Raw genomic sequence first — 66,418 nt, 5'->3', positions numbered from 1 at the left:
ATTATTGTTGTTTAAAAATAAAATAAATGCAAATGAGCTGAAAAGTGCCATGGCGATGTTTACAGAAACACTACAGGAAACTCAGCTGGTTATTGAAAACTATAGGAGCTCAGCAGGTTATTGAAAATGTGTAAGAAACACCGTTTTCAGAAAAAAAAAAAAAAAGGGTTTTCAGAAACCCAGTTTGGTCCTAGCACTCTCAAAACAACTTTTGAGAAGAAAAATGTCATTTTGCTTCCCAAAGCTCGTTTTGAGGTTGTTATGTAACACACACCCTTTGTGTTTTGGCAGTTTAAAAATTTGATTCTAGAACTGAAAATGACTTGTTTGATAAAATAGAAATGAAAATTCAAAAATTGGTGAATTAAGATGGCATGAGAGAAAAAAAAATCTAGAATCATGATTGTACCTTTTATGGTTTCTGGAATTTTGGTTGAAGAATGAGCCTATAAATTTTTTGTTTGATAACTCAATTCCTATTATATAAAAGAAGAAAAAAATTTACAATTTCAGCCTCATCAAACACCCCTTTAGTGGATGTGTTCGGCTGTTTTTAATCTTTGGCTTTGCAACATTTTTTATGCAACCTGTTATTTCGACCATCATGAAAAATGATTTTTTTTTTATCAACATCAAATCGTTATATATTTGTTAATCATCAGAGATGTTCTACATCGAGCTAGGTTGTTGGGCTTTATGATTTCCTAAATTCTTCGATGATGGGCAGATGCTTTCGGTGTTAGAAAACAAGCGTCAGAAAATCTTGCAAAGAGAAAGAAGATGTGCTTATAAGATGAAGGGGAAATCTCTGACTTTGTTGGATCCCCAATCCAATTATAATTAAAGAGATCACATTTTGCATCTTAGACATCCTAATCCAAAAATCTTGTACTAGAAATTTTCTCGATTATCAGGTCTTGAGATTGTAAAGCGCAATTCGAATGGAGTCCATTTACATGGACCTTATGGATAGGATGGGGCTAACCATAGTTAGGGCTGCACAACGAGCCGAGTCAACTCGGGCTCGACTCAAACTTGCTCAAAAAAACTCTGTTCATTTATAAATGAGCCGAGTTCGAGCTTACAAAGGCACTCCAAATGAGTTCGAGCTTACAAAGGTACTCCAAATGATAGTGAGTCAAGTTCGAGCTTCAAGAACTCGACTCGACTAGCAAACCGGTACTACATATAATATTGCCAAAACTGGTTCATCGGTTTTAACTTTTAGGGTAATAACAAATTTCACAAGTTACACGAGTTAAACGAGTTAACGTTTACCCAAATCAAACAAGTTAATGCTTATAAGAGTTAACGCTTAAACGAATTAAATGGATTAAACGAATTGAGTTCGAGCTCGATTTTGTGTAGCTGAGTTGAGCTCGAGCTTGTTATAATCAAATTCCAACCGAGGTTGAGCTCTAATTTATTGAGCCGAGTCGAACTCGAGCTATCCATGACCATCGTAGTAGCTGACATGTGAAAAGTTGGAGTTCGATCCACCCCATTTTAAATGTTTAAAGAAACACTGCAGATGCAGAGTTGGATTTGGATGGATGTCATAAAGAGTTACCAACAAAGTCAGGTTCGATATTTAATTCTGCAGGACAGCAACAGAATGCAAGCAGGCTCATGGAAGACTGTCCACGAGAGGCCAAAATTGCTGGAACACGCCCCATATCATATTCATTCAATGGGCATAACATGACTGCTGATAAATTCATTCACATTCAAAGGATTTGGATCTTGTCTATGCTTCTGTAACTTATTTTTTTGTGTTATAAATGGTGGAAAGTAAAATATCTAAATTCAAGGATGTATTCAAGGATGTACAGTAGATCCACTCAAGCTCACAGCAAAACAAAATTTTGAAAACAAAAGTGGTATAATTTTGGAAGTTTTAGCCAAATGCAGTTTTTCTTAAATAAACATTAAAAAAGAAGAATGTGGATTAGGTGAATAGGTAGATTCGATTTATAAAAAGGACTGTGGATTAGGTGAATAGGTAGATTATCTGAGGATCAACAAAAAATAATTTAAAAATTATTAAAAATAACTTTGTCTGCCAATTTGTTTTGAATCCGGCAATGCTGGCTTCTTATAATATATTATCTTCTTCACCTTGTGCTGAACTTTTCTTGTTTCGTTCCACTTTTTTGAATCCGCATGGTGCTGTTCTTTCAGAAACTGTTTAAATTCCCCAAGTTGTGCACGCTCCCATTGGCCATTAGTCGGATACATGAAACGTTAAGTCAGTTCGGCCGTCAGAGAAAGTAGTTTCGATGTGATCTTTGTGGATTTTTGTTGATTCAAATATCAATTTAAGCCTTTCTTGGATGTCCTGTGAATGAACGTTCACTATTGTTTTAGTGTGAATTTGAGATCTGCACTGATGTGATATTTTAGAAGTTTAGATTCATGAATTTCATATCAAATCATTTGTCTTGTTATTGAGATATTTCCGAGTCAATCAGATGAGTTATCCAACTGTATCTTCAATAGTTATCACTTGGTGTGTTTCAGTTGTTCCAAACAAAGGATCAACAATAGTTATCATCCTCCTTTTTCTTCAAAAACCATATTTCAGTGACAAAGTAAGGCCTTCTGCTCTCAAGAAGTAGAGGATCCACTTAGAACCAGTTCAATTTCTTCCAAACTTTTATGTTTTTGATGTTGCATTTGTACATGGGCACCTGAGACAACTTTTTTTTTTTCTAAGTTGAGAAGCTTGTCACGCTTAAAAACTCCTTTTATGTTTCTCGTTTGAAATCCAGTTTTGCTTTTCTTGCTTAAAGGAAAATCTTATAACATTTGAATGTTCTACATAATTAAGTCACATGAGTACTTAAATAAAGTTAAGGTTCACTTACCCATGTGTCCTACCCATACCTTAATTGGGTACTTGAACACACTTGAGTATCTTTTACACTAAAACCGATCAAACTTGCTTAATTTTACATTATTTAATTTTTTTCAACTCAGTTTTCATTTAGGTTTGGAGTAATTGTCTATTTGCTTTTATTTAAAATCACTAAATGTTGCTTTTATTTTGACTTTTTGTGTTATTTTTCATGATATATACCCATATCTTTTAAAATTGCTATGTCGAGATACCCTATATTCGTATCCGTGCTTGGTGACTTAGCCACATAACTCTCTTCTTTTTCCCTCTTTAATAAATACCTCTGCAACTGCGTTCACGGGTTCAAGAGCAATCTGCTGCTCCTCTATGTCAGAAGACAGCAACGTTGCTCAACTACCTTTGAGGACTTGAGAAGACCCTTTTCTGCTAAAAAGATCAAAAGATGAAACACACGGAGTACTAGGTACGCGTACGGTCCCTCTGCCAAAAGAATTCAGAAGACTGTCATCAGAATCCGTTCTGGAATAGAATCGGCCGAGCTGCTGATTTTGTGACAAGAACAGTATTAAGAACATTGATTCTCTCGTCTAAAATACAACAATGAGTTTGCACTCAACAATGAGAAAGAAAAACAGGTGTAGAGAGAGACATTGGTTTCCGTTTGGCTTTATATGAGGACTGTTCTTTATGTGAACGTTACAACAGCAGAATCTCCCTGACACACACAGATATGCGCGGACAAGTACACAAACACACTGGCCCGGCTGATTCTCTCTCCTTCTGATGTTCAAACGGATCTGGGCAATCTTTTTGCTAAACGTCTTTTTCATGTCCACGCTGCCCATGCTGATGAATAATGATTGTTCGTGTTCTACAAGTGGCAGGACGCTACTTGTCTGACTTGTTTTATGGGTCTTCCAAAGCAGTCGCATCGTCTTCGTCTGAGGCGGCCTTCACGCTTCCTTCTATAAACCATGGCCATTTGCTGATGGGTGGCCGGTCCCTCCCAACTTTGCTTCTCTCTCTATATTCTCCTTCTTCCTTTCATTTTTCTTCTTTCCTCTTTGCCGTTCTCTGTTGCAGATGGGGTGGGCTATAGCTCTTCATGGAGGAGCGGGCGACATCTCGCCGTCCCTGATGCCTCCCCATATCTTGGAAGCCAGGGAGGAGTGCCTCAGGAAGTGTCTCCACATTGGCGTCTCGGCGCTCAAAGCAAAGGCGACGGCACTAGACGTGGTTGAGCTTGTGGTATATCATTTTACGACTGGCTGCCTTTATTGATCATCATCCGAATGGTTCTGATTGTGTAGTGTCCGAGAAGTCACTGTATAGTTTTACATATTCGTGGGTTTGGTCGAGCTAGTTCCTATTGGATCGATTAAACTGTTTCTTATGTGTTTCTCTAGTGTGAGAGATAATTATATGGGGACGTGCCGTCTTTCTGCTTCCCATAATTTGTGGCATTTGAGTTTCTTCTGCTTGTTCATGTGTTTGAATTTAGTGAAAGATTCCCATCGTTTGCATACTTGGATTAATTCAAGTTGGTACCCCTGTAAGCGAGTGAAGATAGATTATGTGAAGCATTTGTTAGTAAGCGAAGGTATTTCGTTGTCTACTTCTGTTAATGGAAAGCATAACATGTGGTGAATAAATCCAAGTGCTTTTTCCTTTCGAAGACCATTATGTGTACTGAAAGATCATACGAAAATATGAGACGATAAATTTTTCCTTCACATCAATGTATAATGCCTATTGCTTAGTCACTTGCAAATACCGCTTTCCTACTGGTCGCCGTTTCATTGCTGGTCTTTTATTATGATACGTCTACATATGCACGTTATACATTGATGTGTTCTGATTTCCTGTTTCACTGAGTTTATTGTTGGCTAGTTCCTCTACCACGACCCAAAAAATTAGAGTCCTCTCTCTTATTTGAGTTTAGGGTTGAATTCACTGGTTTCAGTCTTCCCTCAGGTTTCCTGTCGTGCTTTTTTTCCTAATATAGGTATGGTGTTAGAACCACGTAACAGCATTTCTTTTAGGTGTTAGGGTTTTTAATTCATTAATTTATCAATATTAGGCGCTTCTCAACCTGTATCTTCCGATACTCATGGTATCACCACCAACGCAAAATAATAAGGGATGGGACGGGCGTGAACCCTTTGAAATATCCCCCCACACGAGACCTGTGTTAGCTTAATCGGCATATGTAGCCTCCTTTGGCTGATACATTGATAAATATAATAAAAATTTAATTAGTTCTCTAGCCAATACTGCACTATACAGACCCGACAGATATCAGTGATAAGCATCGGTGTAAAGGACTTTCAGTATGGTTCAGATTCTGATATTCACTGCATTGAACAAGATCAGTCTCTTTTCAGGAGGTTGTGTTTTGAATCTTATTCTTTAATTGTATTCTGTTATTAGTATTTTGAATCTTAGTTTTTAATTATATTCTGTTATTTCTCATCATGTTCCTCGTGAAGGCTTTAATCCTTCTTCCTACAAAGCTGTGTTTTATTCTCATGGCCATAGGTTGATTCCTTTTATGATGAATGGAAGTCTACATATAATTATCAGAAATCGATTGACAGAATTTTTCATGTTTAGGTACGTGAGATGGAAAACCACCCGCTTTTCAATGCTGGCAAAGGTTCAGTTTTGACTACGGATGGCACAGTTGAGATGGAGGCAAGCATAATGGATGGGAACACAAAGAATTGTGGTGCTGTTTCTGGTTTGTCTACAGTTGCTAGTGCCATATCACTTGCCCGACATGTGATGGAAAAGACTCCTCATATTTACTTAGCATTTGATGGGGCTGAGGCATTTGCAAGAGAGCAAGTGAGTGCTTGTAGATTTTCTATAAGTTCAAGCGGTTCATCTGTTATTCATGTTTTAAGACCTTAGAAATTACAGATGGCTGATTTAATAGCTTTTAGCTGCCCTCCATCAAGCATCCATACCTAGAGCACTCTTTCCTGGGCCATGGGTAGTGGTTAATAACATAAAATGTCATATCATCTTTCTGGAACTGGTTTTAGCCTTTTGACATTCAATTTTTCAGAATGATTCCATGATCCCCTGAAACGAGCTTTGTAAGACAACTTGCAGAAAGCATTTCATCGTGTACTCTGTTGCCACAGGAGCTTATAGTACATACAGTTGAAATATGCTCCTGCAGCAGCGTAGCTTTGAAAATTCTGTTTGCAAAACATGATTTTATATTTTCTAGGTGGTTTTTTACTTTCTTTAAAAACAATCCGTGATTTTGACTGTTTTACTTCGTTTTTCTGCTTTGATCTCACCATGAAGTTTACCAGTTTTTTCTATTTATTTTCTTTTAATAGAGAGATGAATCCCAACCTAGGATCCGATCACTTAATCAGCCTGCACTGTGTAAATGCCAAGTGAGGTGAAAGTGAAACCATGTAGTAGACCTACTTTTTTAAAGAATAATAATTTATAATACTAACTTAAATAAACTGTGGAAAGAGAGATTGGTAATGCATAAACTTCTCTTTTGTCTATTCTAGATGTATGTTCTATGTTGTTTGTGAAGTATCAATCTGACGGTGATAGATCTTAGTGCTGTGGGAAAGTAACATGAATTGCTACAGATTTTAATCACAAATTCCACAAGTTGGAAACTTGGTCCATGCAGGTTCATGGATGACCTGAAACTATTGGAAACGTGATTACCATGCACTGTTGTTCTGGAAGTTCATTGCTTATTATGTTTACATGAGAACTGGGATGAAATGGCTCACCATTTACAGACCAAATCTCTATGTTGTGCTTTGTTTCTGTTAAAGGGTTTCTGATTCTTCATACCTTATACTTTCTCCTTGCTTTCATTTGTGAATTTCATCTAGCTTCCAGGTATGATGCTTAAATAGGTTCCTTATTGCTTCCCATATACTCAATTCTCCTAGTCTGAAGCCTATTATAGCTTCCTTCTATGTAAACTATTGTTCGAAGTTGCCAATAGTTATCACTGTGCTGCATATGAGATTATTTTTTAATTCAATTCCATATAATATTGCTATATTGCAATATAAGAGCACACATCTCAAGAAGGTGAATGATAGGTAGCAACACTAAAATTACTAGGCAATGTTTAGCTTACCGAGAATATGCATAATGCAGCAAAATTCAAGCACAATTTTATTTAGTTGTTTGAGGTAAGAATGTTAATTGATAGAATTGCTTTGCAGGGCATAGAAACTGTTGACGCGAGCTACTTTGTTACTCCAGAAAATATAGAAAGGTTAAGAAAAGCCAAGGAAGCAAAGAAAGTTCAGGTGTGTTCTCCAAGAAGTCATACTATTCTTTTCCTACCTCTATTTCCTGTGGATGATTGTCTTATTAGAGTTTGACAGAGAACATGGTTATTTCTGTTGGCTCTTAAGGTATATGCACTCAATTCTGTAGAACTAGTTCCCTGTTTCCCTATCCCTTCCTGTGAATCTATGGTTGTGCTACATACGGTACTCTAATTTAGTTTTCAGGTCTTGTACCTTTTGCAAGTTTATATGGTTGTCATGTCAAGGAAGAAAAGTCTGTACCTTGTGTAATGACAAATTGGCATCTGTAGGAACCGATCCACAAAAATTATATTGGATATTCATCACAAGGGAAATGTAATCCATTAGGTTTCAAGTCATACCTTTTGGGCTTAATTTCCGGATGAGATAATTTTGTTACCTATGGATGTAGATTAAGTTGTATTTGACCCAAGATGGGGCTGCATTGACAAAATTGAATATGCTCTGAGACCAGATCAGTTTCAGCATGCATGTAAGTATATATATGTTTGTTTTTTCAATCAATAAGACAAGTTGGGGTGCCTTAGTTTTCAGTTTGCACTTCAAAGTTCCTTTATTGTCCAGTCTTGTTGCTTGGACCTAAATGAGTTTCTTTAGAACCCTGAATCCTTGGTCATAGAGGAGATCGGGACTTGGAGTAGGTCATAGAGGAGCAAGAAGTCAGCTTGTCACATGTTCACATTGTGCCAACTGATTTTTTGAATCTCAAGTGAATCAAAGTTATTTATCTAAAGAATAAAGATATGTGATGGCATATGACAGACATGGCACAGACCCAAATCAATCATGTAAAGTTCATTTTATTTCGAGCAGAGCCCCTTTTGGAGATGTCAATATCAGAAAAAGCATTTCGGTAGGAGGACTCTAGCAGCAGTTTACCTAGCAGGCTAGCACCAGTTACTTGTTGACCACGTGCAAACAGTTGGCATAATGTGAACAAATGGCAGGTCTTGACTCAGTGTTCCTTCTATCAGGTATCCCACCTCCCGATCTCCGCCAGAAAAAGTTGGCTAGTGCAAGAAGGAATGTATCAAAAAATTGATAATCAAGCCATCCATCCTCAGATATGCGAAGGCATGTGATATACAAGATTGAGACCATTTCATTGTATCTGTATGACAGTTGCTCGACCGTGCAAAGCTCATTTAATTTTGGGACGGGTCACCATTGGTAATGTCAATATTAGGAAATGGATTTCATAGGAGGATATTAGCAGTATCTTGCATAAAACCAGTTGGTACAATGTGAAAAACCAGGAAGATTTGGCTAACCAGCAAAATTTGGCTCCTAGTTCATGCTTTGGGCTATCCCACCTCCTCTTCTCTAGAAAATTGGCTAATACAAGAAGAAAGGAAACAAAATTAATAATAAACCAACCGTCCACATTAACTTACAGTTGCTGGAATGGACTTTGCCATAGTTATCTAGTTGGATAAAAAACTACTAAAAATATGAAATCTATTGCCTGTGACTTGCAAGTTCATTAAAGTTATCTATATATATTCATTTTGCCTTTCTGCTCTTTCAGTGCTCCCTTATGTTTGTTGCCATTAGTCTGAATGCATATCTCATACTTATTTTCAACCTATGTTGGTACATTGTCACCAGTTGGTGTTTCTCCCTGTTTTTCGTTCAACATGATTGTGGAGTTATATATATGGATGATGAAGGTTAAATTATGCGATTTGCTATTTATTGTCTTTGAAAGTTATTATGGGATGTACTGCATTCTGGATTTTTTTTGGGAACTTTAGCATAAAATCTATGGTAGATATGATGCCATTTTGATTTTACATTCTCTTGCACGCGTAACTCCATAACTTCATACTAGTCCTGAACATCTTTCCTCAGAAGAATTGAGAGCACTCTCATATATTTGCCGCTCATGTTATCTTCCTGATAAATTCTATACTGGTTCTTTCCTCAATGTACATAATGAGTTGAAGAAATTAATGACAAATTGAACATACTTGATAGATGGATTGAGATATACTTTCTTTTTTTTCTAGAGTAAACTATCTCTCCCTCTCTCTCTCTCTCTCTCATGCATACACTAAAACTTAAGAAGAATAAAACATGTGTGTTCCATATGTTCCGTTCTATGTGAACCTACTAACAACAGGCTGGAATCTGTTATGGTCGATGCTTATCGCTTAGATACTTAACCCATCCTAAAGGATGCTAGCACTGTGACCACTATAATGAGGCTTAAAATAGGGAATGAGTCAGAAATGAACTAAGTGTTTAGGAATTTCAAGATAAAGGCCAGATATCTGTATGACGCTGAAGTAGCTGTTACCGTCTGAGATGCATGATTTTGTATAAAACTATATGCGCATAGGGTGATGCGCACCGATTTTTAATACCCCGGTGTTCCCTGCTTCAAAATCACCCTTTCAAGTGTGCTTTTTAACAGAAATACTATGTTGAATGTATTTATCCATCATATTGAGTAAAAGAGTCTCTCTCTCTCTTTCTCTCGCTCTCCCTGCATTTATATCCAGATTTTATTGACAATAGTGATGACAGTAGTGGCAATTAAAATATTAAGAAGAAAACATATATTTTTCTATTCCAGACCTTATCCAGAACATTGTAGCCTCTCTTGCTTGCAAACTGATTTTTGTTTTGATTGTGACAGATAGACTACAACACGCCTATTCACAAGAATACTCCAGTGGAAACAGCAGCTTCCAATGGGGATAGTCAACTTGGAACAGTTGGATGTGTAGCAGTTGACTGCCATGGAAATCTGGCAGCTGGAACCTCAACAGGTGGCCTAGTGAACAAGATGGTTGGTAGAATTGGTGATACCCCTGTGATAGGAGCTGGCAATTATGCCAACAGCTATTGTGCAGTATCTGCTACTGGTAAAGGAGAATCCATTATCAGGGCCACCGTTGCCCGAGATGTGGCTGCACTTATGGAATATAAAGGACTTTCTCTGAAAGATGCAGCAGATTATGTTATAGAAAAATGTGTGCCCAAAGGTGATGCAGGACTTGTTGCTGTATCAGCCACAGGTGAAGTCACAATGTCATTCAACACCTCAGGTATGTTTAGGGCTTGTGCCACCGAAGATGGTTACTCTGAAATTGGAATGTTTGCTTCTTAATTAGCTACAAGAAGAAGAAGCAATTGATCATTGTGGTGAATAAGCTGATTGGTGTTCATTTATTAGGCCTATGAATTGTCATTGTGTCATCATGCTGTAATTTGACATATTAATTATCATCAGCAAACTCTTTATATTAGCAATATTTAAATAAATATTTCTTGTTGGACCTTGACTGATATGTCGTAAGATTTGGATGGTGACCAGAAATTCTAGTATGCTTGTTTTCCTAGTCCGCAACCCCATATATGTTGGCTGTTTAATTCTCCAGAAGTTGCACCCCTTTCTGTCACAGTCAACAAACAGCAACTTATAACAAGCTGGTCTATTGGCGTCTGGATTGTTTCTTATGGAAAAGCCGATCTAACTCTCCTCATCATTTACATGCATGCAGTCATTTCTAAAATATGCTACGTTTGCATATCATCATGCAACTAGTGGTCATTTCTGTTAAGAATTGGCCTCTGCTGTAGTGTTTTTATTGACAATAGACTTGTGATTTACTTGTTAAGAAATTTTGAAAAGTGTTTTGTGGCAAAAAAATATTTGAAAATTTTACAAAAAGGCACTCGAGTTTTGGCGGTAGAACAAGACACTTAAGTTTGAATTTAACCGCTTTTATGTATCATAATAATTCACCACTCCTGTGAAGTCATTTTTTCTGAAACTTGCGAAGTAAATATGCAGAACATTAAAATGCAGGTGGTTAAATGAAAGAAATTGAAACCTGAGCATATTCACTCCACCCCTTAAAGGGTGAGCTTGTCTTGTCAAGTTTTCTGCTTTTTGATGTATACGAATCCCAGTTTGAAGTTAGTGATCCCTAGCAATAAACCTTATAAAAGGAGCAAAGAAGAATAAAAAATCGAAAGCGCGGGCAGGTGGAGCAAATATGTTAGCACAGACACGCATATGTACGTAGCTTACCATCATGAGATTCTGGCAGTTTCTTTGGTTGCATAAACATGTTTTTCAATAGAAAAAAGAAGGAAATGCTTTTGATCATCTTTCTTATTCAACCATCTGTGGGTATTTTCTTCAGCAAATTGGGACGTGATTGTATTTGCTAACATGGTAAATGATCACTGTAAATCCTTTTCACTAACTTCTGCTATTGGTGATCAATCTATGCAAATAACTCTCTTCTCTCTGTGTCTGAGTTCAGAAACAAAAACTAAAGTGGTCGCCAAAATAGATCTAGTGAGTCTTATTTCTGCCTAGATATATTTTTCTTACTTTTAGTCAGCTAAGATAACAGAGAATTCAAAATTTGAAAAGTTGCATGAAGAATATCAGTTGATCATACAAGATTCCATCAGGTTAGCGAAAGTCAGTGAAATCGCCTTTCAGCGTAAAATCTGACCCTTTGCCCACCTCGATGAAATTAGGGGTGAACACGAGCTGAATCGAGCCCGAGTTCACTCAGCTCGACTCATGAAACATCGAGCTCGACTTTGCTTGAGCTCGAGAATAGCTTGACGGAAGCAACTCGAGTTCGACTCGGCAATTACGTTTTGAGCTCGAGTTCGACTCGGCAATTACATTTTGAGCTCGAGCTCGACTCGATTAAGGCTCGACAAACTCGTTTGAATAGAATTGTATTCCTCGTTACGTGTTTAGCTCGAGTTTGACTCGATTAAGGGTCCACAAACTCGTTTGAATAAAATTGATATTCATCACTATGTGTTGAGTTCGAGCTCGACTCGTTAAGCAAATGACTCGACTCGAACTCGTTCACGATCCAGGCTTTAATAAGTCAAGCTCGAGTAGCTCGACTCTCTGTTCACCCTTAGATGAAACAGTGGTATACCACCGTCTATCCACCACAGGATTGGTCTTCTATTTTAAACTTGCATCTCATACCTCCACTTGATTTGGCTCATGAAAAGCTTATGTAAAAGGTTAGAGCGGTTGAGCACTATCATATTGTTCATGGACTGTTCATCACCAGAGAAGGACCATATTGAATAGAGATCTGATAACCTAATAGAGATCCAAACCACAATATTGTCAACCCAATCAAGTTGGTCTATTTATCAGGTGCGTTCAAATTCAAAAGCTTGTAAAAACCTAAGGTTGCGTTTGATTTCCCACAATCTCAGATCCGAGGGGATTTGAGATCTACAATAACTGAGATCAAGCATCCACCCCTAACGTGGATCTCAAATCCACGCTGTAGTATAAAATCATGGATTTGAGATCCGATTTTTTTTTTTTTTAGAGGGGGGGGGGGGGGGGGCGGGGGCTTCGGACTTCAAAACCGCTGATATGTTCTCAGATCAAACACGAAACCATTTCTAAAAAACGAAAATCATCCTTTCCTCAAAACAATCAACAACTTGTACATGCTACGTCACCAGAGTGCGGGGTGCCGGTGCCAGTGTGGGTGTTGGAGCGACACATCCCAAAAAATTTAGGTACGGCGGTGCGGCAAGGGTAATTTATTATTATTATTTATTATATATATAACAGAATAAACATGTATATATTATTATTATAATTTAGTTATTAATGTATATAATATACTTAAATAATTGTATTGCATAGAAAAATATCAGAACAACATATATTATATAAGTAATTTAATTTAGTAATATGACATTTTAACTGGGTTCGGGTGTGAGTCGGAGCCGCACCCATATCCGGTGCGCACCCGACTCGATGCAACTCGGGTGCGGCAGTAAAACAGAAGAGTCCGGTGACTTAGTGTACAAGATTATGCTCATATTGGAAGTGGTTAATAAAGGAAAAAAAACATGTCCCCGATGGGTTGGCGCAATGGTCAGGGTGAGGGTGGTAAGTGGCATATTCCCATTTCGATTCCCCTGGAGTGTCAAGATATATGCGGAGATCGCCCAAGAGTTACATTGATAGCTTCAACTTAAGCAAGGATTTGTGCCAATGGAAGTAGAACCAAGATGTCTATGACTTAGTTGCACCCAACCTCTTTGGATCCCATGGCTTCTATAGTAACACAAACAAAGAGCAGATAAGTGAAATGAGTGGAAGAAGTCCAACACATGAGTGACATTTGTCCTATATCGTGGGGCCGATACTTCTTCTCGAACGAAATAAAAAGGAGCACCACGTGTTGTGTCGGTGTTTTGCGAAAACATCGCGATCTAACCATAGACACTCTAAGATCCTTTTTCAAACCTGCTCCCAAGCTAGGAATGAGTTGGAGATCGCTAAAATCATGCATACTTTTCACAGCATCTTATGACCAATTCCAACTACCAAATATTTAATTTCAAAAGCAGAACATTTATAATGGGGTGTTGGAGTCGATTTCCGGGGTTTCGCCACCCAATGAATAGGGTCAGTAGGCGGGCTACAAAGCCAACAAGAGCTCCATCCACATGGCTAGATAGTTAGACTAAAGATCTTTGATTGAAAGAAGGTCCCGAGTTCAATACTCGGGGTTGCCTCGAAAGAGTGCAAAACTGTCTAACCCTATCTTGCTTTTTAAGAAAAGGGGAATCACATGAAGGGAGGTCAGATCTGAAGTTGGTGCACGGTCCTTTGTTCTATCAAGCTGATTTGCACGTAATTCATGAAAACTCCAAACGGGAGCCCTCCCTCTTTTACCCTGCACCCGAGGTCCAGCTTGGGCGCATCGGGTCGGCCCAAGTCCGACTCCTAAAACACAAAACCCGGACCTCCTAAGCCTGGCCTGATTAAATTGAAAATATATGTTTTAATATAAAATAATATACAAATATAATTAATTACAATAAAATATTATAATTAGATATAAAAATTAATAAAATATGTATTAACAAAATTTTATCGAGTCGAGCTGGGCTTAGTAGGGCCAATCTGGGCCAGTCTTGATAACTTATCGGGCCTGCCCTGTACATTTTTTTGGGTCCGAGTCGAACCGGGTACCCGACCTGACGTCGACGCCTTATCCAGAGCTGCATTGGGAATTGAGTGAAGTTATAGCTACTTTCTTCAACTCTAGAGTAGCAGCTGCCACTTTTTGTAGTCCACTAGAATTGAACCCACGAACAGACTCTCACAAGCCAGTCAGTCCGACCAGCTATATTAAGTCCTCAGGCCTATAAAGGCATTTTGCAACAAAAATGTCTTGTTCTTCAAAAAGTAGTGTCCTAAGAACGTGACTATTTTTTGGAATATATTCATGGAACGTTTTGTTCCAAAGAACCCAATATTCGTGGTATAAAATGCCTCGTAACGCTAGGATTATGTTGCTTTAACTAACCATGTAGATGTGATATATATGGTTCATTTCAACAGTCACACAACCTTAGCTTGAGTTCTTTCATATGCATGAATCGCCAAAACTTATTCTATCACCTTACTTTTGAATAAATCTGAAAATCAAAGTTAGTCGAATTAAGCTTTAAGTATGACCAAATCAGAAAGAAGTAATCAATGGCGAAAGGTCTCTATATAAAACGAAAAAACTCAATAGGTTATACATATATATATATATATATATATATACATACACATATATATATATATAGACTTTCTATGATGTTGATCATTCTTTTAATGGCTGAGTTCTTTGTCGTTCTTCTTGTCCACCTTTGTGGATCCAAAGCTTTCAAATCAAGTATTGCTATTCAATGTTTTACTGTCCTTTGGCTTTTTGCTATATATGAGTAAAATTTACCAAAGCCATTCTGGTGATGAAATTCAAGAACATAGACTCAGTGTGTTTCCTTTCTTTTATGTTAAATACAAAGCTAGAACCAGACAGACTCTTCAAGAGGGCTGGCAGGGGCCATTCCCCCTTTTTAAAATTTAGACAAAAAAATTTACATGTAAATTAAAAAAAAACATTTTACTTTATATAAAAATTTTGCAAAATTTATATTTCGGCCTTTGTTTTGAAACTATAGTCTGATACCCTTAATGAAAAATTTCAGGATCCGCACCTAGTCTCAAGAGGGCCGGTGCCTCTCAGAATTGAACCAATGACTTGCGGCCTAGCTACCATCCATTGGCCCAAATAGGGACATTAATGTATCTGAGGATATCGGACCAATCCGATTCGAAAAAATCAGATATGGAAAAAAAAATTAGTATACGATTAAGAAATCCAATCAGATTCGGATTTAAATGGCACCAGATCGGATTTGAATCCGGATTGGATATACATAAATATTCAATCTGATTCGGATATACATAAATATCCGGTTGGATTCAGATCGGATTCATTTTTAAACAAATATCCTATATCTAATGCTATTAAATTTTGAAAATTGGCAAAATCCAGTTCAAAATTCAGATTCGGGTGTAAATTTACAAATCAGATTAAGATTGGATTCGGATTCAGATATGGCTTTTCTTTATTTGAATTCAAACCCGAATATGTGAATATCCGAAAAAGAGGATACAATCAAAGATATATCATATTCAAATCCGATCCGTTGACATCCTTAGGCCCAACCAGGTGTGCCTCACCCGTCTAGGTTCAAGTTGTTTCCGCTAATGATGGAAAATTTTTGGCCATATCTTTTGATGACCAAATTGGTTGAATAGAAACACATTTAGTATTAGAATACTTCAAACATGAGGACAAGTAGGGATGCCAATGGATCAGATTCCGACATAAGTATAGATTTTCTCTTTTTATATTTGAATCCGAATTCAGATTTGAACACGTGAATATTCGATATATTTTATATGGTAAAGGGCTCATCTAATTCAAAGTTAATTTGTTGATGTTCTTATAGCATAGTTGGCAAACTGGTGATCCGACTCCGGAGTCGTTTGAATCGGATTGGGATTGTTCTCTCACTGGGTCATGGGTTAGGACTCAAGCGATCCACACCAAGACTCAGCCAAGACTCGGCTGACTCGGCCGAGTTGCCCACAATATGAATTTTGGCGATATAAAGATAAATTAATGATAAAAAAATTGATTTTTGATTCAATTTTTTTAATTGGTTGGTATATATATATATATATATATATAAACCAACTCTGAATTGGTTGGTTTATATAAGTGCACCAAGAGAAAATTGAGATGCTCCTACAATGAACTGATATGAGAAAATAGGATATGGAAACAAATTTAGTATCCGATTAAGAAATCAGATAAGACTTGGATTTAAGAAATAACATCCAAATGGATTTGGATTCAGATATACATAAGTATCTGATCCAAATGCTCACACATTTTAAAAATCAACCAAATTTGGTGCAAAATTTGGATTCAGATTCAGATATGAATATACAATTTAGATTAGAATTGTGAAAGTAGATTTCAAATTCTGATTAGGACATCACTTTTCTTTGTTTGTGTTTGAAATAGGAAAGCGTTAATATCTGGAAAAGCAGATACAGTTAAGGGTATATGTGATCAGATCCATTCACATCCCAAGAGAAAATGCAATCTGTTTTATGCAGAATCATATGAATCCATGAGCAATCTTTCATTAAGGGAGGGACATTCAAGAAAACATTTAAAATTCTAAAGTGGGGTATCAATTATTTGAGCAGCAATTAGAACAAACCCGGGGCATATTTAAGACTTTAAATTTAGATGTTGGATCTCAGTGCACTTGGGTCCAGTTATATTAAGCTGCCCCAGGAGACCTGAATAGAGGGTCGTTCTATATATATATATATATATATAGGAGATTGACTAGAGATTAAGTTATACATACAAAAAGCAAATTATTAGTTCAAATTAGCCTTCAAAAAGGAAAAGGAAAGAAAAAGTCGAAACCCTTTGTCTCCTTCGAGGAATATTTGATCCTGAAAATAAACAACTTCTACATTTCTAACTTAATCTCAACTTTCTAATCTTCATATATTTTTTTGATTAGTTTGGTAGTATTTTCTCTCTCTCTCTCTCTCTCTCTCTCTCTCTCTCTATATATATATATATATATATATATATATATATATATATATATATATATATATATATATATATATATATATATATATATATATATATATATATATATATATATATATATGTGTGTGTGTTTACGGGCACATGCGTGCACGCACCACACACAGTATGCTCAAGCAACTTAGCCGCTCATAGGCCTCCCTAATCTAACTATGCTCGGCTTCCTGAAAGGGCCCCTAGGTATAACTTGGCTCGGCTATTTTTTAATTAACAGTTTACTTAGAATATTGAAAAATATGAATTAATTGTTTTTCATTAAAAAAGTCTCAAACTGTAAAAATGGAAAAAGAATTGCGAAAAAGATCAATTTCAGTTTGGAACGTGATCGTATATTCGTATCGACACATCCGATACAGAGTCCTGGAAAAAGTGCTTTTTGAGGTTTTTTTTTAGTTATTGTAAATTAAATTTAGATTAATGGTTTTAAGAAAATAGAAAATAAATTATTCAACAATAATAGTAATGATTCAACCATAATACTAATTAGTTAGCGATATCGTGAAGTGATTGAGCCTTCTCACAGATGCGGCTGAAAAAGCACAGCAAACGATAACAGATCATAGTAACCGCTTTTTAGTTATTTTTAATAAAATTAGTGCCCGTTTTCTGCAAAAAGAAAAAAATTTAGAACCGGCGTCCTTGTTCTCCTCTTTATATAGGCCAATGTTTTATGAGAAATTTTTTTTTTTTTTCGATTGCCTCATCAACTTCGGTGAAACCTTAAGCGTCATTAAAACTCTTTTGTCACTAATGCCGTCGTCGGTTATAATCCCTTCGCAGAAAAAAGTGGGCCATGGCGCCCCTGCAATTTTGGCAAACCTACTGCCAACTATTTGAAAAAACAAAAAAAAACATATGGCCTTTGAGGGGCTTGCAAACATTAGTGCAGTCTAAGGGACGCCTAATAATTTAAATTTTAAATTTTAAATTTTAAGCGGCGTCTATATGTAAATAAACAAAATAACAATGTACACATATAGCAAAACTGGTGTGCGCCAACATGGGCAATTTTTTCTACCTTGAAAAGGATGGGAGAGGGGTGCGGCTTTTAGGTATGTGGTAGGATGAAACACACCTTCTGTTTACCCAAATTATCACAATTAACCTACCGTAAATTTCATCAATGCACATAGTGAAAAATTACAATAAAGGGCATTTACGTCTATTGAAATCTCACTTTGAGGGGTAGATACGTCTTTATATTGATGGAAGCACTAGTTGAAGTCCCAATGAAAGTAGGATGACATTAATGAAGGGCATTTATGTCTTTGTATTGGCGGACCCATCGGCCCAAATGAAAATGGATTCAGAAAAACCAATTAAGACAATAAGAGTGAATTTAGGTGTAATTTTTAACGGAGTAAGGTATTTGTTAGGACATTGTACTTGTGATGGAGAAATACATAACTACTTAATACTACATCTTTTACCGTCACAAGTGAAATACCTTAACATTAAAGCTCCGTTTGATGTACAAGAAAAATACTGTGCATCAAAGAAATTTCCCCTTGTTCATACCGTTCTCGGCAACATCAAACACATGAAATTTTTCATTGATTTCAGGAAAAATTCCCACACAAAAATGTCGGATATCTCGAGGTTCGATTTTTTTCCATGGTAATTTTACCATTCTGTGCACCAAAAGTTGCTCTCGAATTTTTAATCCCTTTGAGTTTGTTCAAAAAATGGGGCCTATACAGGAAAATGCAAGGCATCTCTTTGAAATTATGGCAAAAATGTCCGCACTTAAACTGACTTGCTTAATAAAATCAAGGTTAAATAACAAAATAAATTAATAACATGAAATAAAGAGAAAAAAGAATAGAGAGAAAGCAAGTCACAAGTGCTCGAGTCTGGTGTGGATCGGATTGTTACATTTAAGGCTTCGTAGAGGGTTCCGTGAAGGTTTCAAAGAGTTTTACCTCTTTTTTTTTTTAACTATCTCCATGGATGGCATTAACAATGAAGGGCATTTACCTCAGTTGAAGTCTCTTGATGAGGGGTAGATACGACTTTATATTGATGCAAGCACTAGCTAAAGTATGATGGAAGGAGGAAGACATTAATGAAGGGTATTTTTGTCTGTGTATTGACGGGCCCATCGGCTGAACTGAAGCACAACGAGCTGAGCCAACTCGGACTCGACTTGAACTCGCTCTAAAAAATTCAGCTCGTGCTTGACTCGTTTATAAACAAGTTGAGTTTGAACTTACAAAGATACTTGAAATGATATACGAGTCAGTTCGAGTTTCGGGAACTTGATTCGTTTATACTCGATTCGACTCGCAAACCAGTACTTTATAGAATATTGTGTCAATGCTTACACGAGTTGACGCTAAACGAATTAACGCATAAATGAGTTAAATGGATTAAACGAGTCGAATTCGAACTCGATTTTGTGTAGTCGAGTTGAGTCGAGCTCGAGCTTGCCACAAAAAGCTCGAGTTTTTTTGAGCCGAGTCAAGATCCACCTAACTAAGCTCAAGCTCGACACAGCTATTGTACAACCCTAATTGAAAGGGAAGCAAACAATACATTATGTGTATTTAATGACCCTCTACCACATGGCGATGCAGTGTAGGGTCGAACGTATAGCCCTGGCTCCCCCTAAAATCAATGAAGGCAGTGAAATTAAATTTATTACAATTTTTAACCAAACATATTATTTTTATGGCATTAAATATTTTAATTACTTAATAATACAAAACACGTATGTAAAAAAAAATAAAAACCGGTATTTGGAAATACGAGGCCTGCCTTTGAAATTATGGCAAAAAAAGAGTGAGCAGTTAAAAAAAAAAAACCTACTTAATAAAATACTTGATCGATAACGAAATAAATTAATAACGCGAAAGAAAAATAGATGAGTGAGAAAGAGGGAAAGCAAGTCACGTTGATTTAAAAGACGAACGGTGGAGATTGCTCTTTCGTGGGAGAAATCCGACGGCGACGAGGCCGTCCAACGAGGCGCATACTTTATCGACAAGACCAACGGCCATAAAAAACCCACGCGTCGACCTCCGATCGCAATATTACCCTCTGATCGACGTCCCATACCCACCCATCCTCTCTCTTCTCTCTCGCGCTCTCTCTCTCTCTCTCGCACAGAGGCGAGCACCAGAATTGGTGCACGGAACTGACCATCTCTCACCACCATGGCTAAGATTCAAGGGAGGGAAGGAAGGAGATAGTGGGAAAGGAAGAGAAAACAAGAGGAAGACAGGAAGAACAGGGTGGAGAGGAGAATTCTTCTCTAGCTCTTGTGTTGCTTGCTTACTTTTCTGCTTGGTGGGTATATTGATAATTGCTGTAGCTTTTGGTGGTAGTGGTGGTGGTGGTGGCGGAGGAGAGGTGACGGGCAGAGGCGGTTCGCAGGTGGGAGATGGCGGATTCGGATAACGAGTCCGGAGGAGGAGGGCAGGGCGGCGGAGGGGGAGGGAGCGAGTGCTCGCCGAGGGAGCAGGACAGGTTCCTACCGATCGCGAACGTGAGCAGGATCATGAAGAAGGCGCTGCCGGCGAACGCGAAGATCTCCAAGGACGCGAAGGAGACGGTGCAGGAGTGCGTGTCGGAGTTCATCAGCTTCATCACGGGGGAGGCGTCGGACAAGTGCCAGAGGGAGAAGAGGAAGACCATCAACGGCGACGACCTCCTCTGGGCCATGACGACACTCGGCTTCGAGGATTACGTCGAGCCTCTCAAGATTTACCTCCAGAAGTTTCGGGAGATGGAGGGCGAGAAAAGTTCCCTCGGGAGAGGGGAAGGCGGCAAGGACCTCGGCCCCAACGGAGGCGGTGGCGCCGTGCAGAATGGGTACGGTGGCGGCGGCCCCGGCGTTTATGGTGGGATGCCGGTTATGATGGTAGGCCAGAACCCAGGAGGAATAATGTACGAGCAGCCTGGGAGGATGTCCGGTGGGTATCAGATGCCGGTGCCCGGCAAGGCTGGTGCTCCCTCCTCTGGAACAGGGCCGGCCAGTCAGCAGGGAAGGTCCAGGGGATGACTGAGTTGGGCAATATTATTCATTCTAGGGTTAGGCTCTCTCTCTCTCTCTCTCTTAGCACCTTTCGATTTGGTGGGGAATTTTGGTGTTGTATTTGTAATTGGGGGAATGGGTATACATGGAAAGGGTGTATCATATGATATGTGTTTCCAAATCCTTTTTTTAATGTAGTTTTTCTGTTGCTAATGATGATCATGGTGGATGATTCTATTTGTCCAACTACTGAAACAGGGATACATCTTATTTTCATGTTGGGACTTTTAAGAGTGAACCAGATTCTGTGGGGATACAGGATCAGCAAAAAATTGATGGTTTGATGGTCTTTGTTTGAGCAAAATTGTTGAATCCTTCTTTGCTTCAGGTAACCAGCGATCCAATCATCATAATCTTTTCTCTTTTTCTCTTTTTATGTTCAATTGTTTCTTGGCCTTCAAAAAGTTATGTTCTGCTATTTTTCACCACTGCAATTTTTAGCTACCTTTTCCTTTTGTGGCTGGAATTACAATCTCGTTGCTAGTTAATCGCAGACCACCATCTGTTTATCTGCGGTTCTTTTTCCTCCGCCTGTCTGAAAAAATTTTATGTTGTTTTCATCTGAACTCTGCAGCAGATACCATGGATAAGGGAGTTTTCATTGTGAAGATGCTGAGATTCTCAATATTTCCCTTGGTATATGAAGCAACTTGCAGTTACAAATTACATCCATCGACATGATTCTCGGAGAATTTATTCTTCCAACAAGCTTTTATTAATGAACTCTTCTTCAAAAACTTTTTTAATCTTCAAAATCTGCTGCAGGCTTTGATGGTCGAACAGATTCCTAGTATGGGTAAAGGACCAAACCCCAAGATTGCTTTCCCCAGAAAAAAGTGTTCTCAATGTCTGTTGACTTCAGCTATACTCTTCTTTCTATCATTTCTTATTATTTCATTAATAATCAATAATAAAAGCACCATTATTTTTATTCATGCTTAAATTGGTTGCTAGAAGTGATCAGCAAATTAATGATGGAAAGTGAGTGTGGGGTGCGTCTGTCTGCGCACCCTTTTTATTAAATGTGGAAAGGTGAAATCTTCTTGCAGATTTAGCAGTTTGTTTTCTTCTCCCATGGCGGCCATGTGAGGAAGAAAAGCTCTTTAAACGATGCGGCGAATTACCTTTTCAGCCTTCAAGCCATGGACTTTCACTACTGCACTAAAAAAGGAGACAAGATTTGGTTGGATTTCATGGTCAGCCGCTGGAGATGGCTTTTTAGAGCATCTTTCTCAATTGCAGAGCCAAATGTGGGCAGACAGTAAAACGCCATTTGGGAGATCACCTCAACTAGGAATCGGAAGTTTGCTGTCCTGCAGAGGGGAGCAAGTATGAGCTTCTGTGAACCTTCTCGAGGGATGACCAGCAGACTCTTTCTTTTTAGACTCGAGCAATTTCTGCGGAGACGTAAACAGGGTTGGATTCCGAGGACAGTTGAACCTATGAGATGTCAGATCATATAGGTCTTTTCGATTGACAAAGCTGGGGGTTAGGCAGATCTTTAGATCTCCTCTCCTGCAAAATCGGATTTGGTATAGCTAAAAATGACGAAAATTTTTGTCACATTCGACTCCATGTTAGATTACATGTAGGGTTTTTCTTTTTTTTTTTGTATGCGGTTTGATTGACAAGCTCACTCTAGTTAGGCAAATTCCTCCTAAGTAGATTAAAAAACAAAAACAAAAACAAAAAAAAAACCTGAATGTTCTCTTAATTTTACGTAGGGCATGGACTAATGCCGCCATCGGGCTTTAGATAAAGTTTTTTTAATATTATATATATATATATATTAATTATGTATTATTTTATGTTAAAAATATATTTTTTATTTTAACAAGGCCAGGCTCGAGCTTGGGTTTCAAGTGTCACATTAGGCTTGACACGAACTTGGGTTGGCCAGATGCTCAAGCCTAATTAGTTTTTTAGGCTGAATCAAGACCTGAGTTGGGTAGAATATGCTCGTCAAATAGAGTGTCATGATCATACTGTTTACAATCCAGAAAAGTGAACTCATATGAATGCAATCGCTTTTTACACCCACCTCAGCTCGACCAATTATGTTACGCCTCATGAGGTCCCGTTTCGATGACATGCCAAAACCTGGTTTTATCTTTAAAAATAATGTTTTCTGAGTGTTTGGGTGTCATCAAAACTGGATGGAATGAAAACTCAAGTTTGACAAAAATCTGGTTTTAACCATTCAATATGATAACAAAATTCAACATTCTGACTTGGATTCAACGCGTGATTAACACATTTATTCTCATAAGGGTGGAATGTAAAGGGGAATTTGATGGGTTGGAATGGAAATTTCATAAGCATAATTCTTCCTCAAACTAGAATGGAATTAAAATTCCAAGTTTTAGTTTCCTAGTTCAGGAAACAAAATACCATGTTTGTTTAATAATTTTAATTTCTTAAAAACGAGCATTTTGATTCTAAAATTCCATGATTCTATCAAGTGCCCCTTAATCACAATGTCAAGATGGTTTAGGTCTGAATTATTGGACCTAATAAGTCTCAAGGTGTGTTTGAAGATGGAGAATCTGACCTCAAAGAGACCTTTAGTGATATCAGATCATCTTGGATCTCAAATTTGAGGCAAACAAATGCCCTTATGAGTTTATAATCTCATGTATATTCTTATTGGTTATTTTGTTTCTTATGTATCCGAGGTACATAAATGCTCTTTATAGATTTACAATCCCATGTATGAATTATTAGTCATCTTGGTTCTTAGCTTTTTTAAAGTACATGTAAACTGACTAGAAAGTGATATGAAACTTGTCACGTTAGTTTTGTTTTATGCATAAAACCAAATGAAACAGCAAAATTTTCAGGTCGTTCTGAATTTTACAAGATGCATACACTCTTTTAGGTCTAAATATATAATAAATACATTGAAAAAAAAATTGTACCTTCTTGGGAAAGTATGGAGGATGATCTTGATGGAATCATTGAAAGTTGTTATAGGCCGCCATCAAGCCGTGGCGGAGCTACTCTGTCAAGTGGTGGCGGAGCTACATTCTAGCTCACACCAGCCCATAAATTTTTATTTTATTTATATATAGAAACTTCATTTTTATATATGAGTGCCCCTTCAAATTTGAAATTTAAAGTTAAGGTGCCCCTTAACCAAAAATTTTTGGCTCCACCACTGGTCGTGGCTTCCTTTTTCTCTTTTCTTTTTTTCGTGATGGAGAAAGTTTTAGCGGCGATTGGCTGTTTTCACTTGGCACAGAACAACAACATACATATTTTATTTGGTAGCCAAATCAAATGTGCCATGAGTTGGTTTTTAATTATAGTTTTCAATTGTTTTAAGATATTGTTTAAAGTTGGTATTTATTTTTTTTATTTTAAAAAAATGGTTTTTTTTTATTTTGGCTAATTGACTGATTCAATGAATTGACAAGCCCGCCGATTGAGTTCAAAAATAGATTTCACATTATTTGGCATAAAAGTCCATTGATCATGCAGTGTTTGCCGTTGTTGGGAGGTCACTGATGGCTCAACCGACCATGGAGAATTGCCGAAAAAGAAAAAGACTCCAACAAATGGTCCACCCTCCAATATATATCTCCCTGCTTTTCATACTAATTCTAGAAGAAATACTAAATCAAAAACAATTTTGAGCATTAATTTAATTTTATATCACCAAAACTTAAACTGTACCTAACTCGGCCGAGTCAGCCCAGTATTGGCCGAGTCTTGGTGTAGGTCGCTTGAGTCTTAATCTGTGACACAGTAGGTGAATGATGCCGATCTTACTCGAATCATTGGGTTCACCAACTATGGTCCTATGATGCATCGTTCAACTCAAGTACTACACAAACTACCGTTGCAGTCCAGAAGAGTAACACTCACAAGAATCCAATGACAAATGCATTGCCAGCATGACACTTAATTCAACCAGCTATACTATACTACGCCCCTTGAACCTAATCATTAAGGGTGGGCATTGGGTCGGGCCGGGCCCACAGCCCATTTAAACTTAAAAAATAATTTTTAAATTATTAAATAATTTTTTAAATATAAAATATATTTATTAATATATATTATTAAAACAAAAAAAATTTAAAAAACATTTTTTTAATCTAAACGGGCCGGGCCGACCTATCGAGCCCGGCCTAGGCCAGGTTTTTCTTAGCCCAGACCCGCCCCCAATCGGGCCGAGCCGGCGCGCCCACCCTTACTAATCATAGCACTGTTGAGTGTTGGAGTATGCATTGATTTCAATCACATATCAAATCCACTATAAATTGATATGACACCATTTATTCATCAAATGCTAAACAATGATATCACTTCGTGGGCATTGGAAAACAAGGTTACTGTATGCTTTTTTGGAACTTAGTGTTCGAGGAATTCATGCAAAACTATTTCTAAAGAATAGAGTTCAAAGTTTTAGAGGATGTGGAACTGGAGAAAATGAACGATGTTTCTCATAAAAATTACCGATTTTGAGACAATTATCCAAATCCGATCAGTTTGAATCTTACCCTCTTGTCTACAAAATCTGATTAAACAGAAAATAGACCAGTAATTGAATGCCACCTAAAAATGCAACTAATTTTTTCCAAGGTTGACCAAGAAGGTCCTTGAATTTACCTGATAAGTTAAACTGCCAATTCAGTAAAAAAAAAATTACTATGTGACTCTTCGGATGAAAACATGAGAGATGCATCCAATTTTGCAAACGAGACTTTCTTGCATAACTTTCTACGTTAATAAAAAAAATTGTTGCCTAAATAATTTTGACAGTGACAAAAAATAATTAATTTGAATATATAAGTAAGCATGTAATATGATTCAGTAATATAGATCAATAAACTAAGTAAAAAAATAATAAACATGAAGATTATTTTGTGGGACTGTGTGGTCAGTTGCCCAGCCCTAATATTAACTCCTTGCTTAAGTTAAAGCAGGCTCGAGTGGAATTACCAGCATCAACACTAAGTTTCGACTCGTGTGCAGCCCTAGTTGTAAGTTGATGAGCTAGATCATCCTCCCTGTTGAGGGCCAAGTCAATCCCCTTTTTGCCCTCATTCTAAAACTCAGTAGGGATTAGGGAAGCATAGTTTTGAACATGTAAATTTGAGCAAATATGGTGGGTGGTTCTAATTTATGCTTTGAACCATATATGGGAAAATGTGATGTTATATTGATTACTTCTGCCATTGTGGGTCTCCACATTGTCATGGCAGAGCTGACAGATTCTTGGATTTTTGTATATGTTTCTTGTTGCTTGATTCCCTGCCACCCTTTTATAGCATTCTCTTGCATTCATAGCATTAAATATGGCACGTTTATAGAAGCAATTAAGCCTACCTGATCATGTTTTCTTATTGAGCCACAGAAGCCGCCATCGACCCAGTGAAAGCTTATAAAGTGGGTCTAATGTACGTCAGCTAGTATGGCGCTTCTACCCAGGGGCGGAGCCAAGGTAGGGCCCATGTGGGCCCTAGAACAACCTCAAATTTTTTTGTTTAATTTACATGTAAATTTTTAAAAAAATTTGAAAAAAGATATTTCGACCCTAATCAAAATTTAGAAACTTTAATTCGACCCCTCTCATGAAAAATTTCTAGCTCCACCCCTTACTTCTACCCTTCTCTCGACACCAAAATCAAACTGGGGTCATGCATGTTTTCTTTGTGATTAATAAACTTATCTCGAAAAATTGCACTTTGACGATTAATTCATCATTTTTGTCGCTTTAATGGTTGCGTTAGCATGACTGGTACTTGCATCTTAACAAAAATTACTTTTTGTCATTTAGAAGATACGGACGCGTATGTCATTTCTATCGATGATTTCTTTATTTATACTTTTGAGTGTGTCGTAAAAGTTTCACGATGTTAAATAGGTTTTTTTTTTTTTTTGCTTTTAAGGGTGAGTGGTTCACTCCACCGCCTAATAGGTTTTCAAATAAAATGCTTCATGATCTTTTATAGTTCAGAGGTAAAACACACTAAGACCTTTTTTAGAAAATGTTTGAGTACCCTGTATATAAAATCCTCTGGAGCCGCCGAGGATTTAAGGTCAGACCCTTCCCACTTCTACTTTAAATCCGACCTTTTTCCAAATGTAAAAAAGTAAAAGATTTTACGTCTGACCTAAGATCCTTAACTTAGTCAATAAATTTTACCATGAATCTTTGATGACACCAGTAAAAGCACATCAGATTCATAAATTTCAAATATAAAGTAATCAAAGTCATTTCTTAATTCTAGAGCCAATGTATAGATATCTCTTTCAACTTTTACGTAAGCTTACCTTTGCATGTTTTAAATATGTAGTACGTTTTCTCTATCCCAATAATTTTATGTGTGTGTGTGCATGCATGTGCACAAGAGCACATTTGCATGCGATTGTCCATCAGCCATGGCCCGTCTGGCAATGACAGTAACTTCACTGCTCATATGTACCATATCAACCTGCATTGGACATGGGTAGGTCCCTCCATCATCCATAGGTATGGCCACCCACAAAGAACACCAAAATTTAAAGATCAAATGCTTCTAGAGTATGCATGAATTCCACACAAACATATCAAAGTAAAGAGAATGACTGTGGAGTACCTGCAATCACAGTTCCTTTAAAGAAATGAAAGAAAGTGAAGGGAGAAAGTGAAGAGGACCCATCCAACGCATCCACTAACAAGATAGGGAGGATCTCCTTGAAGTTGACTTGTGGAGATCATGAGCAGCCATGATGAGAGAGGGAGCAAAGAAGTCATCTTCCCTGTTCATGGCTACCAGTGAACAGAGCATGCATTCTACCATTGCTTTTGTGTGTTGCCCTTTTCCTGCTTTTGAGAGAAGTCAGCTCTTGAAGTACAAGGAGAGGCTTCAATAACACAAAGGAGTGCTTTCCCACTGTCTGTCTCATGCTTGAGTCACGAGATGCCATCATTTCAAATATGAAAAGTAAACAGTTTGTTGGATTTCGAAGGAATAATAAATATTATAAACAATTACTATAACAACTTCAAGATCATAATAATCAGGTGGTCGTTGTTATCTGTACTGTTGATGATAGTTGAAAAATATGATCTTCATTATAATTTGTCAATAACTCTTAACAATGGAGGAAGTCATGAATCTAAGAACACGTGCTGAGCTTGTATTTATCTCTATCTCTATTTCTCTCTCTTTGTATCAACCACTTGATTCTTTATGAGCCTCTGGGTGTTTAGATATTAATGATGAGAATAATATTCGCAAATGGTTGGATTAGTATTTCTTTCATGTAAAACTTTCATAAGCGGGGAAAAACAAGCAAAAAATAGTTAGAAACATGAAAACCAAGATGAACTTTTACACCTTAAAGCAAATCGAACCAAACTCTGGCAACTCTGATTCGAGTCACCAATCCAGCAGGTCTGTCGATTCTTGGCCGAGTCACACGAGTTTTGGTGCTAACTAGCTTGGGTCCTGCGAGCTTGCGAGTCGATTCGCGGAGTTTGCCAACAATGATGTTAATAAACAAGCAAGAAACTGAAAATGAGGAAACCTTTGTTCAAGTATTTTTACTATGCTCGTTCAAAGAAGAGTAGTTGAAGGCGTTAATGGAGAAAATATGACCGTTGTCACCAGGAAGATTAACCAGCAAGAACTTTAATGCCAAACTGCTAATTTTTTATGCGTTCATGATTGAATGATATATAACATTCTTGAACAAATTCAACGGCTTTTTGTGGCTGTCGGATCTCCAATTAAGACATGGTGAATGTCAGTGATATCAGAAGACATAATACTTTACATAGAAATCAAAGATGTGCAGCAAGTTGTTACGGATGCGAAACGTTACAAATAAAAAACTCAGACTCACACGACTTGTACAACTTGATGAGTCAAATAGAGTTTCTTTGGAGAAAACTGTCTTCAACCTAAAACTCACAAGGCAGTTCTAGCTTGTGTCAGGTATGGGTGGCTAGGGGCAGAGCCAAAATTTTTTTACAAAGAGAGTCGAATTAAAGTTTGTAAATTTGGCACGGGCCAAAATATCATTTTTTAAAGATTTTATATCTGACAAGTACAATTTTCTAAATTTTACATGTAAATTTTAAAAATAAAATTGAGCTGGGCTCCCCTTGGCTCTGCCCATGTGGATGGCCCTATAGTATACCGTTCAACTTAAGTGTCGCATTTGTCACTGTTTACAACTCCACGGAATAAGGCAGCGAAGCATGACAGTGATCACAAGCTTCGAAACATTGACACCTTGGTTGTAAACCACCTTGCTGCGCAGTTGTGTAACATCCCTAAGGAGAGTTCGCTACAAAATATGACAAACTTGGGTTCAGTTGTTTAACCATGGCTCTAATCTAGCTCATCAAAAACTATGTAAACTTCACCAACTGATGATTTAGGGCCAACCAAGTTAGATTAATTTCAATGACTTCAGATCTTTGAATTTGTTTACCATGGAGATGAGATCCTGATGATCCGAGGACCTCAGCTCTCATTTTCTTAAATGGGATTAATTTAGGACACAGAAGTTGGCTTAGGATGATTAGTAGTTGAGTGCCATTAAGTTGGTTCTCTGGCTTTTGTTGATTAAGTGTGGTTAAGAGTATAATTGGTGTATACTTTCTAAAATAAAGATACACAAGGATTTCATGCAAACTTGTACTAAAAAAGGCAAGAAAAAGAAGGAAAATGCATCTTTTTCTAAATTTCCCGAGTCGACTCGCCGAGACGTCGGTGGCCGATGGCCGATTAGATATGCATATTTTACTTACCAAAATGGATCTTAATTTGGCCTTCCTCCAGTGACCCAGTCCACTGGCTTCATTATTTTCTTTGTCCAACTATCTCTTGCATTGAGACTTATGTACCAAGTAGATGTTCCTCAGATTTCTGCCATGGCAGTGATTTCTCGATGTGTGAAGTAGAGGAAATAGATGTCATAATAGAAGTTTTCTTTAAGATGAAAGCCAGTAAAAAGCCTTACTCGCCTTCTATTTTCTTTTCAGTCTCCCCAGGTAGCATATCTAGACGTGTTAGATCTAAATGAGAGGTTTAATACATAAAAGAGAAATGGGGATCTGATGCATACATGAAGATAATGAGGCAATGATGAATAAAATATACTCTGATTCTTAAACTTGAGAATATTCTTCTCAGGCAAATATCGGCAAGGTTTCCTTTGGGTATGTTTGAATGAAGTTGTTTTTCTCGAGAAAATTTCAGAGAAAAATAAAATAAAAATTTTGCCAAAAAATCATGAAAAATCAAGAGATGTTCATTTTTACCAAGATTTTCTCGGTATTTTTGTTTTACTGTTTCTCTCCTAAATATCATGAGATTTTCGAAAATCTAGCGATATATATGACTATGGTTGTGGCCCGTAGTTATTTCCTTGCACAATTGAATAAAAAAGCGGTGTCAACAGTTGCATTTCCAGAAAATTTGTCTCACCACTGAGATATGAATCCACCGAAAAAGTGTATCCGCATTCCATTTAATTGGAACTTCAACGTCGACCAGATCCTAATGGAACTTCACACCTCAAAATCCCCATGACTATATCTGATTGGATCTTTTTCTTTCCTACCAAACCGGCATTCTCTCTGATTTAGTGTGAGTCGAGATCAAACCGAATCCAATCCATTGACATCCCTAGTTCGGTTGGTAACCACTGGTGCCAAAGTAGAGCTCTCCACTAAGTTCAGGGTTAATGGTTCGAGTGCTAAGAAGCGGAGCTTTTAGTTAATAACAAAAACACACTCATGTTTCCAAAAATTTCATTTGATCAGACATAACACGGCTTGCCCTCAAATGGGTACCTTTCAAAAATCCAAATATGAACATGCATTTACTAGTCCTCAATTATGAGTTAGCGGAGAAGACCCACCACCCGGCAGAAACCCGAAGCTTTCACTCAACCTTTTGTTCCTAAGGTATAGGGTTTGCTTTTGGTGCTTTGAAATGTTGCGCTTTAACTTGTGCATCAGTGGCAATCCTTTTACAATACAAGAAGTTGACTCTCCTGACACACACACGAAATGGAGACTGACCGTTTACCAGCTCCCACCCCAAGCAATTGCACTAACTCCTTCAGAGACGCTCCTCAATTATTTTAAGTGTCAGTATTCATTTGTTTAACTATTAGAGTGCTTTGGCCATGTTTGAGTTGCAGATGTGGCTGCGCCCAACGGTAGATATGGCAAAGAGAAAACTAAGATAAAAAAAACACATTCCCATCCAAGTTTACCACCCTTTTTATGAGTAACTTATGGTGATTAAAAGACTGAAGGATCTGGACCTCATTTTCAAAACGTAATTCACTTGTGACTAGCATAAGATCCAATATTTATATGTAAAACGGGTTGGATCTTTATCAGATCCCAGTCAGATACCCGACTTGGATTCGGATTCAGGTATGAACTTCAAGCCCAATCTGAAACCAACAAGTAATTCGGCCCAGATTCATTGCCAGATCCAACTTAATGGATTTGAAATAGGATTAATAATCAGATATATCCGACCCATTAACATCCTTTGTTGAAACCACTTCACAAAATCCCCTTGGCTAGAGAGCTCCTCGTCAAGAGTAGTGTTTCTACTTGATAATAAGGAATACTTCCAGAACTATTAACCTTCAACAACCTGTAAGGGATCCACCAAGAACAAAATTGATCAGGCTGATATCTAATGGAACATTAATTAACATAAGTGGTATATTTGGCATGCTATGGAAAAGGATTTTTTAAGTTCACGCAGGCTGCTTCACAAAATAAGTTAATATGATATCCAGGGAATTAAGGATGTCAATATATCCGATTTGGATCCGGTATTGGATTGAATAACTCTAAAAAAAACTGATATGAAAAAGAAATTAATATCCAATTAAGAAATTGGATCAGATTGAGATTTAAGAAATGGAACAGGTTTAGTTTTAAACAAACATCTGATATACAATGCTCTTACATTTTGAAAAACAACCAGATTCAGATCAAAAATCAGATCAGATTCAAATTGTGAAATTAAATTTGGATTTCAGATTTGGATATGACTTTTTAGGTTCACATTTGAACCCAAATTCAAACCCGAATATGTGAATATCTAAAAAAACAGATACCATTAAGAGTATATTTATTTTGAATCAACTTCATTGACATTCCTACAAAGAATGGGGCTGCTGGCAGTAAATCTTGGAGCACCTCAACTGCCTGCTCAACTGATTATTGAAATCGATCTGTTAGAATCTGTCTTTGATTAGTTCCATTTTTCCAAAAGACTCTGAAAAAGAGCTGGTTCGAATGAAACCATAAATCATTTTGGATCTGATAAAAAATCTTTAAAGGTAGGTGCTCTTGATAAAAAAAAATAAGAGTACAACAAAAAAAAAAATTGAATAAAAATAGAAATAACTTTAAAGTTTAAACCAACAAAGTAAAACGAGTCATCGCCGAAGCAGATGACATATGCAATTGAAACGGGCCCATCTTGATTTGAATCGGCCGATTTACGCCGACCTTCAACATCACATTTTAACTACTGGAGCAGCTCTTGCCCGCCTTATGAAATCACATTTCGGAGGCCCCGGAATATTCCTATGCAACGATGATCTAATTTGTAACAGTTAAGTTCAGATAAGTCTCGGCTAAAATTGCATTATTGTCTCGATCTCTGGTATGGACGTCTGTATATCTGATTTGGATCAGATATTTAACCAAAATCAGATATGAAAATAAATTTAATATCCATATAACATCCGAGCGGTTTCGAATATACATATCCGATCTGATACAAATTCAAAGATGATTTATTCTTAAACAAATATTTTACATCCAATAATCTTACTTTTGGAAGATCAGTCAAATTCATAAGAAAATTCAAAAATTCAAATTGTGAAATCAGATTTTAAAATTCATATTCAAATATGAATAATTTGAATCCAAATATGTGAATATCTTAAAATATTTAGTCATATTTGAACCCAAATATGTAAATATCTGAAAAAATAAACATGATTAATAGTATTATCTAATTCAAATCCAATTTGTTGACATCCCTACTCTTGAGAAGCTCACCATGAAACTTATTTCTCTGCTATTGTACCAGCTCGGCGACGCGGGGAAACTCGGGCAAGTGGTGTCGCTGCAAAAAATTGCATTAGCCGTCAGATGAAAGTTACCACCACGGCCTCTATAGGTGAAAGTTCGTGAAGCTCAAATGTCCTCAACTAAACCAGAAAAATTGCTTTGAGACTTCTCTAAAACTTTGAAGCACGACATTTGCATTGCTATTGTGATTGCAAAGCCTGTAATATCTAATCCTTGATATATTAAAACCCTTGGGTATAGTGTTTGGTGGAAATATAAAACGGGGATATGAACAAAAGAAACACCCCAAAAAAAAAAAAAAGATTGCATCATCAAGACACTTATAGAGCAGCCGGGACATGCAGATGGAAAGAGCTCTCTAGAATAAAGATGAGCAATGTTTAAAGAAGCAAATATTTTACTTCAGACCCGACAAAGTTAAGATGCTGATTGCAGTGAAGAGACTTTCCAAGGCATTACATGATTCCTTATAACCAAGATGAGCAGGCTCACCGCAGTACAACAGATCGTATCTTTCAATGCCCGACCCACTCTCCTGCCCATCTGCACCTTTGGTCATCTCGTCTGCAGTCAATAGATAAATTTACGGATTCTTCTGTCTGATGAAACAGTGGAATGACCAGTGCCACACAAAACATCACCAGAGTGAAAGCTGAATTAACCGCAGCAGTAGCAAGCACAAGCACCGAGACTGAACACCAATGCAAATAAAAAAGAATTTTAGAATGTATGCAAACACTTATTCGCCGCATCCAGTGAACGAGAAACAGTAGTCACAGTAATTAGTATATTGGCTGTAAATGGAAGATAATTTCAGATACTCATTAAGAGAACCAGCAAATTTCAGACAATAAAAGCATGAAATTATACATAGGGGCCACGCTAGAAATTTTTCATGAGGGGGCCGAAGTAAAGCTTCTAAATTTTGACATTTATCGAAATATAGTTTTTCAAAATTTTTATGAACAAGTAAAATTTTCTAAAATTTACATGTAGATTTAAAAAAAAATGAGGTGGGGCCAAGGCCCATGCGGCCCCCCCTTTCCCTCCGCCCCTGCTATGGGAAACAATATTCGCAGTAATTTGTATATTGACTGTAAATGGAAGATCATTTCAGCTACTCATAAAGAGAACCAGCAAATTCCAGACAATAAAAGCATTTACTTGTACATTATGTCACATGGGTATGGGTACGGTATGGGTTCAGGTACGGCAATTTTGAAAATTGTGGGTGCGCAGGTGCGGCAAATTTTATATTCTCAAAAATGATAAAATGAAACAAAAAAAAAATTAGCAGTCTTATAATCAACAAAAATTCTCAAAATTAAAGAAAAATGAGAGAAAAATATAAAATCTTAGTGGAAGGAAAATATAAAAGAACGAAAATCAAAATTAGAGAAAAAATTAAGTTTGAAAACATAATTTTACATGTTTTAAAATGCAGTCATACCCAGCCATACCCACGTACCCGTGTCACATAGCTTGTACATCAAACAGGGTCCGATGATCAGATGCCAAACCAGCACAATCAACTGGGGCAAAGAAAAAAAAAATGATCAAGCTGAGAAAAAGCCCATCAAATCTGAAATCCTTTTTCCCAGTTCGAGACCCAACGGCATCAGACACAAATTTGGCACGAGAACACCAAGTGCCATGACCTCCACCACTCCCTGGCAAACTCCTGGAAGGGTTCTGTACCAGTGGGGCAACACTAGACAATTTTCCCATGGCCTGCCGAGTGCTAACCGCATGCATCCAGGTACTAGACGCAGCCCTGCAAGGATGGCCGGAACTGCAACTGGAAGGTCTGCTTCTTCAGTCACCATGTCAAGTCCAAAAAAAAAAAAAATACTGTCATGCCCTTTATGGATGTTTTACAATGCATTCACTCATTCGCAGCTGACCTCATTCCCTCATTCTTTTTTTCTTTTTCTTTTTTTGTTCTAAATTGCTAGTTGTCCCACTGTTTGGTTTTCTTTATTTCCATGTAATGGTTGCCTAAGTATTTCTTTTGGGGAGGGCATTACGATAATTAGTGCACTTGCTCATTAATTAGATTGGGAAGGGCAATTTAATGGATGTGGAAGATGATCAGCATGCTGAGGATAGTTGCCGTCTTGAGATAAATTGAATAATTCTTCTCTTTTGTAAATTGTGATAGTTGGATTAATATGATCTGGTTTCTTGTTTGTGTTATGACATAAAGTGTTTATATTTTCATGTTATCTTTTAAAATTTTGTTTGTTTTCTGATTTTTCTATATTTTCAAATTTCTGTTTGATTTTGCAATTGAAGCACATTCTTTTATTAATCTGATTCACAAATGATTCTGATTCGAATTCAGTTCACTGATTCAGTGAATCATTAGGCTTTGGGTTTTCAATTCAGAAACCTGTTTTGATAACATTGACGAAAACAGTTTGAATAGGAATAAGAGAAACATGTTAGTACTAGAAAACGTGATACCTTTGCAAATTTCTCTAGAAAACAGAGCAACAGGCTTGCTTGATGAAAATAAGTGACATGAAGTAACCCAAATAGAAGTAGATTAAAATTGACACAAAAAGCAGATCTATGCAAAAAAACATACCTGAACCTCAATTTTGAGTTGCACCAAGAAGAAACCAAGATTGCAAATAAATTCAAAATAACTATCTATTTCCGCCTTTTCCTGCCCTTCCCCAGTTGCCCTGACTTGAAAGCATGCTCTTGCTCTTCCAAGAATGCTCTTGCTTTATTATATTTCTCAGCTCTTTCCTCCTTCAGTAACGCCCTTTCCCTGTCCTTCACAGCAGCTAAAAACTGATTGTCTTTACGTAGTTCTCGAGCAGCACCTCTAGATTCTCGCTTTAGCTGCCGAAGGAACTTCTTCTTCTCAGCCCTTTCACGGTCAGGGTCATAATCTCTACCCTTCACATAGCTGTCATATAGAAATGCATAAAATTAGAAGCTAGCAGCCACCGTTGTGAGGTAATGGGATTGAGTGGTGCACATAGAAATCAGAATCATGAAGCATGAGATGAAAGCAAAAGAGAATTCTCTAGATTCTATAGCCAAAATAACTATAGAGTATAAACCATGTCTCATACTTGCTTTATGCAATTTTTTTCATTTTTTCAATATCTAGCAGCAAGGCCTACAATGCTATGAAACTTTGTTTATTTACATGGAAGACGGGCAGGGTCCAAGAAACAAAACAAAATAAAGAAACCAAATTTTTAATTGAACTTTATTAGCAAGTGTGGGATTAACAATAATTAACCCCAGAGGTCTTCACTGCAGGGAGCACTTTTTGCTGACTATATGAATTTATATGGCACACAAAACACATAAAAACCATAGATATTGGACACCAATAATGCTGTATGATCTACACCATCTGAAGTTGTAACCCATTTTCATCTTAAAATTCTGTGAAATTGCTTGTGGTGCAAGGTTTCTCTTTTTTTAGAAGTTTACAATTTACGTGGACTCTACTTCCGTACTTTTACCATTCTAGGTAGTTTCAGTTTTATAAACTAGAAGATAAAAATTCGTGAGATCTACAGCCTTGCTGTACGTTGTGGTGGGCTTTCCGTTGCTCATTGATGTCACAAAAATAATGTCCACGGGAATATGTACTCGGCCAACTTGCCATATGTAATCCACACAATTGCTAAGGTCATCATGGTGGATGCAAGGCTAATGAGCAAAACTTCCTACTTGCTCCATGTTTGAGTCCTGCCAAGTCAAAGGGTGTGCTTTCCATCATTGTCAGTGACCTAACGTCCCTTCTAAAATTGCATGAAGTTATAACAACAGCCAGGTTCCAAGAAAGGTTTTGGGCGACTTAGAAACCAGGTTTAAGTCAGACTTTCAGGAAACTATGGGTCATGTTACTCTTCGTGCTTTCTTTCAAGAACATGATGACAGAAATCATATGCCAATAATACACGTCTAGCGCTTCCGCTTCCCTTCAAGAGAATGGAGAAGCTTTGCTAAATAATACACATTTCTACATAATAATGAGATATGGCATTCAAAGCCAAGGACACGCATTCAAAGCCAAGGGCACTCACTGAACTCTTGGCCACTAACACAAGTTACAAACAAACACATGGTAAACAACTAATATTGGCACATGCCGGAGCAAATATGACAGGCTAAATACAAATATTAAATAAATAACCATTTTCCAGTTACAGATTGCTTTGTTCTTATACTCACTGAAAAGTCATGAAAAATCCTTCAGGTAACAAGAATATTCAACAGCAAGCAACTCAGCACTAAAAAATGATTTAGATTTCATTTTTTGTATAATATATTTTAGGTCTAGTGCAAGTTTCACATGGTAAACACTACTACGCGCTCATTATTTGACCAAACAAAAAGAAATTGGAGCTCTTCAGTCACAGATAAAGTAAGTAATCAGTTTGCTGGAGGCAAAAAAGAAAATTGACATACTTCTCCTCAAATTTAGGATTGAATTGCTTAATTGGCACAGGCCTTTGCTTTCTCATCTGAACTGGTTGCCGAAGCATCAGAAGCTCATCTGATTTCTTACTTATCATATCAGCAAGCTCAATCATTTTTTTTCGCAATAATTCTGGTAGCTTTTCTTGCCCTGAAACTTCACTTAGTAAACTACGAACTGGACCAAACAATTCAGGAAAAGAGCTGATGCCATCATAAATGTGAACAAATCCCCTCAAAGTCTCCGTCATGGAGAAGAGTGCACCAGCTCTGTACATGAGGTATGGAAAATCAAACTTCATTTTTTGTTTGTTATAGCAGTAGGCAGAATAAAAGTGACTGCTTCAAATAAATAGAGACGTAAAACTGCATATGCCTTATAACAAACTAGATAATCGCCAATACAAGAATATGAAACCTTAGATCACTGGAGGAATCACAAACCTAAAACTATCAGAACTGAAATAAGATGATTCAGCAGGCAAGTCCATAAGTGTAATGAGATCCAGAGGACGTAGGTCAGTTACAGTGTCAGAAAGATGAAGCCATGGTGTCCTTATCAATGGTTCCATCATAGAGTTACCCTGGCAAAATATGATGATGCATCACAAATTCTGCTATATCACAGAATATGCCTGAATGGTTACAATTTAATAACTCACATGTAAGGAAATGCCATTATTTGGTCCCATCCTGCTTGCAGAAGCTGCCATCAGCAGATTTTTCAGAAAATTGATTGCCTCAGGACACAGCTTCCTTGATTGCCTGCAAACCTGCAGCAATCAATTCAAGAACCATACTGATCATCAACCACCAAAGTATGTTCATGAAGCAACCAGTATAGAAGTAAGATAACTTTGTTTTAGGAAAACCTAACTACAAGAAAATGATGCAAGATTTACAAGCTAACTGGCTAAGTCAATGGGTACTTCAATAAAGTCCACATACCTGTGTTGTCATACCCGTACCCAAAATAGGTACTTAGACACACTTGGGTACTTTTTAGAACGAAACCGATCCAAACTGCTTAATTTTACATGATTTAATCTTTCCCAACTCAGTTTTCATTCTGTTATTAGAGTTATTGTTCATTATGTTATTATTTAAAATCACTTGTCTATTTAAATGTTGCTTTTATTTTGATTTTTTTGCATCTATACACATATATATCATGTCGTACCCCTGCCATACCCACATTTTCTAAAGTTGTCGTGCCCGTACCTGAATCTTTGTACTCATACCTCAACCATACCCATACCTATGTGACTTAGTTTACAGGAGTCCATCATACTATCATCAGCAGCACGTAGAATCAAGCACCATATCTATCACTGCAATGAGAAACTTAGGACACCAACTAATAGATTTAAGAGATTCCTTGGGGAACAGCATAAATTAATCCAGACACCTAACTAGCCAATTAGAAGGAATAAAACAGACTTCATATAATTTACAACTGAACATTTTTTTTTCTGAATGCAATGAATCTGGTCATCAGCAAAATAAAATTCACATGTAGAATTTAGAAATAGAATTTTATCAAAGGTACAAGGAGAAAATTTATATGATAAGAATTCCATGTTGAAAACAAACTTCACTGTGTTACAACCATAAAGGTAGCCAACACTCACACAAAGGAGAAGAGAGCACAAGACTAATCCAACAGCAATATCTCGCCCTGTCACTATTGGACAACGCATGAGATACTCGCACATCAAGAGGACTGCAGGTGTCATCACAACATGGCGGTAATCAGAACATGGGTAGATGATTGACCACAGACGTAACAGTAACAAAGTCTTCAAAGATGGCCACATGCTACACTCTGCAAACAGTAAAAGAAACAAGTTAGCACAGAAAATTACTTCACATAAACCACATAAAAAGGTTGAGTGCCACTCATCATCAATAAATAGGTATTAAAATGGAACGGACATAGCATTGCCTGGGTCTTTTAGATCATTGCAAAGCTGGTTTCTCATGTGAATTAGCCTCTCTCTTGCACAAATTGCTGCAAAATATGGCGTCTCAGAGCTCATTTCCACTAACGGTTTGACCAGCAAATCTATTCTTTTGAAGTTCACTGGCTTTTGATTTGCCAAAACAGCGAAGTATTGCAATAGGACACCATAAAACACCTGCAAACAAGATACACGGACAAGGTCTGGCATTAGCATTCTATATCCTAAAATGTTCGCAGAGCGCTAATAAAAATAAAGGTTAGTGCACCACAGGCTCCACTCAAAACAACCTTGCATCCACAGAACTAAGCATCCAGCCAAGCTGGACTCAGTTTCACCTCAATAAATTCAGTGAGTACTGACCAAGTGGGTCAAAAGAATTCACATGGTTATATATCAATAAAACCGTTCACAAAAATATGTTATCATCTCCTAATTTTCAATATTCCTAGATCATCAGGTCAGAATGAGGAGGCAAAACCATAATTATTAGTAAACGATGCAAGTAGTCCTCGGCATCGGGCCGGCCCGGCCATATTAAAATAAAAAAATATTTTTTAAATATAAAATAAAATTTTATGAATATAAAATACATTTTTAATAATAAAATATATATCATTATTTAATAAAAAAAAAAAAAACTACTCGAGCCGAATCGGGCCCCATCAGGCCAGCCCGGGCCGGTTTTTTTTGGGCCCAGGCCCGATCGGGCCGGGTACCGGGTACCCGTTGGCTACCCGGGTCCGTTGCCCAGGCTTAGATGCAAGTTCATTAATCAAGAACTGTCCCAGGTTAGATTGCCTGATTTCAAAGATTTCCAAGTCAGATCATCTGATTTCAAGAATATTATATTTAAAGAGGCATATCAGAAGCACTATAGGAAACAGGGAGGAGGTTTCCCAGGATCCATATTTTGAAAGTGACAACATCACAACTCTGAAATGCAATGGCAAAGATACTTTTCGGGGGAAGCATGAAAGCCTTCCCACTTCCCACGTCTCTTTTTATTCTTTTGCTTCCACCCACTGCATATTTGATTGCTTCTTTACCTCCCACCTACATTTGGTTCACTTCCAATTAATTCCCTGCTTGTCAATTCCTAACACTTTTAAGGTGCCTTTTGCTTCCTGCATTCATTCGTGTTTCCTTTCCTAATTTGCTACTTTGGTTTGAAGTGCCTTAAGTGAATCCAAAACTAATATTTTCAGAGAACAATTTTCAATTAATAATTCCAAGGAACCATACTTGCATCTTTCTGCGGTTCTCTGCTGCAAGGCTAATTGCATTGCATTTCCTAATACGATTGATGGCTTCCACTGTTTCTGAATCTGATCGACCATCTAATAAAGAGCATAACTGCTTCAGGTCAGCTGGAGCTTCAATTATAAAAGGAAGAGAACCACCCTCTGGGAGTAGAGGTGGTTGACCATCTCCAGCAGCTTTACTCTTGGGTTTCTTCTGTTCATCATGAGATTCTTCTTTCTGATGCTCAAGTTTTAACTGTTTCTTGTCTTTCACTTCCTCATGTAAGTCTTCCACACGAATATCATCTCCTTCCTTGCCAGTGTCAAAAAGTTCGTCATCACTCTGCTCCCAATCCTTTGCAGATTCAAATTGTTGCTCTGAATCACTATCAAATTGCTCACTTGATGCTTCTGAAGATGCTTCTTCCGCACTGCTGGTATCATGTGCTTCGCCCCTTCCAAGTACTTCATCAACCCACCCTTTGCCTGCAGCTTCTTCATCCAAATCGAAGGAATCTCCCAGGTCCTCACCAGAAATCCACTTTGGTTTGTCCAATGGCAAGTTTTTGGCTTCTCTTTCACTGTCACTGCCGTCATCATCAGATTCTTCTGTTGCAAGCATCCTTTTCTTTCGCTCTTCCTGGAACAAAAAGTAGCTAATTCAGCAAAATTACCTGAACAAACTTTCTGCAAAGGCTAAATGAAACAAGCATACCTCTAATTCTTCAAGACGTGTTCGCTCTTCTTGTGCTATCTCCTCTGGTGTCTTCGTCCTATCAGATGGCCGAGCACGAACATCCATTACCATTTCTTTCACAAGTCTGTCATACGCATCAGGCCGATCCTGTAGGAAATAAACAAAAAAACAAATTTTATACACACACACACACACACACATATATATAAGAGACAGTAATGACAAATGTTAAGAACCACTGACAGACTTAGATCCTGGATATGGACCATTGAAACATCCAATTTTCTGCTCGAAAACCCCTAACTTCCTAAGCAAAGCATATATTCCAACATGGAGAAAACAAGATAGAAACAGCACCACCAATCGACATAATAGCAAACACTTCGAAAAAGACATGCAAAATGCAATAAATTGAAGATTGGGAGGATCAGAAATACAAAGAATCCCCAATTAGATGTAATAGAAAAAAGAAAACGTGGATTACAACATTGTCACATTTAACGTATACGGTCATTATACGCCAAGGAACTTCTCAGGTATAATATGGCAAAGTTGTATATCTCAGGAATATCTCAGCAAATTTTTAAAAATTTTAAAAAATCCTGAAAATTATAAAACATAAAATAAACCAGAATTAATAAAAAACACAAAAAAAACGTATTATATGCTTTTTTGCGTTTTTTATACTTTGGTTCTTTTCTAAAAAATGTGTCTTATTGCCGTTTTATGCGGCTGACTTTTTTTTTTTGCCATTTAACATGTCTTTTTCGATCAAGAGGCGATATTGTGACAGTGGATTACAATTTAACCAGTCTTATATCTCATTTTCAGGCTAAATGGCAAAGGTTTTTCTCATATATAATTCAAGAAAGTTGTTTTTCTCGGGAAAATCTCGACAAATTTTAAAACAATAAAAGAAAAAAGGAAGATCTTAAAAGTAAAATGGGAAATACAAAATGTGCTATTAAAAATGTAAAAATAAAAAATAAAAAACACAAAAAATATGAAAATAAAAAAATAAAAATATGAAAATAAACACAAGAAAGGTGAAAAAACACGCAAAAACAAAAAAGCAAAAAATGCACTTTTTCATGCTTTCCATTTCATTTTAAAAGAACCCGTTTTTTTTTTGCCATTTTTTTGGCTAACCCATTTTTCGCCGTTTTAATGCTTTAAAAAAAAAGCATGTTTATGTGGCTATGATTTTAACAACCATGCCAAAAACTAATCTTAATTAATGTCACAAAAGGGTGTGGGGCCCGCGTGTGGATGATTCTTCAATGATTCAACAAAACAGAAAGCAAACTGTTTGTTGCCACATCCAAGTCAAGCCGATCCATTTTTGTGGCAACTTTTTTGAAGAATCTGTCTCATTTAGATCTTAGTACCTAGTTTCATGGACCCAACCCATCTGATAGCCTACTTTAGTTTGTTATCTAGAAGGAAATACTAAAAAACAAAACATGCATAAAAACACACATCGAACTGCACATTCAAGAGTTGACACAGTTACAATATCATTCGGAACAACCTGCACTAAAAATGACAAAACACCCAGCTTAGCATTTCTTAAGCCACCCTTGCAGATTGCTTTGTTATGGCACCCAAACAAGCTACTCACAGAGCAAGTCATTAGGCTCAGGTACATATGGGCATCATTTTCGACAAATGTCATTCACACAATATGAAAAGCCATTTCTAGACCACCCATCACAATGAGAAAGAAGAAAACTATGGATGCTAAACTAACAATACAAACTAACTGACAAACAGGTATATGCTACAGACACTGCAGTAAGAAGTTATAAATTGTTGGCCTAAAGGTATAAAGACTATGTCACACACGTACTTCGTTTGAGTGAGGTACCCGTGTCAAGACGGGTGCAGATATGCCCTTGGACATGGCCCAGACACAGTCAAACCAATGACAGGTGTGGTAGTGCACCCATGGCAGTATCCGTCCTTTTTTGGACTCAGTCAAAGTTGACCAAGTCCATTTTTTTCCACTAATTAGGTTGTATTTAAATTTTAAAAGGTCAAGTTTATACTATGGACATGAAGAGCCCTTGATCGACACTAAAGGGCTGTTCATTTTCTTTTTGGTTTAACTCCACCTATTCAGCTAGATTTCCCGACTAGATTTTCCGTCGGTCACCAATTTTCCGGTGACTTTGCCGGTGGCTTACTTTTCTTTAATAGAACTTTCTATATTGTTTTGTTTGCTTAAAAACTTATTTCTGTCTATGCATAATATATATATATATATATATATATATGTATATATATATATATATATATATATATATATATACATATATGTATATGTATACATATATGTATACATATATGTATATATACGCACCCATACCGGTACGCTCCGCACCCGTACCCACAACTATGTGACAATTGACATGGTATAAATATAACTGTCAGGGCAATATCGATTTCAATTTTCTCAAAAGAATCACAAGCTCAGCTGACGTATTGAGGTAGCATATTAAATGCAAGACTGGGCTTTGCAACCACAGAATTCACTCCTGTACCATGGTTAGCATAAGTCAGCTGCAAATTTCTTTAACTCATTCTCTGGGCAGCATTTGACTAAAAAATAAGGGTTCAAACATGAACTAACACTACCAAATACCACCTGCAAAGTTTCTTCATCAACAGCTGGAAGACCCCTTTTTCCTGCCTCTCTCCTTGACTTCTCATTCAAAAGAGCTTTTACAGCATTCATCTTGCTAGGCTGAATCAACGAATGGATAACCTCTGATTGCGCCAAGGATATAAAGTCATTGTCCAGTTGATTCATTAATTGTTCATCCTCTTCTTTATCCTTTGCCTTTTGTGCCTGCAAAAGACACGTTCAAAACATTAGGGAAAAAACCTAATTTCCTTTACTAAGCAAACTGCCATCAGGCTCAAAATAGGACAAACAAGGAATTGTGCATCCACTAAGAATACACTCGTTCAGTAGTGCAGGAGTTGCTCCTCCATATTTCCATTTTCAGTGACAATGTGCTCAAATTCTTCACAGGCAAAGAGTGAAATTAGGTCAATTGAATGGTAAAATAGGAGATGTTTTAACTTCTAAAGAAATCACCGATAATCTAACATAGTCTTGCTTTTACCATTGGCTAATAACGTCAGATCAATATCCAAGAAATTTGGGGAAAAGACATGAAAGAAACTTGGAAGAAGAAAAAAATTTGTCAAAATTATACCACGCTTCAACTTTATTGCTCAAGTATTATGCTAAACCAGTTAGTCATAGTGCCAAACATACATCACTAGCTCAACTCAGAAGGCATAAGAAGGCAAAGACAGACTTTCAAGTAAATAGTCAATATTCACAAACAGAGAGCTTTGGCTAACCATAATTATTTTGTACCTTGTCTAACCCTAAAAGTCAACGACATCCATCCAACTGTACAGATTACAGGGATCCACTTTAAAGTTTCAAATTTAAAATCCAAATACTAAGACAACAAAACAAAAAATTAGGTTAGCATTTCTCAGCATATAAACCATTCGTATGTGGTGGTCAGTGGACCAACTTCAAAGTCAATGCCATCACTAGAGCTAGCAGGAACGAATAGGAGAGATATTATAGAAACCTCATCTAACTTGTTGAGCAAAATAATATCCAACAAGAATTCAATAACCAACCTAACAGACATACCTTATGAAATTTGCTTTTCAAGATAATCTCCTCCATGACTTCCTTCTTTGTTTTTTGCCTCTGCAGTAACAAAACATCCACTTAAAGGCTGTTAAGCCGCATCCAGAACTTCCAAAAAAGTTGTCATTTTCACAATAAACTTTTGATAAATAATCACGAAGGTACGACAGACCAAAACAAAAGAAACTAATGTAGAAGATTGGGCTACAGAAAATGTTTGTTTTACTCTTAAACATAGCTCATTTTTGGCCTCCTAATACATTAAGTTCCAGCATAATAAGAAACTTTCTTTTATAAGATTAGTACTGAAAAGTTAATTGGTTTCCATTTATTGCATGCTAGTCAATCAGAGATCTCGAGTCAGTCAGATAAGATTCCAAGTATGGATAAAATTTCATTATTGTTAAGCATACACTGAACATCTAATAACACCTTCACCGAGCAGGCATTTGTTTATTTTTCACTTGATCTATTTGTATCATGCAAGCAAATAGAAACGAGATGCATTATCCATGTGTGCTACTGCTATTTAGTTAAAATCTGAAGTAACTTTTCTTCAGTGCGAAATTTGTGACATTGCAAGGTCATCTACAAACTAGCATGTTGAATTTACAGTAAACCTAAAATTTCAAACTATTAGTATCATCTGCATCCTCCAAACAATTTACATTTGCTGACCTAGGCAACAAGCCAGCCGACTGTTTGACTGGACTTCCTAGTTGTTAGCCAGCTGACTAGTCTATGTCCAGGTAGAGGGTAAGGCCTTGGAACATGGAATACTCCATGTCCAGGTAGAGGGTAAGGCCTTGGACCATGGAGTAGTCAATCAACTACATCGACAAGTCCCTCTAGTTCAGTTAGCGACTAAAAGACCCTCGGATTATACCTACATTTTCCTTTTGTTAATACTACTGCATTCCTTTCTCTAGAAGGTCTTTTGGTAAGTCACATACACACACACAGATATATATTGCTAAACGGCCAAGGTTCAAAAACTCACCCTCGGTTGACTTCGTTCAGCTTGGCACCCTACCAGGTCAACCCAGTACGAGACTCGTCTATTTGTAAAACTAAACCTGACTCAACCAAAAATCGTTTGCCTCAGCCCTGACTCAGGCAAGTTTCACATGCAACTTGTGTCTGTCTCGTAATGACTCAGGTGATTTCAAAATCAGCAACTCATTTAACGACAAGGCTACATCAAGACTTTATAAGGATATTATCTTAAAATAAAATAAACCCAATAGCATTCCAGGCTTGCCAACCCTTTGCTTCTCTGCCATGAGGGTTGAAGAAGAAACATCCTTTTTATCCCTTAAGCAGAACACAACATGAACTTTCTATCATCTTTCAACCAGATTCCAGCAGCTGCAATGACTCTGGCAACAGCACCGGCATCAACAAGTAAACAGGAGACATAAGTGATAAGATATGTATTTTATTTTCTGTTTCAGTTTTTGTATTAGTGTTTCACTGATTTCACTGTTAAAGTGTCACCATTTTTTTCTTTCTTCTTGACCATCTGACTGAATTTCTGGGGACTCTCTCTCTCCCTCTCTATTTTTCTGGCATTCCATTTTCTTTTGTATTTGACCTCTCTCTCCCCCTCTCATGGTCTGCTGCTTTTGCCCTTCCATATTAGTTTTCTAAACCAACAATAAACACAAGGCACAAGATCCATACTTTTCCCTATTGTTGTCACACCTTGAGAGGAACTATGGGGTTGTTTCGCAACAAGAACACAATGTGAGTGTTCAATGAATCACTCAATCCTTGGAGCAGATTCATGAAACACTTATGAAGTGTTCTTGCTGCCAAACAACCCCTGTGGTGTGTTTTCCAAGGGCATCTATGATAAATCTGGTTCTTGTTTTTGCTTTGGGTGGTTGACTACTTACACAAAAGAAGCCAAGTTTATGAACAATACTTGTTTCAGTCATGGTAGGATGCAAATCAATGCTTCTTAAGATTTATTGTTGCTAGTATGGGCGAGTTGCATACGGAAGTCCTGATTCACTGTGGAATAAAACATTGCTAAATACACATACAAAACATATGCATATGCATTTAATGTAGGTACAGAACATGTACGTGTATGTGCTTTTCTTTCTATCTGGTTATTTACATACGTTTTGTTTATCTGGTTGTGTTTTTATAATTTTTTACTGAGTTTATTTTAGTTGACCAACTTGGACAAACTCAAAAGTCAAAACAATTAATCCAATAGTATATAAAACTATGACATATCTGCTGATTAAACCTGACTAGAGTCTTTTGGGGTCTTGACTGACTAGCATCTGACTTCCAAGTTTTTGACAACTTAGTTGGTACATGTTAATTTAAATTTTTTTCCAGTTCATTACACTCCAGGGAGAGAGAAAAAAAACAACTGAAAATAATAATTTAAGAAACTTGAATTCATAAATACGTACATTTTCCTCATTTGGCACTGGTCCACGGTCATGCAGACCATCTCCTTCCTGTCTGATAGCCAAGCTATCATCATCAAACATGTTTTCTGCAGAGACAAAAACTACATAAAAGTGGTGTTTGCAACATATCAACTGCTCAAATATCCACCATCCTCCAATTGACAACTGTAAGCATGAAGCACGCATTACAATGGAAGATTCAAAATGAAAATGAGAATGAAGAAAATACCAGAGACACATTTGGTGGAAACCTGGTCAAACAATGCACAACCCTGACCAGTTGGCAACAGAAATGTACATGAGCCAAAAAGAGCCAGACCTGAGAATTGCTCGTTTATGCTTGGCTGGTCTAACTGGTACACAGACTCAAGTGTGACTTAAGCCCCTATCCTCTAGCTCAGCTAAGTGGAGCTTGATCTGGCTTGAATTTTACAATCTATATGGGTTTCCATAATTCAAGTTGTTTTGACCTGGTCTATGACAAGGATATAAGCAGAATTAATAGGTTATACTAAACTCTTTATTTGTGTTCCACAGTTCCACTACATCACATGGGTTCCTTAAGAGACCACCGCACAGTGCACAGTGCCATACCTGCATGACGGTGCAATCGATGACAATGGAGTTTTGCATAGGTACTGGCAAAAAAGGCCTTCATCTAATGTTTTTGTTTTTCCTCCAATTGTCCAATTGACAATTATAAGCACGAAGCAAACATTTCAACAAAATATTCAAATGAAAATGAGAAGGATTCAGATACCAAAGATGCATTTGGTTGTAACATGGTCACACAATGCACACCTTAACCAGTTGGCAACAGAATTGCACATGAGCTGAAAAGGACACGGCTGGCTCAAATAACTGGTACACAGAATCAAGCTCAACTTTGAGTCAGTTACTTGTAGAAGTGACCAAAAAATGTTGATCTTGATAAGATAATATAGATCATCACAGACAATGCTCTTCTTAGAAAGAGTGCAGCATTTAAATTTGAGGTGATCCTCCTCATACCTTCTTGATCATATACATAGGCCATAGCACACACTTTAAATCTAGTGCTTGAGAATATATGCAATCCACCAAGAGAAGAAGATCATCGAAGATATGAGTTATTGTTTTATTTGTAGCAAGATAAATTCCCAAAATGTTCAGAGTTCACAAAGCCAATCTGCGTCATGTAGGGGAAAGTTGATGAAGATAAGCTATGTTTCATAAAGTTCAGGAAAGGTGGGATAATATGATTGAGTAAATCCAAGGTATAGTTGTGCTTGATGATTTAGCATTTTCCAACCGTGTACATCGAATATTAGTGCAAAGATGGGACAAGAGCAATAATCCCTTACACTGGAAGGTTGACTATTTAAATCTGAAATATTATTCCAAAAAAGGACTAATACAAGATCATCAACATATCCCTCAATCAAAATCATGAGACATTCAAAAACAAACTAGCATGCATATGGAGACCACTTATTTAGATCCTCACATCAGAAAATAAATTATTTATAAATTATTATAAATATGCAAAATTTTATACTGGAATATTTGAATCTTTAAATGCAAGAAGATGAAGAACAAAATCCTTTTGATTAGTGTGTCTTATGAATCAGAAATACCCCATGCTCCAAAGACTTGCAACGAGATTATTATCTCAACTTGCTACATTTTCACATTATGAAAGAAAATAGAGCACTTATTTTCAAATACACAACAGTAAAAGCTAAAAGGTATAAGCTCACTGGCAAACATGAGGAAGATTTGATATCTGTGCCCTCCAATTTGTCCCAATTCTCATGAAGGAAAAAGAGCATAGGTAGTATATTTATTTATGTTATTTTGTTGATTTCCTGTGTTACGTTCCATTCCTTATGTTTTCACAGTTAATATCTAACAGCTTTTCGATTGACATACTGTAACCACATGGACTTGTCGATCATCGGAACTTTAGAATATCGAGCTAAAAGAATTTGACTTCGATGGAGAGCATGATCTTCCACACTCTTAACATGAAATTTCAAATTAGTTGACTTTATTATTCCTTCTTTTGATGATTTCAGTGGTAACATTAAAACCATGGAAGATTATGTCGTGGCTGCTTTTTCATTTGTCTTTAACTCATAGTTCAGTCAAAAATGAGTGTCTCCAACAGCAATTCACCAGTATGAAGAATAGTCTATGACCCACTTGTGAAGCATGCTTCATAGAGAAACACTCCTTAAGACATAACAAAGTGCATGCTTTGTGTCAAATTCACTATAGCATAGTCTTTTGAAATATTATGTACTATGCACATCTTATAGCATACTTTTTGTGAGCATCAAAGCTAGCTTTTGACAGTTGGTGCACATTTCTTAGCCACACTCTAAATTGGCAAAATATCTAATTTGAACAAATTCAATCAAGAGAACTTACTATTCACGTCGCTTGTATCATTTCTCTACTTTAAAACATGAATTGAGACCTAATAGCATCAACAAAAATCAAACAAAATCATCATATACACCCATCATCATGACATTAACTATGTATACACCCGAGTCTCTATAAAGCATTTAGTTCAAAAGCATGAAAAACATTGTATTATCCACCACTATAAAACTTTAACTACACAGAAATTGTGCCAGTATCAGGTAAAAAGAACAATTCCTTAGAGAGAGGGAGAAAGACTTTGCCTCATGAATTGAAAGACTTACTCTCATTTTTGTCATCGTCTTCATCTAGAGAAATATCATCCTTAAAATCATCCAAATTTGAAAAGGAACCAGCCATATCAGTTGCATATTCATCATCCTCAGCATCAGACAAATTGTATTTGCTTTTTCTTTTCATTTTGATCTATGAAAGAAACGAAAAACCATAAACATGCATGAACATTTGTCAGAAGAAATGAAGATGTAAACCAACACACACGAATCACATATGCACATGAACACATATTTGCCCATTCACGTAATTTCACGCACATGCAATCACATAGCGAACTCATTGTAGCTTCAAAACTGCCTTTAATATGTTTGTTGCAGTATCTGCATAATATGTTTTATGTGATTTATTAATAACATACGACTCATTGTAGCTTTAATTTGTTGTGGTACACACATCACACCCATGGACAAGCATGGCCTGGGCCTCCTTTTTATATGCCAAAAAAGCAATTCATGAATGAAAATTTGTTGATTCCACTGTCAAAGCAACAGCAGTAGGCAATTTGGCAGACAGGTTAATAGAGACCTTATGTGCAGTAGCAACAAAGTTTAATAAACACTGAATATGAATAGCTCCAAACCATCATAAAACCATAAAAAATGTATTTATTTTATTCAGAAAGAAGCCAAAAGTGATTCAGCCTATGTCCCATGGATGCTTCTAAATAGTTGTCACACCTGTGTTGATACTGGTGCTGGTGTTTCTTCAACACAACACATCAATGAACTGGACCAAAACTGACCATTTTAAATGTCTACATAATTAAACTATCTCAAATTTAAAATGTTTATATGTAAATATAGACAAATAAGGCTACCAAACAGTTAATAGCTATGTAACAAATGATTTATACACATATATACACACACATATATATGCATCCTCACAGCACCCGCACCTAAACTTTTTTGAAAATTGCCGCAACCGCACCAGCACCCCGCACCCAAGTAACATAAGTTTCAGCTTTTACATATAATAAATTTTAGCTCCCTCCCCCTTTTTCTCCAAGGGACTTAGCACAGCCAGGTGGGCTGGTGCCTGGTGGGGAGGTACACCCCATGTCACCAGTTTGAACCCGGTGGTCTCCATGTCCCTGCAGAAGTCAAAGCCAGTATAGGCCTAGGTGCAGGGCCACTAGCACTGGAGTTTTATGCCGCTGGGTGAGCGACAAAGTCTTTCAACCCGCATGCAGTTTCTTCAGGATCTTGCATAAAAAAAAATTATAGGTGCCTCTAGAAAGGAAGTACCGATGTGGAAATTTTCATGCCTAATAACATGAACAAGCAAGTAAGCACCAAGATGGCCAACACAACATTGCAAAAGCATATATTTCACCAGAAAAACTTAACACTAGACAAGCCATTCTAGTCGATCACTTTAAGAGGAAAAGCAGTAGGCCCTTTGGTAGAGAGGAGACGGTGCAATGTATTGCAAAAATGTTGTACAGTTACAATTTCAAACTCTTCCCAACTAACATAAATAAACACAATTTCCAGAACAAACCAGCCGCTCCCTCTGAAAGCGCAGTATGGATTTGTCCATCTCTTCAAGAGTAACATCCTTCTCTCCTATACGCCTATCCAAAAACTTAGATGACTTGGCACTTTGTTGGTATTCTGCCAGAAGAGTTTCCTTCCGCTGTTAAAAAATGTCACTTGTTAGCTTCTGGAACATAAATAGCAAATTGATAATCAAAAAATGTCCTCAAAATTAATAATGCATTCTGTAAGCAACTTTAAAACTCATTTCAAAAATACTCTTTGTGCTAACCAGATCTTAGGAGTACAAGAAATTCAATAATTACTAGTCAACATAATGTCATCAAGATTGTCAATCACTATTGAAAATTCAAAAGCTAGTTAGATGGTATCATGAAGAAAAAAACTACAAGCATAGAAACTTTAGGCTTTGTCCAGAGTTCCGTCTGCTCTAGCAATCCACCCCGACGGTGTTGGCCATTTTTTCTAAATGGTCAATGAAAATAGCAATGATTGATAATGTTTCACCTAAAAATGATAGATTAAGAAGCCAACCATAAAGCAATTTGCTTCAACTGTGTTACGCAGTATCTGACAAATCCATTTCTATGCCAATTATTGACTAGGATCATGAAACTAGCTCCATGTGAACTCTCAATCAAATTTATCTGTTTGTGCACTGGAACCCTATAGACATTTTTTATCCCCAACTTTTCCACCCTCAGTAGGAAAATGCTTAGATGTTTCAGAATATCAAGTGCTCCTTAACTTGACACGCATGTTTATGTTTCCTACACCAATTGCTGCCATCTAGACCAGTAATATGTGTATCTTATCACGTTGTATGATACATACCAAGTGATCCTTAATTTGACATGCATGTTTTCTACATCATTTGTAACTATCTAGACCAAAAATGTGTATATTGTGTCACCTCGTAAGATACACAGTGAAACAGTTGGGACGTTACACCGGTGTAATCCCCATTATTGATCCATATTGTATGACACATTGTTGCATCTACGATGTACTGTGATATGCCCTGTATTGCAACAATATGAGAGTGGCAGAAAAAAAAAGGAACCCGAATGTAATTTTTTTCCTTTCGAGTTTTAATAATAACACCACCCCCTCCCCTCTTTCACACTCGATCCTTTGACACTCTTAGTGTGATATGCCTTTCAAAAAGGGACTCGAATGTGATTTTTTCGTTTTGGGTTACAAAGCCCATCACACTCAACTTCTAGACACTGTTCCAAGTCGTACTTGAGGAAGTTTTGGTCATTTTGACAAAACTGATTTAAGGCTTGATTTGAGTGTTGGAGATTGATTTATCGTTGAAGAAATAAGTGTTACCTTTTGTGTGTGTGTGTGTGCACGAGCGACAACCTATTTCTACGGTAAAAAGTATAAAGATCTTCCACTTATATGTAGATTTCTATTGTCTTTTGAAGATGTAGCTTCAAAATGTTCTCACATTCTCGAGTCAATAATAATCAATCGAAATTAGTTCACAAGTTATTTAAGAAAGATATGCGGCAAGACTAACAGTCCTTCCACCTAAATCAGCTTACCTATTTCCTTAATCCCCCACTCATTTATAAAATAGTCGCTCCTCATATTTTCTCGCAAAAAAAAAAAAAGAATCTCTGAAGTTTTATTTCAAGATAAACTGACAACCTCCTAAAAATCCTCCACGGCGGGCACCTCTATGAATTTTGAATCTAAACTAGCTCAGCTTCACGTAGTCCTGCGTGTTTCCCACAGTTTCTCTAAGAAGTAGGAATCTTATACCTATTCCCTCATAAGAAAAATGCAATTCTTATAAACAAACGAAATTTTCCAGACCACCAAAGCTTTCCATGAAACTGTAATTAACCCGAAATGCGGGTCAATCGAAAACAACACACGGAAAAAAAACAAGGGGACGAGAAAATGCACAATCAGGAAGAGATAACTCGCCTTCTTGACTGCCTTAGATCGAGATGAACCCATGCGAATCTCCTCGCCCTTCCGCTTCTTCCCGAGGACATCGAACTTCCGCCGCGTCCAGATGCTCTCGAACGGGTTGGCCTTTGCGGCGCTCGCCTTCATCACCACCGAGTGGGGCGCGAGGAGCAGCTTCTTGCTGGAGCTCTTCCTCTTCTTGTTCTTCTTTTTTGCATCGGCCTTCTCGCTAGCGTTCTTCGCCATCGGAAAACGAAGCTGGGGTTTCTTCTCCGTCGAGACCTCAGAAGGCCGCAGCAAAGGGAAGGAGAAGAAGTGAAAGGGTTTAAGAAGAGGAAAACGCCCTTCCGCTGGGTTTTGTGAGGTTTCGCGCCGGCGGCGAAACCATAAATCCGAATTTGGATCTCGTTTCGGATCTGTATCCTCGGTATTAGACCCGACGGTGTGCTCCGGGGTCCGCTGAAATCGTGGCACGGCCGGCTCGTGTGAGAGTTGTCTTCGTTTCCATGTGGATAAAATTTCGCTTCCGTTTTTTATATGGTCTGGCACGAACCATTATATATATATATATATATATATATATATATATATATATATATATATATAGAGAGAGAGAGAGAGAGAGAGAATTCAAATATACGTTGTTAGATGGTCCGATTGTCGAAAATTTAAAGATTTTTTATTGGAAGCACTAAAAAGAATTGGTAAAAACATCATGAACCATTATTGCCCTATATGTATTGGCTGCCTTTTTGGTAGTGTTTGATGAAAATTTTCAGTAGGACAAGAAATATTTTTCAAATTTTTAAAATATATCCAGTTTATCAAACACAGATTTTTTTTTTGTTACCGTTAAAGTTGAAAACAAAAATTTATTTCCGAAAACATGTTTTCGCCGGAAGGGGTGAAAACATTTTTCCAGATTTTTTTTTTTTTGCCGGTTGGGTTGGAAGAAGGATGCGGAGGAAGAAGAGGGAGGGGGAAGAAGGGAATGAGGGAGGAGGAAGAAGGAAAGGAGGGAGGAAGAAAAAGGGAGGCGGAAGAAAAAAAGATGGAGCAGAGGAAAAAAAGAATGAGAGAGGAGAAAGTAGGGGCAGAAGAAAAAGGGAAGGAGGCAGGAGAAAGAAGGGAAGGAGGGCGGAGGAAGAAGGGAGGTGACTTCCTCTGCCTCCCTTCTTCTTCCCTCACTCCCTTTTTTCCACCGCAACCCACCATTTTCACCGGTTCCAACTTTTCGCTATCAAACGAAGAAATTTGTTTACAGAAAAATAATTCCAAGTTAACAAACACAACATGGTTTTGGAAATATGAAATTTTATTTTTCATTCACCAATTTCAGAAATAAAATTCGAAAAACTTATTTTCGAAAACATATTTCCAACCATCAAACGCTACCTTAGTGATACCTTTTTTATTAATCATTCAGCTTCCCTTTGAAAATATATGTGGTGTGCATGTAGACTTAATCAGATGCCTAAAAATGACTAAGGTTGTGTTTGCTAGCAGAGGACTTAAAAGGATGCATTGAAAGGTGTGTTTTGAAAGCTCTTATGTTTAAACAAATCCATGACCTCAACAACATGAATTTCAAATCCACATTACATATTAAAAACCATAGATTTAAGGTCGATCTCGAAACCAACAAATCTCAGCTCTGCATTGAAACAAATACAACATCACTAGGCGTCTTTAGAAATAAGGGCATTAACCATTTTTTTTAAGCTACAGTTTTGGTCCATCACAACTATCGAACAACAGCCGTTGGCTAATGTAAATTTTTCCTGCTTTTAAAGTATTCACGACAACATTCGAATAAGAAAAGAAAAAGGTTTGTAGGAAAAATTTTTCCATGTAAGGATTTCTCATTATCTAAGAACCAAGTTGAAGGACAAAAGCCTCGATTGATGCCATTGGAGAGTAGAACAGAATCGTCGCTTTAATGGTTCTACAACCAGTTATTACTTACTCAGGGGATTGAAAAAAGACGGACCGCCGGATTGAAAACCTGGTCTGTGCGATTAATCCCCTTTTCCTATGCGTGGTACTTTTTTTTTTTTTGAGCAAGCCATTCTTTTTGTATAGCTGTTTCTATATCGTACAACCTTTTTTCTGGTTAATCCTCATTTCATCGTTCGCCCAAAAAGAAAGACAAGGAAAAGAAAAGCGTTCTAAAGAAGATATAGGCTGATCACCTTTGAATTCTTCATAGTTCATAGTAATACTTCCTGTGTTCAACACCCAGGAACAGCATAGTAAAGAACTGATATCGGTAACACGAAAAGATGCCTGAAACATGAAGGGGAAACAAGCCAGGTCCTACCATGTTCAGTTTCAGGTATATCCATTGAATTTATCGGGACATAAAAGAGGCTCCTTATGTTACTTTTGAACATATAACATAAATTCAAGTCCTCGTAGGTTCTTATTGGAGACCACCAACAATCATCATACAGTAACATGACCACTTGATATGCCATCAATGCAAATCAGGTGGAAGAAGGACGACAGGGAAGTCATCCACTCACTTGGTTAACGTATCAAAGTCGAAGACACTACCAGTCTTCTCAACTGAGGCTAACTCAACAGAAGCAAAAAGGAACGTGGTTAACGTATCAAAGTCGAAGACACTACCAGTCTTCTCAATTGAGGCTAACTCAACAGAAGCAAAAAGGAAAAACTAACCGACACAAACCAAAATTGCAAATGGTTACACTACATTAGATTCCACGCAATCAGGTTGAATCAATCTCATGGACTCTTTAGGTACAGCAACAAGTGTATGTGTGGTGCTAAAGAGGAAAAGAAGGACAATGCACAACAGAAACCTATAACAAAATTCTAAATGTAGATTCTATACCATGTCAATTAAACATAAAATTGTGAAGGAGAAAGAAATGGCAAAGAAAAATGAGACAGAAGTGAAAGGCAATCTACATTGTGCAGTCATCGACATTGTCAAACAGCAGCACATGTGTACCCTCATAAATTCCCTTTTCCTTCCAGGAGCAACAAGTTGAAGGGGAGAAAATAACATCACAATTTTGACATGTTGTCGGATACCATCACACAATGCGTTCTAGTTCTCTTGCATAGCTGAGTGTCTGATTGATGAGCTGCAAAGATGGGATCTCCTTGCAAGGTGTTGTTTCCTTCGCCTTCTGGAAAAACACACAGCCATTTCTTACCTCCCAATCAGGATGCTCCTGCACAAAAACCGTAGCAGCATAATGTTAGCAATCGAAATCCGTCAATGATCAAATATCAGGAGATAAAACAGACTGGTCTACTTTTTATCCAAGAGATAAAATGTGAGCAACATCAAGTGTTTGACGGATTTCAGCTTGGTGCCAATACATCAAGGAGAATAACAAGAGAACCATAGATGGAGAGAAAATCCCTGATGAGTGGATATGATCAAACGATACTAGGGAAGCGTAGCTAGCATGAAACAAGATCAAAATATGCCACCCCCACATAGATACTTGAATTTTGTTCCAGTTTTGCAACCCTTTCTCTGCTAATGGCTACCCTCTTGGCAACCAGATCCATGTCATACAGGCAAAAAAAGTTGACATAACATCCATTGATTTAGTTGGTGGCAAGTTTTCTAAAAGCAGTAAATACTAAATAAGAACCTAAAGAATTAAAAATTGCATGTGAAACGTAAGGCAGAGGAAGCGATGGGGTTATCCCTCAGTAACAGGGGTCACAAAGAGGAAAAGATAATGTGGCAAGTTCTCTAAAACCAGTAAATACTAAGTAAGAAGCTCAAGCATTAAAAATTGCATGTGAAACGTAAGGCAGAGAGAGCAATGGGGATATGCGTCAGTAACAGGGTCACAAGCAGGAAAAGATAATGTTGGACTAGTGCACCTTAACACCACAAGTTGACATCCTCTGTTCATTCCGAGACTTTCTGTTGTACTAACCAAGATGCAATTCTTACCAACCCACCACTCTTAAGACAATGGCCAATCATGCAGTAATGAGAAGGGTTAGCTCTAATCCCCATGGAAGCAACTTGAAGAAAGTAACAAGGAACAAAAACTAACAAAACCAAGAAAGAAAGCAAGGAAAATAACAAAGCAAATAAGGGTTTCAATTAACCAACTTCACTAACTACAAATGAATCACACGTTGCCTATAAATAGAGCTTCCTAATAATTGGATCTTGGATCCACTATCTATATAAAAAGGTCCAGGTTCAACTTAATAAACAAAAACAAATAAAGAACCAAACAAATAAATCAAATATATGGATCCATATGGATTCAAACTGAATCTAATATGAAATGAACTGCTCCTGCATCGGGCATGCTTCCTGGTTTCAGCCAACAAATGCTGTGGAAATGTTTTCTCTTTTTTTTCTTCATGATCGATGGACTACAGGACACAGGTTCAATTATTCCAATCAGACATGGAAAGCCCGAGGCCAACTCACTGCAAAGATGGAATAGGCCAATACAGGTCATAGATGTCTCATCCGCAACTAGGTAGTTTTCTGAATCAATACGGTGGTAGTTCTCCATTTGAAGCTCTAATGGAATGTCCTTGGTGGTACCAGCTACTGTAAGACACCAAATGCAGGTTCAAACAACTAAGGAAGCTAATTAATCCAGGTCAGGTTCAGATCGTGTACAACTCATCTGAGATCCAAACAAACCCAACTTATTTAGATAAATCTGCACTTAGCCTCAACATCAGTAAAGTGAAGAAACTCACACATGAAAGAAAAAGGCAAAATAATGGTTAACTTTGTACCTCAGTAATATATTCTAAAAGTTCTTGTTCAGAAGAGAACATCAAGATCTGTTTAGCATCAACAATGGTCAAGTAATCATAGGCTTTTTCACTGCAACCTGCTATTTCATCACTGCAGGGAAAATATCACAAATAAAAGTGAATACCTGTGCTAACAAGGTCTGTTAATTTATTCTCAACATTAAACACAGCCTAAAAGGTAAAGGATGCACTACCGGACTGTCTTTGCAAGGAGATCCATGTAGTAGACGTAGGTGCTATGTGGAACAGTTTGCCTAGCACTTAGCACACGATTGTAGGCTCCTTCCATAAAAGACTGCTCGAGCTCTACAGCATGCTTAATACAAGGATTCTCCAATGCACTAGCAGGAAGAAGCTCCAGTTCAGTGTGAAATTCTGCTATTCTATTCTGAACCAGAAGCCTTAGAAGATTTAGGCCCAAGATTTGATACTCCTGAGGTGATGGAGGAATAAGGCCACTGCAGCACAAGTGTTGAATTGTCAAGGAGAATAACAAGGCAAACACAGAAAATAGTACAGTCAAGCACAATTTGGAAAAGCAAATAATATGCATCCATCTTTCTCTTCATCCACAAATCAGATGACTTCAAAGGAGGACACCGACACATGAAGACATCCAAAAGAATCAGGTCTGCAGTTAAATCCAACTTCAGCCAATGTTGAGAGTGCCAGTTCAAAAGGATCACGGGGTAGTCTTTCAATGATATATCAGGATCCATGAGGAACAGAACAAATGCCATCTACAGTTTTTTTTTTTTAATATCTGTGCATCCTGATACATCAGAACATGCTTTCCCCATAACACAGAATCTGGATTGATATGAATGTCAGTGTTGAGTACATATATGAAATGCCAGATATAGGCAAGCCTCAAATACTGGATAAATGGCCATACATGTGATGAGCTCCCTTGACATCGCTATGAGGATGGACTTAAGCCTTAAGGTCTTCCGACTGAAGGAGGTTAAGATTTCAAAACACAAGGGGATGTGTCTCGTAATCATAATCTGGAAAAGGTTTGCCAAACATGCACACACACCCCACAGACAGAGCTATGCAGTGGCTGCCGAAGAATATGCAGTTTCAATATTGCTTTGCAAAATTGACTAAATTCTTGGGAACAGACATGGACCATGTTTTCTATAAAAAAAAATATGGTTTTTGTATCTTGAAATGCATGCAAAATGCTACACAATTGGTTTCATTCTATAAAACCACACATGGTGTCGTTATTGACAATGTAAAGGCTTCTTGCAAGACAATAAGGGCTCGCTCTTCCAAACTAGGCATGCAATTTAAAAGAAGAAGAAGAAGAAAGGAGGACTCAAATCTGCCAGATGCTGGATGTTGCCGCATGCCTGAAATTGAAAATCCATTGCTAAAAACATTATAAACTGTTACTAAAAACACAATAAACCATTGCTGCATCATAAACTGTCACTAATGCTCCTGTTGCAACAGCTTTTCAGAGGCTGATTTTAAAATTTTAGCCATTATATAAGAGAGAGAGAGTGTTTGTGTATATACTATATATGTATACTATATATATATATATATATATATGGGGAGAGAGAGAGAGAGAGAGAGAGATGAACTATTTTTCATTTTTCAAAAATCATAGACCTGACAGCACTACTTGAACAAGATCTTTGTTTATGCTGGCACGCAGAGGACAGCCTTGCCTAAATTGAGTATCGCTATGATGCAGCTTCATGCAGACAACAACTGTTTGACATGCCCCACACTTCGTTCAATTTCATGAACCAGAACCTAAAAGGTCAAAGTCACTATGCCATCAGTGTCAGTCTCAGTAACAGGTGTCTGACATTGACAATGTAAGCCTTCTGAAGTGATCGTAACTCGTCAGAGCATAGAATAACAATATAAGCTGACAAGCATTTCCTTGCGAGTACTCCAAGCATCATCAACATTTATTTTAGCATGTCATTAGGTTATATTTTTATGCATACAAGCAGAAGACCATTAAAAATCCCATTAAATAAGAAATGACTGAGCTGATGAAAATCTGAAGGCTCTAACCAAGCATCAGCAAACAAGCACTTAAACGAATTACAGATAAGTGGCGATAAGGGAATTAAGCCAGGAAGGCAGTAACATGTACCAACAATTTCTTTTAAAACAAATGTGAGAAATGTTCTTTAGCAGAGTGAATTTAAAAAAACAAATCAAGCTTCAGGAATAGTGAGATGTCTTTAAGTGTCAGGCTCAATTTGATTATAGCTGGTCGACCCCCACCCAAAAAAAAAAAACGTAACCATGCACCCACAGGAAAGAATGCAATCCTACCTTGTATCAGTATAGTAAGGTTTAAGTTGAAAGAAATCCCTCTCAAAGGAATCTTGATCTTCAGTCCTAACACTGAGAACAACAGCATGCTCATATATGTCCCCTGAAATCACATGTTGAAGTAAACAAAGTCATTAAGAATTATAGCCACGCAAAGTCGATAACACAATTAAAAGCAGAAGGGGTTAGCCAATGAATACACTTTTTTTAGAACCTTCATTCATGCTTATGCTAAATGTTTCACACGCACATAAAGTCCTCCCTCCACATCAGATCCGTTTCATCAAATGGCATATAACGTAAAGAGCCATGCTTTTCAGATGTTTGTGTCTGCATGTCACTTTTGGAGTAGTACCAGATATTAATGGAGAGAACTAAGGATCATCTTGGTACCTTTTATTAAGATAACCATCAAAACTTTCAGGAATCATAGTTTCAATATCATGTTTAAAAAAAAAAACACGATAAAAACGTAAAAAACACTTTGGCCAAAAAAGGGGCAGGATATTTCATTTTTTTTATTAAAAAAACGGCCAAATGAAAAAAAGTGTTAGTTTCGCGTTTTGCCCTTTTTTATATGATTTAAATACTGTTCTCAGCAGTAGCATGCCTGTAATATTAAGAAGTTTTAATGTCAATACCAAAAAAAAAAAAAAGAAAACCTAGACTTCTTTGGACTTCGGAGGAGACGAGTTTAGACTTTTTAGCTATGTCACATAGGTGCGGGGTGCGGGTGCAAGTGCTGGTGCAGATGCCGGAGCAGCACATCCCCAAAACATTAGGTGCGGCGGTGCAGCAAGAGTATTTATTATTATTATTAATTTATTATTGTAATATATATACATATAAGAATTAAGAAATTAAGAGTATACACTATAGACTATAGTGACTATAGTCTATACACTCTACACTGCACACTTTATGGATAGATTATGTATGAATATTATATATTACATACTTATAAGTTATAATGTATTGTGTATATGAATGTAACATATTAAGCATTAACATATTTACTAAGTACAAACATTAAACAAGTAAACAAAAACCGGACAAAACACAAAAATGGGAAAAAAAAATGCTAAACAATAAATAGCAGCCGTTGCAGCAAGATACAAAACTGAGAAAGGGAAAAAATAACAGTCAAAGATGAACATTTACTGATTTAAGCATAAAACAAAAAAAATAGAAGCACTTGTGTTGTGAGTCGTTAGTTGAATCAGTGAAAACAACAAAATGAAATACAAGCTCAAGTGCAATGAGGAAGTGCAGATGGCAGAATCAAGCCAGAGACAGATAGAAAACAGCCGTTTTGCTAGAAATAGGGTTGAAAAAGATGCATACAACAATACTACTAAAATAGGGCAGAGAAGTCTTCTATTCCACTCAAAGACCCATCGCACATCACCAGCCATCATTCGACCCTCTCAGTTTCCGGAAATGACTTTCCATTTTGTTAGATGGTTCAATGAAACCAGCAAAACCCATGCAAGGGAGAAGCGCACGGGATGAGAGGAAGAGGATATACGATCGTGCCCTAAACCCTCTTTTCAACATTAAAAAAATAAATAAATAAAAAATATCGAAAAAGGACTACAATAGGCTTGACGTGGTTTGACCACACCTAACTCAAGTCAAACGCGAGTCGGGTGCGTATCCAAAATGAACGAAAATGGTCGGGTGCTGTCAGCCGCACCCGACTCTTGTTGACTTCTGTTGGGTGCGAATCTGGGCCGCACCCGAGCCGTGTCGACATTTCAGTAGGAAAATGACTCATCCTAGGGTTTTAATTTGAGGAAAATTTGTCAATGGTGCTGCTGCAATCATCTTATTAGTTTCTCATTTTTCTAATTTTTCTTAATTTTTATAAAATTTAATTAATTTTTTAAATTTGTCGTTTTCTTCCCGTTTTTTTCGAAAAGAACAAGCTCGCCATATTATACCTAAGAAAAGTCTTGCCGTTTAAAACCCTAGGTAACTATGGTTTCAAGTGGCATGGATCCAGCTGGGCTGAAAATGGATCTGAATGCATAAGTGTATCTCTAGTCAGGTTTGACCCAAACCAGGTATAGCCAACACTGCTAAAAGCTTCCTTCCAGATCCAGCCCGTTTGCAACCTCAATAATGGGTGTGTTCAATTTCAGAATGGTTAATTTACCAACATCAAATCATGGCTCATTAAATTCAAGAATATGATTTGTGAGTCATCATGCTTTCATATATTTTGATCCATTGATTCTTAAAAAATTTGAAAACCTATTTACATGTTACAATAATGTGATATGAACCCGTTGTGCATACCAAACAGATCATGACAAGCACATTTGTAAGGTTCAATTCTTAACAGATTAAAGAAGTAAACTTCTCCTCATTATAGCTAACTTCCATGGTGCATGTGCCCCTACACGCAGCTCATATCAATGCATATGCAACAAACAGAGTACATACACACACCACATGTATATAGGAGGGGGGGGAGAGAGAGACCAGAAAATGTCCACCATCATGGTACCTAGAAGCCACCATTCCCACCACTCATTTTTCCTTGTAAAAGACCCCATCCATTACCCTTTAGCAACGAAAATTGAATGGTGCATACCATTTGATGGCCACAATTTGGTTTCTCATATATACATACATACAAAGTTACAAACACAAACACATGGAGGGGGAGAGACACGGAGAGAGAAAGAGAGGCATTACTTGCTATTATCAACTCATTAACCGCATTAGGAGATCTCTGGAACAACGGAGGCAGGCTAGGAAATTCAGTTAACATGACCTGGGTATTGGACATGAAACAAGAAGTTAAGCAAGTAACGATGTAGATACACAAGAAAACAGGAAGTATGAAATTTGCAAAAGCATATGTTCTAAAAAAACATACAACTCAAAGTTTGTATAAAACTTCCTTGAGAGAGCATTTCAAATTGGCATGATATTTTCCTAAACAGATCGCCTCAATAACAAGATCCAAAAGCTTTTCTCTCGACAATTCATTCATTTATCGTGGCATGCACTGATGACTGATGCTACTAAGGGGGAGAACAACCCACAGGTCCCACACCATTTATCCGAAATCTAGGTAAATTAGAAAAAAAAAATTGGATCACGAAGTTTAATGAAGTCCAAATTCTGGGGATAAGCGTGAGCTGAAAAACATCTGCTAGCTCTGGTAACTGGAACTAAGTTTTGACAACATGCAGATTTTTTAAGCCCCATCAGTTTTGATGAAAAAACGTGAACTGATCGTGAACAAATTCTCCAATACTAAGGACAGGTCCCTGCTTTAGGGTTTGATTTCTTTTCCACCTTTTCAAGTGATCAGTGACACTTTTTTTTTAACAGCAAGATTTCACGTATTCCTCGTGTTAAAATCTTCCAAATTTCCAACAGCCATATTCTAGCCATCCTAAAAAACATGCCCTAAATCCCATAGGGATATTTTAAATATCCACAGTCTAACAGCTAACTAGCCCTACGAAGCATGCCCTAAATCCCGAAAATGATATGCCCATAGTCGAAAGCCACTGGCAACAGACTTAATAACCAGAAAATTTTGAACAACTGAAACGCCGTGTTCATGAAGAAAGCACCAATCAAACAAAAATCAAAAAGAAAACTTATGGGCCATTCATCAAATTTTTAATTCCTTTAACCGATTCAACAGTTCAAAGGGAAGAAACCGAAAACTCAAACTCCACATTGCCGATGGCTAAAGAAAAAGAGGCGAGATTTAGGCTAGGGAACATCATCAGAAGCAAAAATATCACTTGGGTCTTGAAGGAAAAACGAGCATCTGAAGCCGTTTCATGTCCCCAATAAACAACGGCGTTGAAAAAGAAGAATAAGTGGAAGAAAACCTGAAATCTTTCTTCTTCTTCTACATCATTGTTACCTTGAGCCTGGAGATGAGGGAGTTGCATGTCTCGAGATCGTTCCTCGAAAAGGCCGACTTGAATCGCTCAAACACCTGCGTGAGCTCCACAAATCGGGCGTCCATCTCTCTCTCCCTTCCCCTCTGTCTCTCTGGGCGTGACGGCAAAGGCTTGCAGGCAGTTGCTTCTGCGCATAGATCAAAAAGCGGAGAAAAGTGTGCTTCCGCCAAAAATGGGTCGGATTTGGTTTTGATATTCGAATCGAGTTTATCAAGTTGTCCTTTGGATCTTTATAATGGATATGGTCTCATCCCCCTCATAACCAATTACTGTCCCAGATCCGAATCATGATAAGATGAATGTTATAGGCTTGGATTTTGGATTTCTCTTACCTAGGTGAGCAACCTACTCCTACGGTCTGTAGTGGCGGAGCGTGGGCAGTTGCCCACACCAATCTCATAAAATTACTTTTGTTATACATATAGGTATCTCAAATAAATTAAAGGTATTAAATGAAAGTACCCAAAAAAAAAAATTTTAACTTCACTAGTGCTAATGCGGCCAAAAACACATCACATCTCATTTTAAAAACATTGGATTTTGGTCATTTTAAGCTTCAAATAGACCTTTAATATAGCACCACGAGCAAAAATTATTGACTGAAACACATTAATCCAATGGAATGTGAACCCTCAAATGCATAATAGAAGGCATCACTTAAAAATATGTATTTAGACAAAATAGTAAGTTGAAGCCAACAAATATATAATTAAATAAATTTGGTAGGATTGTGTAAGTAACTGCACTCAAGGACGGAGCCAAGGGGGGGCACATGGGTCCTGGCCCCACCTTTATTTAAAAAAAAAACATCTAAATTTTAGAAAATATTACTTATTTTATGTAAAAATATCTAAAATATATATTTTTGTTCGTGTCAAAATTTAAAAACTTTGATTTGGCCTCCTCATGAAAAATTTTTGGCTCTGCTCCTCACATTGCACACGTAACTCTACGGTTAATCTTGTGTGATTTGGTCCAATTATGTAACAGTCTCATCTTCTAACCATCTCTAAACATTTTATATACCAAAAGCTGCACTTATTTTACTTTATGTTTATACAATGAAAATAAATTTCTAAACAATTTATTTAAACATTTTATTTTTTCAAAGATTGGGCAAGCATAAGGTTTACCCTACTGGCCGAAGTACCACCTTCACTCTTTCCACTGCTTTTAGAGTTCAAAGTTGTGTTGGGGTCTAGTACGAAACAATGCACCTATCAACTAGAGTAGTATTCTTCACACAGTTTGTGGCTTAGAGAGTATCACTCGTGAAAATTGAATTGACCAAGTATGTTGTGGGAACCCCTTTCCCTCCGAGTTGGCCCTAGTGCAAATGAAAATGATCCCTAATGCAGGGGCGTAGCGATGATTTTTTTTTTTTTAAGGGCGGACCAAACGGTTCAATGAACTTATCCAGATATGACCGAATCTAAAAAATATACAAAGCAACTAAAAATTTTTAAATTTTTT

General features: G+C 37.3%; 4 protein-coding genes across 8 annotated transcripts; 2 read left to right on the top strand and 2 right to left on the bottom strand.

Moving 5' to 3' along the window:
- Positions 1-3,179: 3,179 nt before the first annotated feature.
- Positions 3,180-10,487, top strand: LOC116257103 (isoaspartyl peptidase/L-asparaginase). The gene is made up of 5 exons (XM_031633718.2): positions 3,180-3,323; positions 3,944-4,108; positions 5,474-5,707; positions 7,081-7,167; positions 9,833-10,487. The coding sequence occupies exons 2-5, from the start codon at positions 3,944-3,946 to the stop codon at positions 10,304-10,306; spliced, it is 960 nt and encodes a 319-aa protein (XP_031489578.1). The 5' UTR covers positions 3,180-3,323; the 3' UTR covers positions 10,307-10,487.
- Positions 10,488-20,251: 9,764 nt separating this feature from the next.
- LOC116257003 (nuclear transcription factor Y subunit B-3-like) lies at positions 20,252-22,977 on the top strand. 4 transcript variants are annotated; one of them, XR_007573986.1, is made up of 3 exons: positions 20,252-21,236; positions 21,439-21,568; positions 21,818-22,977. XR_007573986.1 is itself a non-coding variant. In XM_050078940.1 (2 exons), exon 1 carries the CDS (start codon positions 20,587-20,589, stop codon positions 21,205-21,207), a length of 621 nt encoding a protein of 206 aa, XP_049934897.1. In that variant the 5' UTR covers positions 20,252-20,586; the 3' UTR covers positions 21,208-21,236; positions 21,439-21,784. The 4 variants fall into 4 exon arrangements, 1 of the variants encoding a protein (XP_049934897.1); XR_007573985.1 differs by having other exon boundaries at positions 21,815-22,977; XR_007573987.1 differs by having other exon boundaries at positions 22,290-22,804.
- A 10,266-nt stretch (positions 22,978-33,243) lies between these two features.
- LOC116257584 (uncharacterized) lies at positions 33,244-54,263 on the bottom strand. Of its 2 annotated transcripts, XM_050078787.1 has the most exons (16): positions 53,934-54,263; positions 51,997-52,131; positions 50,481-50,622; positions 47,788-47,873; positions 45,356-45,415; positions 44,321-44,524; positions 41,692-41,820; positions 40,978-41,616; positions 39,717-39,909; positions 39,403-39,596; positions 38,434-38,544; positions 38,216-38,355; positions 37,763-38,041; positions 35,910-36,239; positions 33,812-34,010; positions 33,244-33,353 (listed from the first exon to the last, which is right to left on the bottom strand). In XM_050078787.1, the coding sequence occupies exons 1-14, from the start codon at positions 54,162-54,164 to the stop codon at positions 35,975-35,977; spliced, it is 2,808 nt and encodes a 935-aa protein (XP_049934744.1). In that variant the 5' UTR covers positions 54,165-54,263; the 3' UTR covers positions 33,244-33,353; positions 33,812-34,010; positions 35,910-35,974. The 2 variants fall into 2 exon arrangements, with proteins under 2 accessions (XP_049934744.1, XP_031490340.1); XM_031634480.2 differs by lacking the exon at positions 33,244-33,353 and having other exon boundaries at positions 33,508-34,010.
- Positions 54,264-56,746: 2,483 nt separating this feature from the next.
- On the bottom strand, positions 56,747-65,130 carry LOC116257960 (26S proteasome non-ATPase regulatory subunit 8 homolog A). Its single transcript, XM_031634986.2, has 6 exons — positions 64,906-65,130; positions 63,711-63,789; positions 61,008-61,110; positions 58,895-59,158; positions 58,680-58,791; positions 56,747-57,121 (listed from the first exon to the last, which is right to left on the bottom strand). Exons 1-6 carry the CDS (start codon positions 65,008-65,010, stop codon positions 56,981-56,983), a joined length of 804 nt encoding a protein of 267 aa, XP_031490846.1. The 5' UTR covers positions 65,011-65,130; the 3' UTR covers positions 56,747-56,980.
- Between the last annotated feature and the right edge of the window lie 1,288 nt (positions 65,131-66,418).

Source organism: Nymphaea colorata, chromosome 7, assembly GCF_008831285.2.
Source record: "Nymphaea colorata isolate Beijing-Zhang1983 chromosome 7, ASM883128v2, whole genome shotgun sequence".
In the NCBI taxonomy this organism is placed as follows: domain Eukaryota; kingdom Viridiplantae; phylum Streptophyta; class Magnoliopsida; order Nymphaeales; family Nymphaeaceae; genus Nymphaea; species Nymphaea colorata.
Note: the sequence above shows the minus strand (reverse complement) of the source record. Positions and strands in the feature narration are given on the sequence as shown.

Bases quoted from the DNA above. Each gene is read 5' to 3' on its own strand.
- LOC116257003 (XM_050078940.1), top strand. From the start codon at position 20,587: ATGGCGGATTCGGATAACGAGTCCGGAGGAGGAGGGCAGGGCGGCGGA.
- LOC116257960 (XM_031634986.2), bottom strand. From the start codon at position 65,010: ATGGACGCCCGATTTGTGGAGCTCACGCAGGTGTTTGAGCGATTCAAG. The intron at 61,111-63,710 runs GTAATGCCTCTC...ATGTGATTTCAG, and splicing joins TAATGAGTTGATAATAGCAA to GGGACATATATGAGCATGCT. The intron at 59,159-61,007 runs GTAGGATTGCAT...CTTGTGCTGCAG, and splicing joins CCTTACTATACTGATACAAG to TGGCCTTATTCCTCCATCAC.
- LOC116257584 (XM_050078787.1), bottom strand. From the start codon at position 54,164: ATGGCGAAGAACGCTAGCGAGAAGGCCGATGCAAAAAAGAAGAACAAG. The intron at 52,132-53,933 runs GCGAGTTATCTC...ATTTTTTAACAG, and splicing joins GATCTAAGGCAGTCAAGAAG to CGGAAGGAAACTCTTCTGGC. The intron at 45,416-47,787 runs GTACGTATTTAT...TTGTTACTGCAG, and splicing joins CAGTGCCAAATGAGGAAAAT to AGGCAAAAAACAAAGAAGGA.
- LOC116257103 (XM_031633718.2), top strand. From the start codon at position 3,944: ATGGGGTGGGCTATAGCTCTTCATGGAGGAGCGGGCGACATCTCGCCG. The intron at 4,109-5,473 runs GTATATCATTTT...TTTCATGTTTAG, and splicing joins TAGACGTGGTTGAGCTTGTG to GTACGTGAGATGGAAAACCA. The intron at 7,168-9,832 runs GTGTGTTCTCCA...TGATTGTGACAG, and splicing joins AGGAAGCAAAGAAAGTTCAG to ATAGACTACAACACGCCTAT.